A 70,605-nucleotide genomic window follows, 5' to 3' on the forward strand; every position below is an offset into this window, starting at 1 on the left:
GATAATGCTAGTTCAAATGATGTTGTGCCTAATTTTAAGAAAAAAAATGACAAAATGGGATACTAGCATTATGAATGAGCAAATATTTGCATATGAGGTGTGTGACTCACATTATAAATCTAGTTATACAAAATGGGTTGAAAGACCAAAATGAATCGGTAACAAGAGTTAGGGATGCAGTGAGATATGTTAGACAATCTCCAGCAAGATTGAGAAAATTCAAACAATGTGCTGAAATGAAAAAAATTGAATGTAAGGGCTTGTTATCGTTGGACGTTGCAACTAGATGGAACTCCACCTACTTGATGTTAGAGACCGCTCAAAAGTTTGAGAGGGCTTTTGAGAGATTTGATAAAGAATATCCTTGTTTTAAACTTGATCTTAGTACAAATAATTGGAATACTGATTTGAATCAAGTTATTACTATAGATGGGAGACCGAAGTCAGAGGATTGGAATAAGGTGAGATTTTTTGTCAAAGTGTTGAAACATTTTTATGAGCTAACTTTGCGAGTATTGGGTTCATCATATGTCACATAAAACACATTTTTTCATGAGCTTGGTAAGATACATTGTCTCTTACAAGGGTGGTTGGAGAGTGACGATTTTGAAATGATGATAAAAATGAAAGAAAAGTTTGATAAATATTGGGGGATCCATACAAAACAAATCACTTAATTTATATTGTTGTGGTAGATCCAAGATATAAGTTAGAATATATGGAATATGTACTAAAAGAGATGTATCAGGGTGAGAGAGGAGTTGGTGTAGTTTTGTTATTAAAAAATTCTCTACATGCTTTATACGAGGATTATAAGAAAAAGTTAGGACCTCGAGGTGATGTTGGAGAGCCATCTGAAGTGTCTACTCCAATTGTTGTGGCGGATGACGATGACGATTCTGAAAATTCATTTTTTTTCTCGCTTCAAAAAATATAAGTGTGGCGATGGTAGTGGACCTACAATTGTGCCTTCAGAATTGGATAAGTATTTCAGTGAAGTGTGTGAACCTCCAGCTAAAGAATTCAACATTTTGAAATGGTGGAAAGCAAATTGTCATAGGTTTCTTATTCTGTCTTTGATGGCTCGAGATGTATTGGCAATTCTAGTTTCTACTTTTGCGTTTAAATCTGCATTCAGCACTGGCGGTCGAGTACTTGATCCATTTAGGAGTTCTTTATCTCCTAAAGTGGTTGAAAGTTTGATTTGTACCCAAGATTAGCTTCGGTCATCTACCACCCTAATAAGTGTTGAAGAAGACTTGGAGCATGTTGAATAACTTGAAAAAGGTAAAACTCGATTTTACTCTTTTTTAAATTTACTTAAGAGTTAGTTCAATACATATTACTTTGATATTAACTAATTAATTTTGCATAATGATTTTAGAATTGTCAAATGTTATCATAAACAGCAGTAACTCAACGTCCAATATGGAAATTTAGATTTTTTATTTTGAAAATTTCATGCATTTATAAGTATATATGTCAAAGCATAGATTTGGAGTTTATGCTTCTTTTGCTGAAACATTTAACTGATATTGTTCTTAAATTGTTGTTTGCAATTGTTGCTTATTCTGATTAAAGTTTGGATACTGGATTTGGTTGGAAAAGATGGAGATAAGATTTGTTTTAGTGCTGACTGTTATGCCATTTTTTATTTTGTAGTTGTTGCTTATACAAAAACATTTAACTAATATGATTTTAGAATGGTTTTAGAATTTGCAGTTAAACATTTAACATTTAAGTGTTGTGCCATTTGGTTGGATACTGTAGTTGTTGCTTATTCTCCACTGATTTGTAGTGGAGATATGGTTTTAGAATTTGTAGTTGTTGATTTTAACTGATATTGTTGAATTTGCAGTTGTTGATTTTAGAATTTGTTTGTTTAAATATGCTAGTGTGTTTTCTTATATTTTCTTAGAATATACTAGTGTGTTTTCTTATGTTTCAATTCAAGTAGGTTCCAAAAAGCATAGTTGCTGAATTGTTTCAAGGGAATTAGCATTATAGTGCCTTCCAAATACTTCATTATCGTGAGTTGCTTATTGATTTTCTATGTTGTCTAATTGCCTTACAACATGATCAAGTCATGTGTGCGTTAAACCATCTTCAATTTTGGGGAGTATTCTTTTATTTTTCTCTCTTTTCTTTTCTTTTCTTTAACACTAAGGACAATGTTAAGATTCAATTTTGGGGAGTATTTCGATGACTTAGCTTAGTGAATCTTTGAGCATTGGCGATTAATTCCATGATTGAGCTTATAATTGTAATTGTTTGATCTCTCTTGATTATTCAATTATCTGTGATGATCTTGATTGCTATGGTATATGATTTAAAAGGAAGATTAAATGCTACCTTAGTGATTGCATGATTCTTGTTTCAATTGCATCTTAATTATTCATGAATAATGATTTACATTGAGCACTTTCTGTCATGACTTTGTTGATTATGTGCTTATCAGTGAATGATTATGTGAAAGATATGATTATTTATGATTTTTGTAAAACATTCTAGAACTATATGATTATCCTTGGAGGCGAAATCTTAGACAATATGCTTGCTTAAAGAAGATTTAGGTCTTCTTTTGGATTGTTTGAGCCTTTCAAGTCTACCTTTGATATGTTTATCCCTAGTTACTCCTTTTGAGCCTTTTTAAAATAATGACACATTTGCATAACATAGGGTTGCATTAACGATTTGCCACAATTTGGTTGTGTTTTATGTTCGGTTAGTTCGGTGTTTATTAAAGGTTTCAGTTAGTTCGATTTTTATTAAATTCAGTTCGGTTTGATTCGGTATGGTTGTAGGGTAGGTTTTTCGGTTTGGTTATCGATTCGGTTAGACCAAATTGGAAATCAATTTAAATTGGTTCAGTTATTTCGGTTAATGTTTTTGTTCGATTCGATTATAGGTTTAGTGACGATTTGGTTCGATTATCTTAAAATCGGCCAGTTCAATTCGATTAAACCGAATACACACCCCTAATTGCTATCCCTAAATAAAATTATTTTGATCTCCTTGGGGATTCTATTTTTTTTTTTTTTTATAAAGAGTTGATATCTTATTATTATAAAGCCATCTAATACTAAATTTGTTGTACCCATTAATTGTAAGAGTTAATGAAAAATAAGCCCTTAAATGAATCACATGTGGTCGAGAAGTAATTTATCCATAAAATAAGCGTAAGCCGCACATGAAGGACTAGAGCTGGCAATTTTGGACACGACACGGAGTTAAGCGGGTTAGGGTTTGGGTTAATCGAGTTCGGGTCATAAACGGGTCAACCCGTTTATAACACGATTATTTTCATGTTTTAGGCGGGTCAACCTGTCTAACCCGTTTAGATACGAAATGACACGTTTAATTAAAAGGGTTAGTGGATTGATTTAAACACGTTAATACGATTATACACGAAATAGCATGTTTAAAATTAAATAACACGTTTAACAAGTAACACAACATGACCCATTTAAATTAAACGAGTTAAACAGGTTAACAGGTGATACGACACGTTTAGTTAAACGAGTTAAATGGGTCATGTCGTGTTACACGTTTAATAAACGTGTCATGTTCGAGTTTAAAAAATTTGACACGATTATTAAATAGGTCATGTTTAAATTAGTGTGACACGTGTTATACATATATTTCAATACGACACAATTACAACCCGCCAACACAAACAAGGCGTCTCTAGTTCTTGCTGTTGAGGCCAACATCATATCATATCCTTCTCAAGGGAGAAGGCTAGAACTTATTAGGAGAGATTCCTTGTGAGGAGGAAAGAAATTTGAGACAAAATCGAAAGGACAGAGTGGGTGCGTGGATGGCGACAGCTTTGTAGGTACGGATTATGTAAGTAAATGAAAGGGGTACGAGCTAGCCCAAAACTATAACCAGACAATTGCGGCACACGCACTGCTGACTCGGATCCATGGGACAAGTTTATCTCCTTCGTTTTAAGAACATCAAAACTTTATATATAATAATTAAATAATTAATTGAATCCAGTATAAATATAAATGTCATTGTTTGGAGGCTTGCAGATTAGATATTTGGAAGATAAGAAGATGGGTAAGGGAGGGATGTCCAGTGTCGGCGGAGCTGAAGGCCAAAAGGGTGAAGAAGAAGAGAACATGGCATCAACAACACCCTCAAGATACAGCCCTTCAAGCTCCCTACGTAACTCTTGGTAGCCCAAACCACCAATCCATCTTTTCTATATATAGTAACATCAACTGACTGGCCTCTGTTGTTTGTTGGGTTCCTTCAGTGACATATCAATTTCCTTTGTTTTGTTTCGTTTCCTTTCCTTATTGCTTGATGATGAGCTGTTATCCGATTGTACAGCCTCTCTGATGCTATTTTCATCAGTTGGGTTTTACTGCTGCTTAGTTTGTTTGGTTATCTTTATGAGTCCTTTTCCTTTTGCTAATTTGGCTTTGGGCGATTGTTCCCCACGTTAGGCTATCTCCAACTGTGGCAATATCTGCTCGCCAACTCAAAATTTGAGGAGCCATCGAACACTGTACAGCAGTTAATGGTGTTCTCCGATACTTTAAAGGTAGTATACTAACTATCCTTTGGTATCTTAATTCATAACTCATCCATCCACTAGTAAGTACTCTTTCTCTTAATGCGGATTGGGGTTGGGGTGGGGATCATCCTAATGATCGCCTATCTACATCACATCAGCATATGTTTAGAGTTATGATTAATAAAGGTATTGGTTATTTGTGGCAATGATGTTATAATTTGGGGTGACAGATAAAAGGCAGACGTCCTCTTCAATGTGAGCTCTGTCTGTAGAACAATTTTTCTAATTGGGCTTCACAAAAGGGTCGTCTTCCAATTGGCTTCAAAAATATTCATCCAAGTGTGATTGATTGCAACTGCGTGGGGTCATCTCATTTCAGATCCGTCTAATATATTGAAATTAATATAATATTTATTTTTATTAATAATATACATATAATATATAATATATTATTTTCGTTTGTATGATATGTATAAATATATATATGTATATTTTCTAAAATTTTATATTAAAAATAAAAAATATATTCAACACTAATTAGGGTAGAACCCAATTAATTCTGAATCAAATAAACACTCATACATGGGATTGCTTTGAGGGCAAATATTAGACTCATTTGATGTGTGGATCTATTTATAGATTAGGGTAATGTTTGTTAATTAAGATATAAATTAAAAAATATAAAATATAAAAAATATTTTGAATAAAAATAATTTTTATTATGTTTATTAAAAAAAATTTAAAAAAATTACATGACTTCTTTTCTTAAATATTTAAGATAAATTTATAATTTATCTTAAACTTTATAGGTAAATTATTTTGATAAAATTTTATTTTACTCATTTTAATAAATACTACTTAAATAAATATTATTGTGTTTATTAATACGATACAAATAGTTGATTATTTTTAAAAATCATCAAATATTATACTAAAAGATAACATAACATAATACAAGGTGGAAGAACCACATAATACAAGGTGAAAGAACCCCATCTTTCCTCCCCTACACATACCCATCTTGGTGGCCATTTTTAAGAGCCCTTATAAATTCTCTTTTATCTTTTTAGGGAAATTTTTTTATTTTTGATGATTTTCCTAATATGAACAAATTGAGAGGGAGCGTACACTCATGAGGAATGGGACCCACCCCCAACCCAAATTTGCGTGAGGCCGATAACATAATAAAATAATTCCCATCCTTTTAGATAAGTTGCCTTCAATTGAGAGAAGAGAAAGGTTTATTGGGCCCCACTAATGGGGACATCCATCGCTATCCCTAAATTCTATTGTTTTTATTTTTTATTTTTTATAAAGAGTTGATATTTTATTATTATTATTATTATTATAAGAGTACTACCTAATACTAAATTTGTTGTACCCATTAATTGGTGATGAGTTAATGACAAATAGACTCTTAAATCACATGTGGAGTATAGTATTACATACAGTTTATATTTTTTTCAAAGTATAGTATTACTAGCTAGTCAGTCGTCCCTGCTTGTTGAGGCCAACATCGTTCGTATCCTTCTCTCAAGGCAAGGGAGAAGGCTAGAACTTAAGAGAGATTCCTCGTGAGGAAAGAACACAATCGATTTGGACAAAAAGTGGGCGTGGTGTGGATGGCGACAGCTTTGTAGTAGATACGGATTACATATAAATGAAAGGGTACGACTTACGAGCCCAAAACTACAACCGGACAATTGCGGCACACGCATTGCTTACTCGGATCGATGCTACAAATTTATCTTCTTGCTCTAATTTATATTTTATATATTAATATGATATATAAGATATAAGATGTGAATTTTTATTTTTTGTTTTAATTATTACAAGTGTAACAATGCATGTTTTCCAGCTGGCCTTGATTATATTTTAGATTTATGTTGTTACCATTGAGCTGCATTGGATTGGATATATATATATATATGTGTGTGTGTATATGGTAACCAAATGATTAATTGAATCCAATACAAGTATAAAATCCATTGTTTGGAGGCAGCGAGTCTTCTGCCACTTGATCTGCCCTGAAAAATTGTTCCAACAGAGCGCTTGCAGATTAGATATTTGAAAAATAAGAAGAAGAAGAAGAAGAAGAAGATGGGTAAGGGAGGGATGTCCCGTGGCGGTGGAGCTGAAGGCCAAAAGGATGATGAAGAAGAAGAGAACATGGCGGCTTGGCTTCTCGGCATCAACACCCTCAAGATTCAGCCCTTCAAGCTGCCCACCCTTGGTTAGCCCAAACGACCAATCCGTCTTTTCTATAGTAACATCAACTCATTGGCCTCTGTTGTTTGTTGGGTTCCTTCAGTTACAGATCAATTTCCTTGGATTTGATTTGTTTTGTGTTTTTTTGTTTTGTTTCGTTTCCTTCTTGCTTGATGATAAACTGTTATCCGATTTTACAGCCTCTCTGATGCTATTTTCTGTTGGGTTTTGCTGCTGCTTAATTAGTATGTTTGGTTATCTTTATGAGTCCTTTACCTTTTGCTAATCTGGATTTGGGCGATTGTTCCCCACTTTAGGTCCCGGTGATGTTAGAGTTAGGATGAAAGCTGTTGGTATTTGTGGCAGTGATGTTCACTACCTGAAGGTGAAGACTTTCTTCTTTAACCATTTCATTCATAATTAGATGCAATCAGGGGGAAAAAGAGAATAAAGGGTTAACTATCATCACTGGTTGATTCCATGTGTTTGATGCTTTGTGTCAATCACAGACCTTGAGATGTGCAGACTTCGTTGTTAAGGAGCCTATGGTTATTGGCCATGAGTGTGCCGGGGTTATAGAAGAAGTTGGGAGCGAGGTGAAATCACTGGTGCCGGGAGACCGAGTGGCCTTGGAGCCCGGCATCAGTTGTTGGCGCTGCTACCACTGCAAAGAGGGCCGCTACAATCTATGCCCCGATATGAAGTTCTTCGCGACTCCTCCTGTCCATGGTTCTCTTGCCAATCAGGTTTCTAAAATTGCAATTCCTTTTTATTCTTTCATCATTCTTTCTTTATCATGGTCAGTTGAGGATATTGTTTTTTGTTGGCTTCTTTTCATCTTCTTCAACTCAACTATAGCTTATGGTGCCTTGTTTCCACATCACAGGATAACCACACTGGCACAGTGTAGAATAACCCAGAAACTGCTTCTACCCAATCTTAATTAATCTTTTGCTTCTCTGTGGACACTATTGTTATGGCTGACATTAGTTTTTTTTATCTGGTTTCTAGAAGTGAAAAATAAAGACCAAGCTAAAGTTGTGAGTTTCTTCTTCTTTCTTTGTCCCTTCTCAACAAACAGGTAGTGCACCCAGCAGACCTATGCTTTAAGCTGCCTGAGAATGTGAGCTTGGAGGAAGGGGCAATGTGCGAGCCCCTTAGTGTTGGCGTTCACGCTTGTCGGCGCGCCAACATTGGTAACGAAACCAATGTTTTGATCATGGGAGCCGGTCCCATAGGTCTGGTAACGCTGCTTGCAGCTCGTGCCTTTGGAGCTCCCAGAATAGTCATCGTGGATGTAGATGACAACCGTCTGTCAGTTGCCAAGGAAGTCGGTGCAGATGAAACTATTAAAGTTTCAACAAGCATCCAGGCATGTAAAACATATTCTAGAATCCTCCCTATCTCATAGACGATTGGAATTCATTCAAACATATTTCCAAATGCATATTAGACATAGCTGGATCGTTATCGTATGCCAAATGAAAGTCTTTCTGTGTTTCCCCATTTGCCAGTTCTTAACAGAACAACTCGATGTGCAGGATGTGAGCAAGGATGTAGAACGGATTCTTAAAACTATGGGGGGTGTAAGAGTGGATGTGACCTTTGATTGTGCAGGCTTTAACAAAACCATTTCGACAGCTCTAAGCGCCACTCGTTCAGGTGGAAGAGTTTGCATTGTGGGAATGGGTCACCACGAAGTAACTGTTCCTCTCACCCCAGCTGCTGCAAGGTAAACAGAATCAGATTTTTCAATGTAATCACTTAAATCTTGGCAAAAATTTATCATCCTTGGAGTTCATTTCACCCCCCTGACAGATTATGATGAAGTATATCTGATAACCAAGTAACATTCTAATTCTTTCGCTTAATTTGGGATTATGTCAGGGAGGTTGATTTGATTGGCGTGTTCCGATACAAGAACACATGGCCGCTTTGCCTTGAATTCCTCAGCAGTGGAAAGATTGATGTGAAACCCTTAATAACCCACAGATTCGGGTTCTCGCAGCAGGAGGTTGAAGAGGCTTTTGAGACCAGTGCTCGCGGTGGCAGCGCCATTAAGGTCATGTTCAATCTGTAGACTCTGCAGAACATCTGGGCACTGAAGTTTGCCTCTTCTATGAAAAATTTGAAGTGAAAGGAATATGGTAGAGAATGAAGTTACCCTAAACTCTAAACCCTTAACATGGTGGAGAATGAAGTAATTGTATGAATAATGATCTCAGTAACCTTGAAAGCCTTTTATCTGTCTGGTTTCTTTTTCTTTGGCTGGCTAATATATAGGAGTTGTAAGCTTGCTATCTGTTCTTAGTTGGATGAAGATTTATGTAATGTAGAAGGAATGGCTGAGAGCTGATTGTCTCTAAAGGAAATCGAAGGATTTGTGTAGGTTCCTGTGCTGCGGGGAGGGTCGTACGTTCATGGAAACAACCATAGAAATTGGGATGATGAATGAATAATATGTTTTTCTATATTAGGTAGGCATCTTCAATGCATAAGGCTTTTTGCTTCTTAAGACTCAAGAAGGTTCGCAATCTATATCTTGATTGAAAAGGAAATAAATTATGTCTTGTGTTAATGGAAAAGTAAAGTTAAAATTTGAACAAGTTCCCATGTACCTGTTTTTGGTGACAATGTTGCTTAATTAGAAATCCCCCCCCCGCCCCCATAAAATTAATTTTTAATTTTGTTAGTCTATATTATACAATATTTCAACTCTCAACCTTACATTTAAAAAGAAGCCAAAAAGATTAAGCTAACTATTTTTATAATGCCACAAAAACTCTGTTAAAACCTGATTTTATTTGATTGTGCTGAAAGAAAGAGATTTTTCTACAAGCAGCTTTAGAATTTAAATTTAGATGCAATTTGGGTCACATAAGCCTGGCCCAACTCGTTCAATGAGGATTGATTTTGGATTCACCGGTGCCATTTGTATATAATGTTGTAAGATTGTGTTTTTTATATTTAAAATTATGTAAAGGTATTTATAATTTTAAAAATTAGAAACACTTTTAATTTTTAAAGTGTTTATAATTTTTGAAAAGTAATTGATAATTTCATAAAAAATATTATTAATTACTTTAAAAAAATACTTCTAATTTTATAAGTATCAAACATAATATCAAAATACAATACAGTGCACAAATAACATTACTCTTTTGGATTAGAACAAATGGAATCACCATTGAATTAATATATATTTTTTTCTAAGTCACCATTGAAGTAATCTTATCCAAATTAGATATTGTAACTGCGTGTCCAACTGTAAAACGCATTCTACTCTCAAGAGGTCTGCTGAAGTCTTCCTTGAGTGTGTAGAGATGGTGTATCTTGTTTTGTGCTTAAATCTCACTTGTTGGGTATTATATCTAATAAGTTTCTTATTTGGGTTGATGGATATATCCATCATTTAGTTTAAAACTTGTACTCATTTAGTAATTAAAAATTATTTATTTATTTATCTCAAAGTTCTCAATTAAATTTGAGGTGACTACATTGCTATGATTATTGTTAAATATTTTGTTATTTGGCTAAATTACATCTTTTAATTGCAAGCGCCCAACACTTTGGGTTTAATAAATGGTAACAGCCAGCCTTAACTTAGGTAAGTTGCTTGGGATTAGGCTTGGGTAAGCCAGTGTTAATGTCACCTTTGGTTACTGGCACACTATAACAAAATGATTAACATCTTTGATAAAATTATTATCTCCAAATCAAAAATTAACCTAACATTTCTTTTCTTGACCCATACACAAATTAACTAAAACATTTTTTGTCCAACCTTTTTTTGTCATGAAGCATATTTTCTTAACACACGGGGGTATAGTATTATACGGAAATTCGAAATGAAAGCACACCCATTGAGCACAACTATTGAATACCTTATCTTTGACAAGTCATCCAAAAACAGAAAATGCCACTTCTAAGGACTTTGTGAGAGTTGAAAATAAAACAATGTTTCACTGGAAGATAAGGTTAGAAAATTCTTTCATTAATGCTTCTCAATATATATATATATATATATATTTAGGTTACAATTACAACAACACAGATGAGTTGAAAACTATGGTCTCAAAGCAACTAAACTACTAGCTGGCTTTATGAATTAGCAAAAATTAATTCTCTATTAAGCTTATGTTACAGGGATCCAATTAAAAAATTTTACCGAGGAAAATTGCAAAGCACGAAGGAAACAGCTTTCATTCATCAAGACATGGTAGCTGGTCTAGTCAACCAGTTCCATACTCTCACTTGACCAGTTCCATCACCAGTAAAAAACAGACCGCCTGGACCTATCTGTGTCGATCGAACCTCTTGCCTTGCAAATAGCTTGCCCCTCTCTGAAAAACTACATCAATATAGGAGGAAAAATATCATTCAAATGGACAACAGGGTGAGTACTATGAGTTAAAAGGTTGAAACTCATGATGGTAAGTCATAGACACGAACAGAGTTGTCATTGCAAGAACACAGTAACACTGGCTTGTTTTCTGAATCATGCATTCCAGAGAGGGTCAACAAGCCCTGCAGCAGGTGCGGCCATACAATTAAACTCCATTGCGTTAATTTCTAAAAGCCTAGCTATAAGAGACAGCCCCCCCCCCACCCCCCCCCACCCCCCCCAAAAAAAAAAAAAAAACAATTATACTCCATTGCATTAATTTCTAAAAGCACAGCTATAAGAGACCCAAAAAAAAAAAAACGTAAGGTAACGAAGGTTCCATTTTGAGGACCTTGCAAGTTCCTATTATCCACGAACATAACCATTTCTAGTTATGGAATGCGTGCCAAAAGTCCCAATGTAATGTGGAAACAGTCCCCTACAAGGATATATACGAAGAGATTCCTAGATCCTATGAAGACCGTCAATTAGAATTCAAGGATGGCAAATAAAACAGTACCCAAAACCTACTGTGAAAAAGTTGTGCCATGGTTCCATCCTGCCATTAGCAATCATCCTCCACAAGTGAGGAACCAAGCACAAAAGGAACTCGGTATCACAAAGGCACAGCAGGAAAGATATTATGCAGAGATCAAAGCTCAATGGAACTAGTCAATAATGCATTCCATCTAAACCTACTTTTAGCATACTGAAATGAGCAATAACATTGAGGTTCTCTTTCAGCTGGACCATTTAGAAGGGTGATTTTTCTGTAGTCATGCCGAATCATGATCAGTTGTTTCACATACTACACAACAGATTCTCCACTATGTTAGCTGGAATGCTCATTTCCAAAATGCTGAAGGGAATGTGGTAATATATGTTCTAAAGAATAATAATGGAATCTAACGTGTTGAAGAAATATACTAAGTTGATACCATATACCATTCTCTTCAGATTAATCATGTAAAAGCACATTTCTAGAAACATGGTGGTGGCAGCGGCAAATCTCCCTTTTCCTTACCCATTGTATTTGATTATTTCCCCTCCAAAGTTAACTAAGAAAAAATGCAGTTACAGAAAACCTTGGGATTGAATTTACTATCAACAACAAAGTCAGCTAGCTATGAATAGAATTTACTGTCCTGGAATGGAAAAGACCCATATTTCCGAACCAGTCACAGAACCCACCATCACCCACTTTACCCCCAACCCAGCTACAGCCTTCAATACACCACCTCCCACCGCCAGCAATCACCAAACCAATTGGACTCCAAGCCAAGCCTAAAGGCTTCATTTGACTAGAGAGAGAGAAAGAGGATTGGGCATAGGCAAAAATGAGACTGTACCATATGGATGGTTGGGTTGTGGGGGAGGGGGGTGACTAACATATTTTGCAATTCTTGTCATTTTTCTTAGGATTAAAAATAGCTAAAGGTCTAGAATTCATGTAGACAACCCCATCTAATGGGACTAAGGTCTGTAATTGTTGCTGGTGTTGGTAATTATTTATACTGGATTAGTTATAAGCATATTTCTTTTTATGAATAACTACAAAAATAATATACTTTCTAAAATATAATATTGGTTGATTCATATTACTTTTTTTATTTATTTACTTTTTATTAGTTTTTATGGCTACTTAAATCTCTTTTTAAACTAAATTCCTTTCTTTAAAAAAGAAACTAATTTACTTAGCAAAAGGAAAAAAAAAAAGAAAGAAAATAAGTTAATTTCTTTGTATTAGAAGAAAATTTTAAATAATCATAACAATGTATTTAGTAATTTTATCCCCCTTTATCAATGCTAGTAGTGCTGACACCAATATAAAATAAAGGGCATTTTTTTGGCTACGAAAATCAAGGGCATTTTAGATAGTGCACTTTGTTTCTAGTTTATGTCAACATTTCCTTTTAACTTCCATTATTGGCCAGTAGAAGTAAGAGAAATAATGACACGTTTTTTAAAGTAAAGGCATTCATTGTAATTTTTTATACTTGAGAACAGTGTTATTAAAGGCAAGCCTAGGTGCAAGGCGCACCTTGAGCACCTAGAATGCTTCTAGGCGGGCGCAGACCATCAAGGCACACCCAGAGGCACCTTGAGCTTAGGCGCACCTAGGCTTTTTTAACTGTTTTTTAGGGGTTTTATTTTACTGTTTATTACTTTATTTAACTTCTTTACTGTTTAGGGTTTAAATTTATTGTTTCAGCTACAAATTTGACAATGAGTAAAAGGTCTACTACTTCAAATGCTCTAATTGAATTTGAACTAGATGACGATGGAGAGGGAGATGATGTGGAAGAAGTTATTAGAGATGATGTTTCTAATAATGAAAATATGAAAATGTTTGATCTTGATGATGAATTTTAGATTATTTAAAATGCATAATTAGTTAATCTTGATATTTAAGACCTATAAATTGTTTAAGATTTAATTTAATTTGAATTAAAAAAATTTAGATTGCATTTTTTGGCATTTTTTTATTGTTCTTTTCATTAATATATGTTGAAATTTTTAATTTCCTTGATAACATGCTTGTGAATATGTTGTTAGGAGTTGGGACCTATTTTATATCTTTCTCTTCAACTAGGATATATATTTTTCTTTTTTCTTTTTTTTAGTTAGCATGTGCCTAGTTCCATCAAATGCACGCCTCGCCTAGCTCCAACACCCTTTTGTACCTTAGTGTTTCTTGGGCAATAACACTGCTTGAAAAGCATTTTTATATTTTAGTTTTATCTTATGGGTGGTAGTGCAATTTATGTTAAATAAAAATGTAAGGTATACCATAAACCAAAGTGGTTTTAATTAAGGGTTACACTTGGCGCTCCTAAGGCTTGGCTTAATTACAGGTGGTGCCCCTCATACTCAGAATTATAGTGACCTCCCACTGTTACATGGATGTTAAGGGGCAAGATATATCAACTATTTGCCCCTGCATTTTAAATTAAAAATAGGAAAAAATGCCTGCCAAAACTACCCTCTCCCTCTCTCTAAACCCCTTATCTCTTTTTTTCCATTCATCTCTCATATCTCAACACACACACACACCCTTTTTCTCTGTCTCTCTATATGTATCTACTGAATGAGATATAAACCCTAAACCCATTTAAGGAGATGAAGACATGAAGGAACTGTTTAATTGAGGAAAATGTTTCTAGTTTTCTATCTCCAATTTTCTATAAAATCTTTAGTTTTCATTTTCCATAGAAAATTTAAAAAGCATGTTAAAATGTTACTAGTAGAGAAAACCAATTTTCAATCTAGAAAATTGGAACATATGTTCGAGGGAGGGAGGGGAAGAGAAAGAGAGAGAGAGATGTTTTTCTTTTATGTAACCTGTGTTAAAGGAGTAATGATTTGGGAAATTTTTTTTGAGAACCATGTTTTCCAAATCTCCAAATTAGTACAGAAGATGTGGAAAACTCATTTTAGGAGTTTTCAAAGAATTTTGGAGAACCACGTTTTCAAAATCCCATATCAAGTTTTCCATTTTTCCAGAAAATTGGGGTTGTTTTCCACAATTAAACAGCTGCTTTTGTGTTTTTTATGTTTGATTCTATGTTTCCTTCTTCCTTTTCTTCTCTCTCTCTCTTTTTTTTTTTCCTTTTTTTTTTTGTCTTTTTCTGGTGTTCTCAGGGGAAGCCTTTCCATGTACAAAAAATGGAATGCAGGTTCTTTCTTTGGGTAGGTAGAATGTTGGTTATTTTCTGCCAAAAAAAATAATGATTTTTCCCAAAAAGGTTATTTTTCACATATTTGAGAAATCAAAAAGTTCATGTACCGTAAATCACCAAAATTTATGTTACAAGGGGAATTCCTACCACTTTTATACACCTACATGGAGTACCCTATATATTGAAAAAAAACCCCGTGGAGAAAAGATTAGAATTTTGTTTCATATTTCAGAATAGGTTCTCATGATATTTAACTTAAATATTAATCCTCAAATTTGCTTTAGGGTTTAGATTATGTCTGCAAGAATTAGTTCTCAAAAAATACATTTCCCATTTTCTTTTGCATATCACAACTCTCTCTCTCTCTCTCTCTCTCTACCCATCTATATACATATGCCCCTCAAAATGTCTTTGATGAATTCATAATAGAAGGGGTTTAAAGAGAGAGGGGGAGAGACAGACGTGGAGGGGAGGGGGAGGAGAGAGAGAAAGAGAGGGAGGGAGTAGAGGCATGGAGAAAGAGAGGGGAGAGATGACAGGGCATTTTGGGTATTTCATATATTATTTTTTAGTTGAAGTCAGCATTTTCTGTTTTTTAACCACAGTTGTCTAACAGCAGGGGTAATCTGATACAACTTTTGTAAAGTAAAGAAGGTCACTGTAATTTTCAAGACGTGGGTGGACCACTTATAATTAATCCAAGGCTTGGGAGTCTTGAGAGTAATTTACCCTTAAATAAATTTAGAGAGTATTATCATATTTCCTCCATCTAGTTTCCATTTATTCACAAGGGAATTGACGAATTCAAGATCAGTAATCCTATCCCTTCCCTTCCACAGGTTCAGTTGCATCACAACCTTACTCATAGTAGAATATAGAGACGGTATTTTAAGCTCGCAAACATATAAGGTCTCTGATAGGGATATTAGATGATTTATTTTATTTATCTTGTTTCAGTTTATCTTTGTTTAGATTTTAGAGTTATAGTTGGTTTAGGTTTTATCTTGTTGTCTCTTAGTTATGTTTTCTCCCTGATTATAGTCATGATGGAGATTTCATAATCATGATATAGTTAGGATTTAGGCTACAAATAAGGCATATAATGTATTATGAAATTCACTGTTTGTTTCTTGAATACAAATGATACTGCTTTTTTCTCATGATTATTGCGTGTTTCTCTCTTAAGCTTCTTCTACTTCTTTCCTTTGCTCCTTTTCCTTTTCTTGTTCCCCTACTTTCTTCTCCAATCCATCATTCTGCAGCAGATTTAGTATCAGAGTAATCTTTATAATTATTCACATCAGTCTCATAGGAGCATCAAACTATGAACTTAACTGATAGAGGAGAATTCATCAACAAGAAGAACATATCTCATTAAACATCTACACAATGTTTAGAATTAAACCAACCACTTTATCACTGCTAATGCTTATCCCACAAACATGAGAACAAATGCACTAGTGATTAACAAAACTAATTGTGATATTCTTGAAAGAGAAAAAAAAAATGTTTTTGTGAACTTCAAGGATTGACAACTCATAATCAGTAATTCCAGACAGGAACTTTAAGTGAATAGCGATCAATTTCTTTTCATAGCTTCCCAACACTCTTTTACTTTGATTATTGAGATGGGCATGTTTTTGTGAACTTTAAACATGTTGATGCCCCACCCCCTCACCCCCACCCCCTACTAAAATTTGGTACATTGGCATGTTAAAAATGAAATTCTCTTTGGAATTAAGCTGAAGTATTACCATATTGAAAATCAATATGCACACGCATGCACAATAGAAAACAGTAAGGACACATTGTAAAAGCATACATGTTCTTCATTGTGGGTGTATGTTACTTCCAGCTTTCCATTTTCAGTAGCAACCCACACCTACACATGCATGAAAAACCAAATCAATAGGTGTCTGTCTCAATCTCAATAGGCATGTGCATGTTACAACTAATGAGGGCAAGGACACACAAACCTTCAACGTTTTGTCCAAGGAACGTGATAAAAGAAACTGATCCCAGCAAAGAACAGACAACCACTGAAGTATGCTCTAACAGTGTCTGAACACACTGCAGTGTTTCAAGACTCCATACCTAAAATGAGGACAAGGAATAGGGGCAAATGGTAAGAAATGACCAAACTCACTTTTAATATTAGGATCAAAGAAACACTAAGCCCTTTCGAAAGAATGAGAGATAATGCATCTCCCAGTACAGGTGGCTTACTCGTATAGAATGATCCACGGAACCTGAGTAAAGTCTGTTAGCTCTAACAACCATTGTGATAACAGCAAGAGTGTGACCCTTAAGGGTTGCCACTGGTTCAAAGCAGTTAGCTGCTGCAATGAATCTCCATGCCAATATAGTCCCATCCTGCAACAATAACATTCATTTTCCAAATACTAGAATAAACATCATATTCCTTATCAGGTACCATGTTGCAGAGCAAAACCTCCAATTCCAGCAGAAGTCAAAGGGAGATGCGCTGCCAACAAGGTGAAACATACTGAAATCCCCCCAAAAGCAAGCAAATTATTTTCCAGAATGAATTATGGCTCTTGATGTATTCTAATGCATCACAAAATACAATTCCCAGTCAAAAAAAATTGTATTTACCTGTGTACCAGCAAAAAGCAAATCATTTCCCACAACGAGGGCATAGACTACTCCAATAGGTCCAGTAAGACTCAGGTCAGTAGTGGTTTGCATGTTCCATGCCTGCAATATAACCATCAGGCCAACAGGACAAAGTTGTATTATGCTCACAAAACTTACAACTGCATGAAGGACAACATTGGATATACCAACAAACATTGGTGAACTACAATTTATATAAAAACGGAGTGGAATATGTCTCTCACCATACCTTGACAGCATTGGATATACCAACAAACAGCCAAGGCCCTTCACTGAGCATACAACCTACTTCACCACCCAACTTAATCACCCCTGCACACTGGAGATACAATATAACAAAATTTACACCACTCCCACTGCCTTCCATCAAATTGACAAGAAAACTGAGGAAAAGAAAGTATGATATTTGATAACTAGTGATAGTATTGAGTAGGGTAATATGTTATTATTGTCCTAATCATCAGACCTTCCTCTTTTTTCCATTATCTTACAGAGATGTTTCAATCTTTATGAAAGACAAGTATCTCTACTCTCTAGTCCTTCGTGTTCCAGAACCAGAAAAAGAAAAGGAAATAACGTGTACATATATAAGAACATCCAAACACCACTGGATTGTATCTTTCTCCAGAATTATCTGAACTTGCAAAGTTCTTTGCTAAGAGAATCTGATTCAGGAAACAGCAATAACAAGAAGAAGATAAGGTAAGACAACCTGCCCCGACTGACAGTCCCAAATCTTCAGAGTCTCGTCCTTACCCCCCCGTATAAAGCTTATCTGATCCAGCTGGCATGGCAATCCCAGTAACAACCTCCTCAAATAAAAAAGAGCACTCAAACACTATGAAAGCCAAAAATCACTCAAACTGAAATTAGAAAAGGAGAATTTTCCAGAAATAAGACAAGCATAATATCAAGAAACAGATAAACTCAAATCCCAAAAGAACTCAATAAAATAGAATAATTTGATAAAAATATAATTTTACCTTCTCGTGTCCCTCAAGCTCAGTCAACAGCGAAAAGGAATCGCCCACGCACCATGAACGCAAGAACTTACACTTATCGCCGTAACCACAATTCCCCGGCGTCCAGCAATTACAGAGTTGTTCAATCTTTTTGACATTATTCTTGCCGCCTCCACCTCCTCCATGAAACCGTCCGGAAGAATCACCGAAACCACGCCGCCGCTTTGACGACGCCGTGGCATTGTTCGGCGGCGGAAGCTCTCCGAACCCCTGGCACACACGCTTATTCCTTTCAAAATCCATAACCGATGGCCATGTAAAGATCAATCGACTTTTCGAACTTTTGATCGGGAAAATAGTGGTCCGTGACTGATTGTAGTCCGAAATGAGTCGTATGTGATCATCGCAGGATCTGTTCCGATCAAAAAGCCAGAGACGATTCAGAGAGAGTCGTAAGTGACGATTTCAACTGATAGAATCAGAAACCCCAGCTGTTGTTGCTGCAGATAACGAGGGGGGGGGGGGGGACTCGATCTCCGATTCTTCTCTTTCAGTACGGAAAAGCTATTTGTACTCGCTTGTGACTTTCATCTTTTTGATCATGCTATATGTACATCATTTTTGTACATCTTGAGTTACACAAGGGGTATTATGACCAAAATATCCTGCGCCTCTCCATGCGCCTCACGCGCCTCTATGCGCCTCATGAGGGATTTTTTGTCATAATACCCTATTTTGTAGCCCAAGATGTACAAAATAGGTGTACCAATAACATTTTCCTTTTTTTAAATACATACATACAAAATATAAACTCGCTGAGCCGGTATAGGCACGACCTTTATGAATTAATTTATTGTACATTATTAATACGACATATTCATACATAAATATTATAAAAATATTTAAAACGATATAAAATATAGAAATAGATAAAAGGAACAGATATTATATCTTTCCAATGAAAAATAGAGTGTGATTAAGTCTACGGTAAATTCAAAGTTTAAAAAAGATGCTGCCCCACCCAGTTTTGTTCTCCATTCCATTATTAATGTTTTGGTTCTCCACAGGGAGGAGGACAATACTATTCCAACAAAGCCTGGATCATGCCCAGGATAAAAGCCTGGATCACCATATGCTAGAGAGGATACAAAATGTCTAGCTATCTAAATTACTCACAATTTGAGCCTTTTCATTGTGGCAATGGCACAGCATTTGCAGTAAGAAGAGAGTAACCAGAGTGCAGATATTATTCAAGCATTCTTCTTCTGAAGCTGCATCACAGCGATACCTAACTTCTTCAGGTGCATGAAGTCAGACAAAACAGATACCCAATATACACAGGAGATCAGGTAAATTGACAAGGCTCTTGTTTCCAGTTCCGCTGCAACAGCAGCGTTCGGGTAATGGAAATTCTGGCCTTGTCAAGGAGCTTTATGTAGAGGAGAAAACGGTCGAAAATCATCCATCACCTGGCAGGAATGTGAAGGAATAGGACGATCATATGGAAGTTCTGAAGTACAGAGACAAAGGTTGGAGATGGCTTTCACATTCATGCATATACCAACAAAAGAAGCAGCGGCATATTAAAGATCCCAGAGGTAAGATATGTTGCCGAGATATGAATCGCTTGGAGGGTTTGAATTCAACTGGCTAGCTTGAAAGCATCTATGAAGAGACCATAAGTGAAACCCATCTTGAAGTTGTTCAAGAGAGCCAGCGGGAAAGTCACCTTTGGCCGGCTATAGTAAAACTTTGTCACATACTCGGTGAGGAGAACACAGATAACTGCAGCAATTACATCGTTGACTCCCAATGCTCCGAAGGATAAAGAGATCGTCTGTGCCACATAAAAGCCACCCAATAAGGATATCCCCCCAAAAAGTGCTCTCCTTGAAGGGCTTTTAAAGTAGTTTCTTGATATATCTGGCACTAGCCGAATGATGTCAACCAGCCTTCGAGGCCCTTCGCTCTCTTGCACAGATCGAATACTAAACAACCTAGTTGATGATCTTGAAACAAATTTCCCATTTTTTTTTAGTGAAACTGAGGCTGGAAGAATAAACCCAGATTTGAGGAAGCCTGTAGAAGTCAAACTCGGTGGAAGTGCCATTGGGAGCTTGCATTAGTGGGTCACATCAATCAGAATTTCTGGAAGGACAAGACAAAGTGTTTTTCAGGCACCCCCAGGAGAAAAATAGATAGAGAAGCAATTGGAAAATTGATTTGTATATAGTGCTATGTTCAAGAATCGAGAGCATGTAAATAAAACTAAGCAAAGAATTTTAGGCATAACAATTGATCCAGTGTTTTAAGAATTGGCTTCTACTTCATCCTTAAGGCATTTAGCTTTCCGTTTCTTTTTTTTTGTAACACAGGCAGCGGGAGAGTGGAAGGAGAGACTGTAAGTGCCAAAATTTTGCTCAACACATTAAAAATTTGATATTGATATGCTTAAATTCAGTGATCATGGAGGTAAACATAAAAACCTAGAATCTCATGGGACAGGAGGATGTAAATTGCATAATTCAGCCATATAAAATCCAATAATCTCTGTTTCGAAGTGACAAATTCAGAGTTGATAAACAAAAAAATCAATATTCAACATTGTTGAAGGTCACAACATGTAGTTTTTGCCTTTCATTTAAAAGGGTTGGTTCTTCTTTTCCCCAGTGTTCTAAAAATTGCTCTAGGCGGCCACTAGCTGCCCCGAGTATGCCCTAGTCGGGCCTCCAAGGCACCGGCCTGATTAATCGGCCACAGCGGCGCCTAGGCGGCCCACACCGCCTGGACCGCCCAAGTTTTTGCTTTATATATCAGCCGATTTTAGGACATTTTATTTCTTAATCTCGTCTCTCAGCCTCTCCCCCTCTCACCCCAAGGCTGTCGCTGCCTCAACGCCGTCGGCTCGCCAGTACTCACCGCCATCGCTGCCTCCAGCTCAATCATCGCCGTCAAGCTTCAACAACACCACCTCTATGCCATTCACGTCCTCCCCGCTGCCGCGTCCTGGCTGTCAAGCTCCATCTCCGCCACTAGCGAGCTCATAACCCTTCTCTCTCTCTCTCTCTCTCTCTCTCTCTCTCTCTGAATCTCTGGTTATTAGTTTCTCTTTCTCTCCGTTACATTGTTTCTGTTTTTTATTTTTTATTTTATTTTATTTTATTTTTCTGTTCTATTTATATATTAGATATATATTTAGTTTTAATTATTATTAATTATATAATATATGTGTTTTTACATGATGAAGAAGATTGAAAAAAAAAATCATATGAGGTTATTGGTTATTTTGCAGAAAATAATTTCTGTTTTCATTATATTATAAAATAAAAATTATTTTGCTGTTTTATTGTTTTAATTTGATTATTTTGTAGTTATTTTGCAGTTATGGCATGATATGTTCTTGTTCTTTTGAATATTAAGTGAGGTTATTGGTTATATATATATAGGTTTCTATTGCAAGTTTCTTCGATGAAAAAAAAATCAAATTTTTCTAGGCCCCGCCCAGGCGCCAGGCGCCAGGCCCCAGCCTGGCGCCTGACTAGCGCCTAGTGCCTTTTAGAACACTGCTTTTCTCAAATGAAAATTTCATCTTCTAGTGGTTTAATACTTTAAATAGGAGTTTATTACATCCCAATGACCAAACTGTCATATAGGAGATCAAAAAGTAAAATATAGACAAGCTAATCAAGACCTGCACACTCTAATTCAACAACTAAGATAATCAACCCAAAATTTTATCTGGGATCCTTTCTGGTGCAAAGGCAATGCTGGATTACATGTCAAGGACATCTATTCATGGAAGTAATGAGCTTATATACATCGCTTGCACTATGATTTTGTTCTTTTATTGAGAAGTGTCATCTTGACTTCCCTCAATGCTTTTGCATGTACATTCCTATCTCAGTTAGATGGGGTGCAATACAATGGAGGAGGTTCAGGCCTAGAGCACATGCAGTTGGTTGGATCCCTGATTGTGCAGCAAATTCCACTAATGCATTTCTTCCATCAAGCTTCATGAGCAATTTGTGTATTGGGATGTTATAACTCTGTTAATATACTCTCTCAAACCAGCGATAGACACTAAGGCCCTCATCCAAAACACACTACAAAAAAAAACTGCGCTTAGAGATGGAAATCGTCCATCTCTTAACCCCAAAAATTCATTCTCTAAATGGTCTGAGACGGAATTAGAAACAGAAAACAATCGTATCAGAAACTGGCGCCACTGACCAGTCAAAGACAGATTTTTTTTCCATCGCTAATTAGAGATAGATTTTTTCTGCCTCTAAAAATATTCATAGATGGAATTTTTTCATCTCTAAATATTTAAACTTTTTATTTACAAAAGGCAGAAAAGATTTACAAAAATGCTGGTGACAAGATTTGCAGTTCATCCTTTTCTAATCACAATGTCATGTGTATCAAAGATAATATAAGAGTTACAAAAATGCTTCACAGCGGAAACCCCAGTGACTTGGGCCAGATCCCCAACGCAGAAACTCAGAACCACAGAGGTATACAATTTGAGAAATTCATCATAATTTATAGGATCATAGTGCAATATGGTAACTAATTGTATAGCAGGATTATATAAACTAGATAAGTAGATATTATTTGAGGAATGGAGGAAACAGAAGATAACTTTTATTAATAGGCAAAAGGTGATATTTGAAGAAGTAACTTATATGCTGTATATCCTGATGTGCAGGGTGGTTAGAGTATGAACTATTAAGTCAATGCAGTTATATAGAGAAAAGAAGAAGAAGAAGAAGAAAGCAAGCAAAAGCAAAATAAATGGAGGACCAACTAGACTTGTAATATGGTCAAAGGCACATGATGACATCATCTAGAGATATTAAACCACATATTCAACTGAAATTAGTATTAATCCAGTTCTGTTTTTCTGCATAGGTGAACATAACAGACATCTCCAAGACAACTTTTAATGCACGATGTCAAGCACATGACAACATCATCCAGTGATATTAAACCACGTACTCAACTGAAATTAGTATTAATCCAGTTCCATTTGTTTTCTTCATAGGTGAACATAACGGGGCATCTTCAAGACAACTTTTAATGCATAATGTCAAGTAAAAATTTGCTGTTAACATAACTCACTAAACCCTATGTCATGGTCATTATTCTCTTCTCGAGTAAATTGACTCCAAACACATTAAGCAATTCAGGTGCACATATGCCTCACCTTAACATGACAATTAATGTAGGCATGAAATGTTGATAAATTCTAAACAGTCCCATCCAATTTTTTTCCTTCTACATGGCGTGGGAAAATGAATGAATTGATCAAACAGACAATTATGTTACAATTGGGAACAAAAATGAATTATCTAACACAATATAATTTTTAACCCTACCAAAGGAAACAAATCCAGCATTTGCAAATCTATTGCAAATGAATATAGCATTAAGAAAACAAAGGGAGCATGGAGGAAAATTGCAGTATTTGGTCAACTTGAAATGCAAAAGAAAACAGACATGTCGAGAGAAAACAAATGTAAAAAGTCAATTTCCCATTCCTTTTCCAAACTTTCTCGGTCAGTAAATATATATATATATATATATATCATTTCAAATAAATTAACACTAGTTGAAGTAGAAGCATGCAATCATAGAATTGGCAGACCAAAGTTTAGCATGAAGATAGATAGAATTGGAAAGAAAATATACCTGCCAAAAAGAAAAGGGCAGAACAGCGAGAGAAGGGAACAACAGCGGCAGTGCTAACAGCGGCGGATGGTGGACGCGGCGGCGGCGAAGGATGGAGGAGGGACGAAGGAGACGGCGGCAGCAGAACGGATGGCGGAGGCGACGGCGACGGCCACGAATGCGAGGGAGACGGCTGAATTCGAGGAACATGGAGAAGAAAGAAAGAGATTGGGGATTAGAAAAATGAAGTTCGGTTTAGAGACGGAAATTATTCCGTCTCTATGTCCGTCTCAGTGGCTAAATTTCTACTTTCGAACCGAAACCCGCGTCTCCAAACCAGTCTCCACGTAAAAATAATATTAAAATAATAAAAATATTTTTCCCTTTAGAGACGGAATATGTTCCGTCTCTAACTTTTTCCCACCTGTCCCCTCCCAAAATTCAGTCTCTAATTAAAAAAAATAATATTAATTTTCCCTCTCTGTCTATTTTTCATTTAACAACAGAATCAGAAATGGATTTCATACTTCTCGACAGAGACAGAATTTTTGGTCTCCAGAGAAAATTTTTTGTTTCTAATTATTTTCTACTTAAAAGAGACAAATTCCATATTCTTGTAAAGATAAAAAAAAAAAAAAAAGTTCTATCTCTGTGTTTTCTCCTACTAATGTTAATTTTTTTTTTTATATAATCCGTCTCTAAAATACAAGTTGTTGATTTTTTTCTCCATAAAAGACTTTGACGAAGTTTCAAAGTCCATGGCTTTGAAAGATTTGAAGGTAGAAGAAAGAGGTTCAAGAAAGGTAAAATCTCCCTCCCTTCCACTATCTCTTCCCATTTACTTTGGTGTTTGATTGAGACCCGACCCAAGTGCATGTATTTTTCCAACCTAGCTTGTGAGAAAGCAAGCCATGGAACACTGTTAAGTGCCAAAATGGCCAACATTTCATTAGCACCCAATAAACAAATGAAACCACCCCACCTTGGTTGTGATAAAGCTTCACTAAACAAGGTTCTAGTTGGACATGAAAGATCAGAACAACTAGAAAATAAACACATTGAATGACCCAGTAACCCCATCTTGTAAGGTCTTAGTATGAACTTTTTGACTCTTATTTATAGCTTTATCAGGTGACTCATAGACTCTTTACAAGTTACACAAAATTTTATCATATAATTTTTATCATTAAATTACAATTATTAACAATCTATAAGCACTAGTCGATAGTTCCAACTTTAGCCTTAATTTCTTACCATCACTTTGCATCAACACACTCTATCTAGTCTATTAATAGATTTACCCCACTGTTAATAGTGTAAACTGATCTTTTCAATTTATTTTTCATATTGTCAGTAGGCTTCTTTATTGCTCCCAGTTTCTGCAGGTTAGCCTACATACTTTCAATCAAATCCCTTGAACTTTCAACAATTTATTCTTGAAAACTGAAATCCTACAGCTAATACCCTCGTGAAAAAAGCCATTCCATTCCCTTAACCCAAAGTACTTTCTTATTCACATTTTTACTTTAAAGCATTTCTTCCCTTAACCCAGCTTTTCTCTTTTTCTATCTTTCTAAGGCCTTTACCTTATTAAGGGCGTCTACAATACTCCCAAGTCCCTTTTTAGCCTAAATTCAATCAATTATCCTTGGCTTGGCTAAATTTTACTTATTCCATGCTGAAGTTCTAACTTCTAACCAAATATATTAAAAATTGATTGAGAACTCAAACTTAGAAAACACTTTGAATGACAAAAAAAAACCCTCCAAATTTAGAGTTTTTTTGAATGAACAAAAATAAAAAATTTCACTTCCCAAAACAGATTTATGATCCACAAGAATATTTAATATTTATTAAATTAATTAAAATATGACATTTAACTACTACTACTACTACTATATTAAGAATGATTTGACCAATTAATATCTATTCTTATTCCAATTACTGAGGATTTGAAAGATAATAGATGAAAAGTGTCCGTCTCTTTCACCAAGGCAATTTATATCATACACTCCCTTAGTTCAAACGCAACATTGAGACCACAGATGGTTAATGTTACATATATAACTTGAATATTAATAATTAATACATGGGTATGGGTACCCTGACACTGGTAGGATGACATTGACAGCGATGATTATATTGTAAGCCATGTGAATAAATAAATAACGTTTAGATTAGACCACATATGTTGTGCAGAGTTAAAGAGTTAGTCAGTATTTACAAAACAGGATTTAAGTCGGGGGGTCGCGTCCGGTGGAACCTTAATTTCAAAAAGTTGAAAACAACAGCATAGCCAGAGGAAACACAGTAATAAACAAAGCACAACTCCAAGGAACACAGCACACAAAGTGGGGTTGCTGCTGCTGGCCTAGCAAGCGAGGCCGAAGAGGGAGACACCATGAGAGCCCACAAGTAATAGGTCTCTCGTGGGGCTCTCAAATCCCACTGCCCCAACGGAATTTCTCCCCCCAAGCCCCTCTCTGTCTCTCTCTCGCTCGTCTCTCCAGGTTAGTCCTCTTGTCTCTTTCCGTCCCTACCTCCAGTTTACGAGTTTGGCCTTATGAGATTTGAAGATGTTTACTTCCCTGTGTGTTTGCTTGCAAATCTTTCGATCTGGGTTTCCTGTTTTTGAGGTCGAATTTTGATGGGTTTGTGTGTTCAAATCTGCTGTTGTTCCTGAATTTTCGGGTCTCTCAATCGCGGGCGCCAGAGTCTTGCCTTACTTGGGGGGGATTTCGGTTTAGATCTTGCCTATATGAGCTGATTAGGGTTTTAAAGTGGGGGTGTCTCTAATGGATCCGGTTCACTGGGGATGAAATTTCCTGGTATTTTTCCAAAGTAAAACCCTCTAAATTTGGAGGGTTTTTTTTTTTGTTCAAAATGAATTTGGATTGTCTTCCCAGTTTGAATTCTCAAATGTAGTTGCTTTCTGATATCAAGTTAAAAGGTAGCATGTCAGAGAGTATACCCCGAGCACTTCTGTTTCTTGCAAATTTTTGCTTTTTCCTGATTATATCTCCTTTTAGTATTCTTGTAATTTTTGCTTTTTACTGGTTACATCTTTTTTTAGTATTTTTTGTAATTTTTTGCCTTTTTCTTTTTTTCCTGATTACATATCTTTCTAGCACAAGATTATCAAACCTTAGTATTTGTTTTTGTCAGGTCCATAGTGATATGATTTGGAGGCTAGATCTTGATCTTTTGTTCTTTTGAGGTAAATAACAATTCAGATATTCCTTGTGCCTCAGGCTAACCATCATTATCAAACTTCACCTGCTATCTATTGGAAGCTTCTTTTGGTGTTTTGGCCTCAATTCTGGCTTTGTTGTGTGTGTACCAAAAAATTCTAAAATTTTTGAACTAAAAATTTAGGATTTCTGCTTTGCACCAGAGGGAATTCATCAGAGCCACTTGTTATTCAAGGCAAGACAAGAGGACCATTAACTGAGATCTTGATCGGCACTTTCATAGCATTGGTGTTCTTGGACTTTCTTATGGCTGTTGCCAAGAGCAACAGCAATAAAGAGTCGTTGTTTGAATCGCGCAATTGTTTCAAAGTTGCAACCCTTTACAAAACGATTTTGGAGACAAACCAGACCTCAAATCTGAAAGATCGGTACGCGCTTGGGGAGCAGCTGGGATGGGGACAATTTGGCATTATCAGGGCATGCTCAGATAAGTTGACTGGTGAGGTGCTGGCATGCAAGTCAATTGCAAAAGATAGATTGGTTACCCTAGATGACGTGCGGAGCATCAAGCTTGAGATTGAAATAATGACTAGGCTATCCGGACACCCAAATGTTGTAGATCTCAAAGCTGTTTACGAGGAGGAAGATTATGTTCATCTGGTGATGGAGCTTTGTGCTGGGGGGGAGCTTTTCCATCAGCTGGAGAAGCATGGAAGATTTTCCGAGTCTGAGGCCCGGGTTCTATTCAGGCAGCTGATGCAAGTAGTTACGTATTGTCATGAAAAGGGTGTTGTTCATAGAGATTTAAAGCCAGAGAACATCCTTTTAACCATAAAAGCTTCTTCTTCACCAATTAAATTGGCCGATTTTGGTCTTGCAACTTACATCAGGCCAGGTAAAGTCCAACATTTCTTCTATTTACCTTGCCCATTTCCTTGCAAAGCATAAATGATTCTAATCTTGAAGCATTTCAAATTTGCTCAAACAGGTCAGAGCCTGCATGGGACCGTTGGTAGTCCATTTTATATAGCACCTGAGGTATTATCGGGGAGCTATAACCAGGAGGCTGATGTCTGGAGTTCAGGGGTTATTCTTTACATTCTTCTTAGTGGGATGCCACCATTTTGGGGGAAGACTAAATCACGAATATTTGATGCTGTTAGGACAGCTGATCTGCGTTTTCCATCTGATCCATGGGATCATATATCTGATTCTGCTAAGGAATTGATTAGGGGAATGCTCTGCACAGATCCTTCTAAAAGGCTCACAGCTCAGCAGGTTCTAGGTAAATCGGTTGCAAACCTTCATTTTGCCTGCATACTTGATTGTGCAATTCTTAGATCCAGATGTCCCTATTCACCTTCTGCTTGAGTTATTCTTTAGTAGCATGATGAAAGCATATGGAAGTAGTTTTACTGTTTTAGTACTCTTCTTTTAAAAATGTTAGAATTGTTTAGAAGCATCAAAAGAACCACCTAGTAAAAAAAAAAAAATGCAATCTTGTGGAAAAAATTTAAAGAAAAAATTAAATTTGTATCCAAACATGATGAGACCATATAGAAGTAGTCCTTATTCACCTTCTGCTTGAGTTATTCTTTAGTAGCATGATGAGAGCATATAGAAGTAGTTTTAATATTTTAGTATTCTCCTTTTAGAAATGGTAGAATTATTTAGAAGAATCAAAAGAACCATCTAGTAAAAAGGAAATGCAATCTTGTGGACAAAATTTAAAGAAAAAATGAAATTTGTCTAGGTAGGAAACATATCAGATGACACTGTCTTTGTATCTAAACAATCATCTCAGAATGATATTATTTTGCTTGAGTCAGTTCATAATTACTATCTTTACTCCTCTTTTTTTGTTTTTGTGTAAGCATATTAATGAAGTCATGGATGATTTGTGCATTCAGTGGATAAGGAAATGTGCACTATATATTGTATATGGTCTTAAAAATGTCACCAACTTATGGTTTAACAAGCACAAGTATAGTGGCTGTATATGTAGCATATAAAATGATATATTGAAAAGTGAGAAAAATTGCTGTCCCCTTTAAAACTATGGCGGCAAATAAGTCAAGTCAGCTTGTTAACTAGCTCAGCTAGTTGGGTTCATGAACCCAATGAGGTGAACACAAGCTTGGCTTATTTAATAAATGAGTCGAGCCCAATTTATTATGTGTTCTACTTGTTTGGTTCATAAGTCAACTCAATTGAATTACATATTATTATATTTAATAGAAAAATACATGAAAAGAATATTCAATCTTAAAATTTTTAAATATTATAAAATACTTTTTTGTGATTAGAAATTTTTTTTCCTAGTGAATATTATATAATAAATTTTTAATTTGCACATAGTATAATTGATTATGGTAAATTTGTTAATTCAAAATTATATATTTGATTCATGCATTTTCTTTACCAAGTGATCAATTTTTGATGTGTCGAAGTAAATTTTCTTTTTTTTTTTTTTTGGGTGTGGTGGGCGGGTGAGGGGTGGGGGTTCCTATTTAAGCTAAATTGAGTTACATAGTCAAGTTAATGAACCAAACTCACGACCTGTTTGGTTCAAGTTGGTTCATATTGTATCATTTGGATATCATTCAAGCCTATTGAGTTGAGTTGAATTGGACAATTCGTGAGCTTCATTCAAGTCAAGCTCTAATTAGAAAATTTGGTTTACATCGAACTTGAAAAGAGCTACGAACCAAGCAAATTTTAATCGAGTGACTGGAGCTGAGGTTCTGCTTGATTCATTTCCAGTCCTACCAATATGTCTATGAGATTGAAATATCATGTGTTCACATCTAGTGTCTAGGCCACAATCCTTTCATTGTAGCCCATCTATCTGTTTTCTTTAAATGTAACACACAAAATTGGTCTCTTTATTTGGCTCATGCTTGAGTGATCCCTTTTTCTGTATTTTGGTGGTCCACTTGATCTGTCCGCTTCTGGAAAATCGCATGATAATATCGCTGCTCTTGTAGATCATGCCTGGATCAGTCATCCTGCACCACACTCTGAAGATTTCTATCAATGTCAAAAGCAAATTTGTGGTAAATTGGATATGGCAAGAAGCTCCTTCTCTAGCTCGTTTATGAGTAGGAGTCAGGACATCAGTTTCAGCAATGGATCGCCCATTATTTGTGATGCCCAGTCACCTGTTTTGACTTGCAGATCATCATTTTCTTCTTTTCTTGTTGAACCATCAACACCTTGCCTTGCGTCCAGTGGGTTTTCCTTCCATAGTTGTGATGGATCAGACACCCTGGAATTCTGTACTCCTATTTCCTCGGTGCCTAGTTTTGCATTCTTCAGCCCGGTTTCCATGGGCGAGCAAGGGACTCATGCATCACTGGATTTTGCAGCCAACTTACCAAGAGTGGATTCAGTTCATCGAGGTAAATGTAGTTTTGTATCTTTCAACTTTGCCTGCTAAACAAAAGCAACTGACATTATTGGGCCCTCTTATACAGAGGCAAGCTTGGAGAAGCTACTTGCCTTGCCAGATTCTTCTCTATGCTTTGGGCACGGACCAAGATGCATGGAGCACAAGGTTGTGGACGCTAAAAGGGCAGAAGGAACGGGTGGATCTAGAATGTCCGCGAAACACAGCAAGAGGAATCACACAATTGGTCTAGGTGAATTCGATCAGCTCGATGTCATGGTGACTGAATCTGTCATCCGCTGGGCATCATGCACGCATCTTCCCACCGCCACATCCCTTAGGTCGTCTCTTGTCTGCTGAAACTGTGGACTGCCTGACTGAGTGTTGGATCAGTTGACAAGATCTATCGAAGCAGCAAGACTCATGTAGTAATTACCTCACTTTGAATTTTTCTGAGTTTGTTTGTCACGGTTTGTGGGTACTCTTTCGCTCTCGTCACTGAACCCAGGTGCTTTCCGCCAGTTCCAGTTCCAGTTCCAGTTCCAGTTCCTCAAAAGCTCTGTTTCTGGAGTGTGATGTTTACCTGGTTTCAAGGGTTGCTGTAACTGCTTACTCTTATTAGGGCAGCTGTTTGCATCAGCTATAGAGAAGCAAAAAAAGTTGTTTTTGTTGGTCTTTCTGTGTAAAAAAATTGGTGAAATAGACCCGCTTGTACCAGGTTTGGCTTCTTCTAATGTTAGGTCATTGTGTCTCTCTTTTGTTTCTGTTGCCGGTGTGTCTATTTGTTATGCCGAAGTCAAATAGAATCCTCTCATTAGCTATGTAGTCTGGTCAAGGAGGAAGCATTTTATACCTCGTAGGCACCAAATCACCCCATCCCAACTCAATTACATGACAGTAGTAACAGGTAGCAGCATGTGATTGAGTTGTCGCATAATAATATGGCATCTCCGAAACAAAAAAGAACTTTTATGTTTAAATAAAAAAAAATTAAACTATCTGACATATGGGAATGGAATGCATATACAAGTGCTTTTCATTCCAATGACTTGAATTTATTAAATTCACTAATAAATTTAAAAATTTATTGTAATGGTAATTTTTGAATGATAAGAGTGTCATACAGAGGCACACTTGCCTAGCCAAGCCCATATGGTGACAACAGGACCCATTTGGTTCGAATTTCCCAAATTGGAATAACGGCTAGTGGCGGTGCCAGAATCCACTATTTTGATCTTCTAGACACAAAAAATAAAATAACGTAAAATAAAGAAAACAAAGGTTTAAACATTTGTGTCTAAATTCTAGTCAACGTTGTTTACGTGGTTGAATGGAAACCTAGTACGGTTGCAACGGACCGAGGGCAGGACCCAAATCACGATCCTATGGATGATATGATGTAATCTAAGCAAACCTTATATATATAGAATTTTTTTGTCATAAAATAGCATTACAATGATAAATATGTCTTGCGGGGTGTATAATTACGAAGGGAACATTTTTCAGTTTTCAGTGTCAAAGTCTCAAAGATAGAAAGGAGGAAAAGAGTTGCTCAACTAGAAGCCGATCCAGGAAGAAGCAAGCTTGTCTAACGTTGTCCTGATTGGTGGCCGAGAAAGAAAGTCATCATCGAACATTCTTTCTACTTTCCTCCCATCGTCTGGGCAGCCAAACAGGGTCCAAAACGTCAACCTTTCGCCCAATTCAACTGAAAATTTTTTCCACGCGCTCCCACTTGTGCTACCAAAGTGGGCACCAAATTATTACCTGCAAGCAAGCCAGGGTCAAACGGACAAATTCATTTCCCTTATCTAACAACATTTTGCCAATAAAAGGAGAAAAAACGAAACAAAAGGAGAAAGGGGAAATCTTGTTACCAATAAACTGTCTGTCTATCTGTCTGTTTTCAACTCATCATCTCATCCAACAACATTTTGTGATCTCTGCTTTCAAGCTTGTAGACAAAATTGAATGTCTGTATGAAGGGGAAGGGATTGAAATTTGAAATGAATATTGGAATCGCAGCGCCGAAACTTGTCATAGAAAACCAATAAAAGAGGTTAAGATTTGGCACCTTACCCGTGTCACTTAGCGATTTGTATTTGTTAACAATGAGGGAAGCATCGTGGTCACTCAAACGCCAGCCTCTGTGTGGCAACCAGAGAAGCATATTGACCTTTCCTGCCTAATAACTCAAGGTGAGTCCCCAGCTCTGCAATCCTTCCTTCCGAACAAAGAGCGATTTGATGTGCATTCTGAACTGTGCTTAATCGGTGGGCAATGACTAATGTTGTTCTTCCCTTCATCAAGCGGTTTAGAGCATTCTGAACTAGACGCTCACTGACGGCATCCAATGCACTTGTAGCCTGCAGAAAACATAGATTGAAGCAAGAGGCAGCCGTGGTCAGTGAATCATTAGGCTCACAGCTTCTAGTGATAAGAATTACAATACCGAAACAGAAGAATTAGTTATATCTAATGAAACATCTTTTGAATTTGTAAAGCTGGAGCACAATTGGGTCCTTAGTCTCACGGCCTGAACAAGAGTTTTTTCTCCAAGAGTTAGGTAGGTAGGACCCATTACATTTCAAGTGCCATTAGTTCCATCTGGCCAATTCAGAGTTTCAGACTGCCATGGAATTATCATCTAAATGCAGGCATAGACAGAACAGGAGAATGCAAAGAGAAGGAACCAAAAGTATACCTCATCAAGTATTAGAATTGGTGCATTCTTGAGCAAAGCCCTTGCAATGGCAATTCTCTGCAAAATTGTGATTGGAATGCAATAACAGTCTCTTTCCACAGATAGTGGATGGAACTCAGTAATAGTTTCATACATCTCATTTGTTAGCATTATACCTGCCTTTGTCCTCCACTCAGTAGACCTCCGCGCTCACCGACAAGTGTGTCATAACCCTGTTCGCTAGGCAGAGCGTGAGCAAGCACAAAAGCTAGAATAAGGAAACACGTGGAACTTTTCAGATATGACAAACCTGTGGGAGGGAAATTATGAAATCATGAGCATTTGCAGCTTTTGCTGCCTTTATCACGTCATCCTTTGATACGGAGTCATCTGGGAGCCCATACGCGATGTTTTCTCCAACAGACACCGAGAAGAGAACAGGTTCCTGCAAAAATTCATTCATTTACCTCTGAATAAAGCACATTGTTTAAACAAGTAAATGTAGTTTCACCGGAAGTGTAGGGGATGTAGGTTGGTTCACGTAGTAGGTCCGGTTAAAAACTCCTATTTAGATCGAAACCAACACTTACCACCTCAATACACGGGGATGTAGGTTGGTTCACGTAGTAGTTCCGGTTAAAAACTCCTATTTAGATCGAAACCAACACTTACCACCTCAATACACCCAATTTGCCCATATTTCTATTATAAATTTGGGTCTGTGTTAGAAGAATGCTATAATCAACACGCTTCTAATAGCTCTGGTTGTTATCAGATATACATCTGAGTGTGCTATCCCAATGAGCATGTGGACATAAAGGTCGACTTAATAGCTTGGGTTTGTTTCAAAAGAACCCCACAGAGTGAAAATACTACCGAACTGGTGAATCGGTAACATGGTTTTAAGGTGGAATATAACAATGCCAAGGAACCAGACTAATAATGGCTATACCATAGCTCAGTGACAGTGAGTACATACAGTACATGTCCTCAGTATGTGTAGCACTTAGAATTAGTTCAAAAGGCTGAATGTCCAGAAATATGCCTGATTCACCATGGAGACAGCCCGTGCCCATTCACTCTTGTCAAATGTTCGCACATCCTCTCCTGCAACTGTAATGTGACCTCTGGTTGGCTGCAAGCCGTACATTGATACATGTCATCCTTTAGCAACCCAGAACGGAGATAGTGAGGATATCAACAATCATAACACAATATAAGAGAAGAAACCTCATAGAAGCGTGCCAATAGCTGTACTATCGTACTTTTCCCTGAACCACTAGACCCCACCAGAGCAGTAATAGTTCCACATTTTAATGTTAAATTAAGACCATTCAAGACCTCAACATCGGGTCTCAAAGGATAAGAAAAGTGCACATCTGTGGAAAAGAATATTTTCATCAGTTGGCAGTGGAACAAGTGCCGTGAATTGTCTTGTCCTATATGATTTTCTTCCACAAAAATTGGATTAGAGGAATCTTGACCTTTGCAAGTGAAAGAGGAAAAGCAAAACTGTGAAGGAAATTCCCAAGGGTAGGCATTTTTTTTTTTTTTTTTTCTTTCATACTAACAACTTAATGTTAAAACCAATTAAAAAATCAAAATGGTCTTTCTTAGAAAGTTATGTAATCACACATGCATAACACTCTGGCAGAGAACAAAGATGTGAACTGAATCTACCTTCAAGACAGACATCACCAGACCATGCTAGGCTTCCCACCTTGTTATTTGATTTCAAAGCTGACATGTAATGCATATTAAGGGATTGATTATTCTTATCAGGACCATATAGAGAAAACAATTCAAAATACTTGTCATGAAGTTTTTGATGCTTGATATCTCTTTCAAGACCATACGCCAAGGCTTGATCAATTTCAGCCCCAGCAAAAACAGAGTTTATCCTCTCTGTGGCAGCAAAAGCTCCTCGGAGATCTCCAAGTGTGTTAACCAGCCCTTGGACCTAGAAAATGTTTCATGTTATTGCATCAAATATGGTAAAGAATAGAAAGCAATAAGCATGTGAAGCAGAATAAAGTGGACACTTACGGCAAAAGTTAATGTGAATGTGTATCCAATAAAAGAAACTACTGTGCCTGCAGATAGTTCACCCTGCAGTATGCATAAACCATTATGCAAACTTCTTTGATAAGGATTTAAAAAATAATTGATGCAACAACAAGATAGAGGGAAAAAATGTGCAACAACAAGGTAGAGGGAAAAAACGTGCATTCTCCAACCATAAACAAGACATTTGCTAGAAGATGAACAAACATGAAAAGAGTTGCAATACTTTTTGTTTTTAGGGACATAAAATAAACTTTCTGAAAGGGTATAGAAAACATAATACCAGATCAAAGTGCTTACCGCCTTTACTTTGCTGCCCCCAAGACAATACAAGGCCATTAAAGAAATATAAACTGCAATTCTAGTCAGAGATTCATTCAAGGATTTGAAAGTCCCTAGCTTAATGCCACTAGTCCGATAAGCAACAACCTGCCAAAATCAAGAATTGCAGATTCCAAGTAAATAGACAAGACAATGATTACCTGCATGTAGAAAAATGCTCTAAGGACAATGAAAAAAAAAATTCACCTGGCTGGCAAATATTGACATTTGTCGTTTTTCTCCACTAAAGGATCTTACCTGCAGTTCAGATCAAACTAATTTTACAATCCAATGTACATCTGAACATTAATCAAGCTTTCCACCCAAAAATAGATCCTTCAGTGTAGTATGGAGAATGCTCATAGCATCTGATGAAGAGATCACTGCAGGAATTTAACAAGTGCACACACACACACACAAAAACTGTGCTAGAAACTTACAGTACGGATGGCAGAAAAAGTTTCATTTACACAATCTGCTATAGAAGCTTGGGCCATACCATGAGCTTTAAAAATAGGCACTGTTGATCGCTTGTATACAGCTGAAAATTCACAAAACGCAGCAGTAGCAAGACAATGTGAACCACATAACCACTAAGAGATTTCCATATCTAGAATCTGAAAACAGTAGATAACAATTTTGTTTTGTATAGCAAGTAGCAACAAGGTGCATCTAACATAAGCTTCATCAATTATGGAGTGTCCATAGAAATGTCATGAAATACAAAAAAATAGAAACAATTGGGAAAATAATAAAGCAAAACAATTTCCTATTAGGTTCTACATTATCACTCTGGATAAGACAGTTTTACACCAAGTGTATTTTGTTCCTTAGACATAATAAATATGTTGCAATAAGAAAAATGAGCAGGACCCTGCAGCATGGAGTGATTTCATGTGCAAGCTTTGTTAAGAAACTCCTGTTTCGAAAGCAGATAAAATATATGCTAAGCCATTTGCCAAGATGCAGCATGCCTATACAAACACCTAGATGAATAAAGATAAGGATAAATCTGGTAAGCATCTAACACTTAAAAGTGACATAAAAATTTGGCAGCCTACAGTAATAGATTACTGGTGTGGGACAATGGGACAAGGGCAATAAACATTCAATTTTCTGCTTTTTTTCTATATTTTGATAAGGTTGAATTGTTAGTTCTTTCCATGGTCAGGGACTGGTGAGTTCTTGGAGGTTGCCAGGGTTGTAAATGGAACGGAGGTTAGCAGCATGATTGAGACAACAGATCATATGTATTTTATCCCCTCAGTGGTGGGCATATTGGTTATTTACACAAAGAAAAAAGTACATGATGCATTGGCCTTGTAACATAACAATAAAGGTTTTTATCTGATTCTATCGCATGGCAGAACTGCATCTAATTGATGATATCTTCATAACTTTCCATTCTCCAACTAGCACCTGCCTGCTCTTAAGGATGGCAGGGAAGAAGCTACTTGACCTCAGTGCTGCTATTAATGTGATCCGTGTAGTCCTTGTAAGCTATAGCCACTATGTGGTTAAAAGGCAGGGCTAAGACCCACATCAGATTTTCAGGAGTAAGTGGTTTCAATTGAAAACATAATAAATGATAATTAAAATATAAAAATTGACCAACATCACACTGATTTACAATAAATTTAATGACATGACTCAAGCCAGACATTTGCCTCTACATAAAAAAGGTAGCATATTTCTACTCCCTGTGTAACTTTGCTTAGAATTCATAAGTCTACTGTATTTGTAAACCACTCCATGGATATCAATTACAAACTTATTAAAAGTGACTAGTATATATATACATATATATATTCCTATAAATTCTAGAATACGGATAGAATAGAAGTACAGACTTGTATTGCATATTTATGAATAAAAAAACTGTATCAAACTCAAATAAAAGACACTTGTAGAATATCAAAAAAATCTCTTACCAACTAAAACAGATACTGTAAGCATAAGTAGCCCAAGAAGTGGCGCGAGTTGGGGGGATAGATTAAACAGGATGCATATTGTTCCAACAACCTACAAAGAAAAGAAAATCAAAATGCTATGGAAACCATCGAACAAATTTTTTGCAAAAGAACAGAAGACTCCTACCAAGTACAATCTCAAACACCAAAATTATTCAAAACAACATCAGGAAACTAGAGCAACTTCTTCCGTAAAATTGCACAGGCTTAACTGAGTCCAATATAAAGCTCACTTTCGCTTAGTGTAGAGTAGCTTGCCTCTGAAAGTGCCCTGAATCCACGATCCCTTGATATGTTTTCACTCACGATGTCTTTAAGAGAACCCAAATCAGATGTTATGAGTGCAGTAAGTTCACCAACCTATCAAGAGGAAAACAGAAGTTATCAGGTCTAACATAAGAATATTTTTTCTTAAGTGGAATATATGAATTGGGGCAAGAGAGAGATTGAGCATGCAACATTAGATCACAGGTAAATGTCATATGGTTGAAGGAAAAGATCCTTATAAGCATGCCAAGGTAAATAGAAGGGGCAACTCATGGACCAAGTGACGATTTTTGAAGGAAAAATTTACTTAAGGTAAAACCCAAATAAAGGTTTTGAGTTTCACATGGACATTGAGTTGTAGCACCGTCCAAGGACTACTTCTATCACATTATCATCCTTGGCGGATGACTAAGCATTCACAGAAAAATTTAAACTGGAAGTACACAAAGCTTGTCATCTAAAATATCCAAGACTATGAATAGTTTACAACTTTAACTGACTTCCAAGGGACCAGGCTTCAGGTTTAGGAAATTTTCCATGCACATCAAACTTAATGCAAATTCCAGGCATAACAAGGTAATATAAAAAGCTGACAACGAAGGTCAGGAACCAGACGTTAAGGCTATAATACTCTAATACAAAATTAATCATTCATGGATACAATCAAGATGATTGGGACCCACAAGATATTTTGATTTTGTTGAGAATTTTAATCGATCATATGGTAGAATTCAAGAGGTATTAGATTACCCTTGCAGGTAGGCCTTGTTTTAGAGTTGGTGTTTTAAGAGTTTTATCAAGCCTGCAAACATTACTTATTTATTTCTGCAATATGAAATTATGAATTTGAAGACGAAAAAAAGTTAGATATTAGGAACTTGGAGAGTTTTGCTCTCTCCTCTCTCTTCTCCCCTAGTTTTCTTACTATTTTTATCATTATTCTCTTCTCCAGCTGGATCACCATTTCTTCTCTGTGCTTCTTTCTTCTCTCCTTATGCTCTCTATCTTTTCTGCCATTGCTATTGCCTCCTTTCTGCTACTTCTCTGCAAGTCTCTGAGATTTTATTCTCTGTTGTAACTCTTCTCTCTATCTCTTTCACTGTTCTTCTTTTACTCAGCTTCTGGTGTTCCTTTCTCTTCTTATTCTCTTTCCTTTTTGTTCCAAACCTTCCAGTTCTTTCCTCTTCTCTGTAACTTCTTCCCTTTTCTGAATACGCTTCCCCTCTCTGCTTTCCACATGTGTCTGCATCTGTTATGTTGCTGCACCCTATTCTCTTACTACTACTGCTGTTTCTTGTCTTTTATCCTAAGGCTGTGATTTTTCAAGTTACACCACTCATGTTGAGCACTAGACACTGGTGTTCCTTTCTCTTCTTATTTTTTAGTAAGAGCCATCGACTTTGATCAGCTTATCTACACAAATTGCACTTCATTATACAATTTCTGGTATTGAAAAGTAAATTTTCATAAGCTAATCCACATAAATACCTTTATATGTACTTTCTTTTTATTAAGTAATACACACTAGATTCCAACTTCTGACCCAGCACAATAATAGGAATCTGGATGCTTACCTTGTATTTGTCAAAAAACTCCACCTGCAAATATAGGCAAAATAACATATCAAATATTTAAAAAAAAACATGTTCAATGAGTATAACATAACAAAAATTAAGACCAAAAAGATTAATATCAGCTAGATAGATTAAAAATTCCATGAAAAGATTAGTTCAAATATCTCAAACCACTTGTTTAAAAAAATTAGAAGAATATTAAGGATGTTACTTTTATAGAATTATAATCAAATAGCTATAACCCCAGTTCTATTGTAGAGCACGAAATGTTGTGCAGTTATGTACTGGCAAGAATATACTATGAGGGTAACTAAGATAAAATACTACAGTGGACAATGGACATGCAGCCATACAGCAAACAAGTAGAAAATGGATCCACAATAAAGTTGGAGTGACACCTATTAAAGATAAAAGGCACAAAACACGACTAAGATGATTTAGACATGTAATAAGAGGATGAGTAGATAGAAAGAAAGAAGTTTAAAACAGAAGAGGCCAAAAAAACAAAGAAAACTTGGTGGAAACTCTTAGGTATGACATGGGACACAATAGACCTTACAGAAAATATAGTCATGGATAAAGATGATTAACAATCTAGAATCCATGTGGCCAACCCCACCTAGTGGGATTATGGCTCAGTATTGTTATTTAGTTAATAAAATTCCATGAAGCAAAATAATGAGGTAGTAGTTCATAACAAGAATGTAACAACTTGATGAGTGCTTTCAGAAACTTCCTGTCCTCAATGGAAATTACAATATTTAGCAGACACTTTTAGATAAAATAATAAATAATGTCCTTGACACTAACTAAAGCTCCAATTAGCAGCACTTAAACTAAAAACAGAAACAAAAGAAGCAGTAAATTTCTTCACGACCAGGAAACCCAACTATATATTCATGAAATATTAATCCTGCAGCTTCTCACAAAACCCAAAACCAGTCTCGTACTATCATATTAGGTTTATAGAAACACAACTATAGTACCAAGTCAATCACATATACCCATGGCAATTTGAAATGTGGTAGCTATCCAAATACTAGTGCAATGCAATTGTCTTAACTTTTTATCTTTATTCTTTTTTTCTTTTTTTTTTTGTTAGAATATGTGAGGACAAAAAGTATTTGGGCAGATTAATATTGTGCTGGTGTGATAAAACTCCTAATTAGCTTATCATGACTTTGCCCATAATAAGTGTTGGCTGAGACTAATAATCCTAAACATGAAAAAGAAAAATAGCAAGTGGATTATTAACAAAAAAAAAAAATGAAATAGTTGAAGGTACCTTTTGAATCAATACTCTTTGAAACATCTGAGCTCTTAGGTTCGACATAACCTTCTCCCATATAGTGTTCAAGTTTACAACAAAAATAATCGTGAAAACTGGCTCCAATACATATAGAACTCCAACCTTACCAAGAACATTCCACAGAGGCTCAGCTGTTGGCCCTATAAGCACTTCAAAAAATCTCCCTGGAAAACATCAACAATTAGCTGCTTATCATTTGTGTCATGGGTTTAATCAACTCTTAGCTAGTAAATTGTTTAATTTTAATGGATCTCTGATTCATGCTTTTCATTTAACTCTTTAAGAAACCAAATGGATGATGTGTTATAAACATATTGACTATCGTATCTATTACCAATCGTCTTAAAGATTCAAGAAAGAGAGATCTGAAATAAAACCTCAAAATGAAGCAGGGAAAAGCAAAATTAATTTAAGCTTAATAGCATGTCATGAAATCAATTTGATGTGCTGTGCTGGCTCCAGAAATTGAATCTGAAACCTTCTCTAAGTTGCAGAATGAAGAAAAAAATGTGTTAATCCCATGTCCCAACTGCTGAACTTCTGAACTTCCCAACAAAGTTCAGCATAGAGATTTGTCTCCAGTTTGAATGCGACGAATTCAGAGGAGAGACTTTTATCTGGAAATACAAGAAGCAGATTGCAACCTTAACATTCTATGGAAACTATTGTTCGACTATTATTTTGCTACTCATCGGGATCAAATAAACAGACAGAAAAACAAAAATTTCAGTATAAATGCAATTCGGTGTTCTCCGGATTCTGAGCAACCACAAGCATCATAAACAAATTGAATAGAACTTCCTCAGAATTTCTTCTTACCAGAGAAGAAGGGCATTGCGAGAGTGCAAGAAGTGCATCCTGCAAGAGTGACAACAGAAACAGCAAGTCTGAACTTATGCTGAAGCAGAAGACTGGAAAGGAGGCCCCAACTTATCGCTTTAGGCGGTGACTGTATGCTTTCGCCGTCGCTCCTCGAGACGTCCAGTTTCGGATAGTCATCGGCCACAATCGGATCGGACGGCGGGCCGGTTATGTAGGCGGAACTGCTCGAGTCCGAAGGTCGCCTGCGGCGAGGCCAATGTGGCCGGAAAACGGCGGAGGAGCAGCGGCCGAGGGCGGCGGACATGGAGGATTGGTATAATCGGTGCTTTGTGCGACGTTTCGGGACTGTGAGGGCAGGGAGGTTGAGAGAGAGCGCCAGAGGCCGAGTTGCAGAGGCCATATTGAATTGAATGTGAGAGAGAGAGAGAGAATGAAACGGAAGGAGCGCTGTTATTGCTCGCAAATATTCAACTAAATGGAAGCTGCTGTGACGTTTGTCCAAATGCGTTTGCTTGGATAACGTTTTGCTTTTGTTTTATATTTTCTTAAATAATAGCAACTGAAAAATATTGATGGTCCTATCTTGTATTAATATTTTATTATAAGATATTAATTTATCAAATTTGAGTATTTAAATAACACATTCAAATATAAAATCATCAATTTAGAATTGTGTTGTATCTTCTGTCACCGTTGACGTCTTCATTTCTTCGTCTTATGTTATTATTGATACTTTTATTCCTTTATTTTCTACTTTTCTCGATTGATGATGCATCTTTCGTCAATTTTCATCTTTCCCATCTTCGATAATGGTCTCTGCATTTGCTTCGTTAACAGCCACTGAAAGAATAAGCTTTGGTGAAAATAATAATAGGTTTGTGCATATAAGGGATAATTTGAGTATTGTGTAATTTAACTTGAAAAATATATACTTGTGTAATTAAAAATTCAAGTTTTGTACGTAATAAAAGCAGAACATATAAGAACAAAAATATGTATTTGACCGTTTATACATGCAGCCAAATTTTATTTAAAATAATAAAAAAAAAACCCCAAAACAGACCCAATATTTATTTTCAACCAACCAAACTGAAGAAACGTTGGAAAAAAAAAAGTTGCCAATTGATCTAATGAGTCATGCTATTTGTACAGAACATATATTATAGAAACATTCACAGAAGAATCAAAATGTTCATTTTGCCCCTGAAATTAATGACCCAAATGCCCAATAACATCTCTCTCTCCCTCTGTCTCTCTCTCACTCTCCCTCTCACACCGTCGGCCCCAGCGACAGCAGTGGCGAGGCGAGACGGCAAGGCAGCCGGGGCGAGGTGGCGGAGATTGCAGCGGCGACAGGGCGAGGCGGTGACTAGGCGAGGCGAGGCGGCGGCGAGAGCAGGCGGAGGCGAAGAACGGCGACGGGTGAAGTTGCAGCGGCGAGGGAAGGGGGGAGAGGGAGAATGGGATGAACAGGGATCAATATATTGCGAAAATATTATGATATTTTGATATCAAAAATCACGATATATCATCCCTATAAATATTCTGTAAAAATTCTTATGTACAAATAAGATCTTCCTTGATCCAATTGAGTAATTGGCGATTGAAAATGGGCCTCTGAACCCATTCCAACTTTAGCCCAAATTAACGCCCCCCATATGTTGAATCCGTAAACCCGAACCAAACCCAAATACGGCCCATCTAAATAACTATATAGTCTGTACGTATTACTTAATTAATTTATTAAAATAGCTTTTAGAGAAATATTTTTTGTTTGGGTGAATAAATAAGAAGAGTGTGATGTTACATCAACATAACTTTGAAAATACCACTTAGATACTTAATTTTGACATTTAAAGTAATATTTTGTATTGATATATTATATATTTATATTAGAGTGTATTTAATCTATATATATATTATAATAAAACAGCCGTCAAATTTTTTCCCGCCCATTTCCAGTTATTATTTTGATATTTTATTATGTTTTTTTAATTTTTTTTGCTTACTTAAAATAGAATTTTTATAGGTCATTAATTAATTCTTGGAGATGTAATTCTTAGAACATGTAGTTCTTGAAACATGTAAATGGTTTTTTCATAACTAAATAGTGTTTGGAAAATGTGTAATCATGCTGGTATATGAAGAGCCAAGATAAATATTATTAATTTATCCATATTATTAATGTTTAAATATTAGCATAAAATTTTAATTGAAATAAATTACAGAAAAACGAGACTTTTTAAATCGGGAGAAATCTTGAGATATTAGGTAATACTGTTGAATACTGACTGTCAAGTAAATTTTATATTTTATTTTTATTTATATATAGTTTAATTAATTTAAATTTATTTTTTATAATTTTAAATGTTATAATTTTATATATAAGTTAAATGTTATAATTTTATTTTTTAACTTTGTTTTTTTGGTTACTTTTTAAAAAATGCGCATGTCTTAAATATGATAATTGATTGTTAGGATAAATATGTAAAGTCATCTATGGATAATCAATTTTAAAATTTTGATTATTATTATTTATATAATTAATTAATTATTTAAATTGTCTTTATTTTATATATAGTTTAATTATTTTAAATTTATTTTTTTATAATTTTAAATGTTATAATTTTATTTTTTAACTTTATTTTTGTTTGTTATTTTCTTAAAAATGTGACATGTCTTAAATGTGATAATTGATTGCGAAGAGAAATATGTAAAGTCATATAATTAATTTTGAAAAATTAATTATTATCATTTATATAATTAATTAATTATTTAAATTATCTATATTTTATATAGTTTAATTAATTTAAATTAAATTAAATTATAATTTTAAATGTTATAATTTTATATATAACTTAAATGTTATAATTTTATTTTTTAACTTTATTTTTGTTTTGGTTGCTTTCTTAAAAATTTAATCTGTCTTAAATATGATAATTAATTATCAGAAGAAATATGTAAAGTCATGTATGGATAATTAATTTTAAAAAATTGATTATTATCATTTATATAATTAATTGATAATAGTCAAAATAGCCGTCAAATTTTTTCCCGCCCATTTCCAGTTACTATATTGATATTTTATTATCTTTTTTTAATTTTTTTGCTTACTTGAAATAGAATTTTTATAGATCATTAATTAAGTCTTGGAGATGTAGTTCTTGGAACATGTAAGTGATTTTTTCATAACTAAATAGTGTTTGGAGAATATGTAATCATGCTGGTATATGAAGAGTCAAGATAAATATTATTAAATTATCCATATTATTAATGTTTAAATATTAACATAAAATTTTAATTGAAATAAATTACAGAAAAATGTGACTTTTTTAAATCGGGAGAAATCTTGAGATATTAGGTAATACTGTTGAATACTGACTGTCAAGTAAATCTTATATTTTATTTTTATTTATATATAGTTTAATTAATTTAAATTTATTTTTTATAATTTTAAATGTTATAATTTTATATATAAATTAAATATTATAATTTTATTTTTTAACTTTATTTTTTTTTGTTACTTTTTAAAAAATGTGACATGTCTTAAATGTGATAATTGATTGCTAGGATAAATATGTAAAGTCATGTATGGATAATCAATTTTAAAATTTTGATTATTATTATTTATTTAATTAATTATTTATTTAAATTGTCTTTATTTTATATATAGTTTAATTATTTTAAATTTATTTTTTTATAATTTTAAATGTTATAATTTTATATATAACTTAAATGTTATAATTTTATTTTTTAACTTTACTTTTGTTTGTTATTTTTTTAAAAATGTGACATGTCTTAAATGTGATAATTGATTGCGAGGAGAAATATGTAAAATCATGTATGTATAATTAATTTTGAAAAATTAATTATTATTATTTATATAATTAATTAATTATTTAAATTATCTTTATTTTATATAGTTTAATTAATTTAAATTTAATTAGATTATAATTTTAAATGTTATAATTTTATTTTTTAATTTTATTTTTTTTGTTGCTTTCTTAAAAATTTGATCTGTATTAAATATGATAATTGATTATCAGAAGAAGTATGTAAAGTCATGTATGGATAATTAATTTTGAAAATTTGATTATTATCATTTATATAATTAATTGATTATTTAAATTATTCTTATTTTATATATAGTTTAATTAATTTAAATTTATTTTTTAAATTTTTAAATGTTATAATTTTATATATAATTTAAATATTATAATTTTATTTTTTTAACTTTTTTTTGTTACTTTCTTAAAAATTTAACCTTTATTAAATGTGATAATTGATTGCAAGGAGAAATATGTAAAGTCATGGATAATCAATTTTGAAAATTTGGTTATTATCATTTATATAATTAATTGATTATTTAAATTATCTTTATTTTATATATAGTTTAATTAATTTAAATTATTTTTCTTATAATTTTAAATATTATAATTTTATATATAACTTAAATGTTATAATTTTTTTTTTTTTACTTTCTTAAAAATTTGACATGTCTTAAATGTGATAATTAATTGTTAGGAGAAATATGTAAAGTCATGTATGGATAATTAATTTTGAAAATTTGATTATTATTATTTTATATAATTAATTGATTATTTAAATTATCTTTATTTTACATACAATTTAATTAATTTAAAATTATTTTTTATAATTTTAAATGTCATAATTTTATTTTTCAATTTAATTAATTATTATCATTTATTTAATTCTCCTTTTTCCCATCAATCTACATTGAAGATGTGTTATATGTTGGACTTGGAGAAATTAAATGCAAATTAAGTTTGTGTTTTGAAAATTATGTTAAGTGAGTAAGATTCAAATTGTGTGACAAAGCATGGGAAAAAAGAGAAACTTAATGGTGGCATGTGATTTGATAAATTGAGAGAAATAGGAGAATTTGAATGAAGAGAAATTAATAAAATAAAGTAAATATCTCTCTCTTCTTCCTCTCCATTCCCGTTCAACCCTTCAATTTCTTCTCTTCTCCTTTCTCAATTATTCTTTTCAAATTTTCTCTTTTTCTTTACTTTTACTTATTAAATTTTAACCGTATTTTTTTACCCAGTTTGGTCTTCTGGTGTAACATAGCCTCACTATTCTGTCAAGTGAGTGATGTGAATGCAACTAAGAAAAATTAGGCCTTGAGAGTTCATGTGGTTTGCACATATGAGACAAATACACGTAAAAATGCCCTCCAAAAAAAGTCTACCCTTGAATGCATATTTCAAAATAAAGAGGTTGGTTATCGTTTATTTTTTTTTCCTGTTATTGTGTAATTTTTTTATTTTTTACGTATTGCTTATTGTATTACATGTTAATTTAGGTTTATTTTTACATGGTTTCGAGATAGAGTTATGTTGTTTTAATTGTTTGTCTACCCTTTAATCCATATAAGGAAATCTTTCAAAATTTATAATTTTTTTGTTGTATTTTCATGATTGTAACACGGTTGTTTTATTTATTTTTTGCTTATTTATTGTGATTTTTATTTATTGTAACTATTAAATTATATAATTTTTACTTTAACAATTTTTATTTTTTTTTTTTACGATATCCATTCATCCATACATCATGGGTGATTCACTAGTATAAATATTATATTACTTTAAAAGCAATGTAGTGAGAGCATGGTGACACGTCAACATCAAAAGCCACGTCGTTATCCACGTTGCCTTCGTAATGTAGTGATGACGTCGACATCAATCCTTCCGCTATATTTAAAAGCAACCCATCATTAATCGCCACTTCTCATAAATTTCTTTCTTCAGTTGCTTTCTTAAATGACAAATGGATTGTCTTTTATAATATTTATCAGAAAATAGAATTATTTTAAAAATTAAAAATAGTGCATCTTATTAATATATAAAAAAATTCTATTCACAACCCACATTATTGCTCTTCACAGTCACTCTCACCAAAATTCTCTACTATCTTTCAAAAATTATATTTTACCCTTTACAATCACTCGCAACCACACCATCTTCATTTCCTTTTTACTCCTCCACAACCATAACCACTGCCAGCTATCCATCTACTCCATCTATTTTTATCTCTCATTACACTTCTCTTTCTCTCTCTCACATTCATCTGTCCTCTCTTTGTGTCCCTCAAATACATATACATATATATATATATACACACCACCTATATATACACACACACGTGATCATGGCCATAGAACACTTTCCTGATTGTTAGGAACATCAATTTTTTTATTTTAATTAAAAAAATTATTATAATAAAATAAAAATACAAATAAATAAATTCTTTTTAAATATCTGTATCGTTGAAATTTATACTTAAAAATTAACTAATTTTTAAATACATATATTTAAAAAGAATTTATTTATTTGTATTATTTTTTAAAAAATTTTAATTTTATTTTATTATAATAATTTTATTTAATTAAAATAATAAAAAAAAACATGTTCCCGACCCGCGAGCACAAGGTTTCCGTCATTAGTCGAGAACGCAAGGGTTCCCCGACTGTCAACAATCAGGGAATCTAAGATTTTCTGACTCCTTGTAGTCGGGAACTAGGGTTTCATGGCCGTAATTATGCATTTTTGTGTGTGTGTATATATATATATTTATGTGTGTGTATTCGGGGGCACAAAAAAAGATGGAGAGATGCGTATAAGAGTATGAAAGAGTGAGAGAGAGAGAGAAAGAGATGGATGCAATGAGAGGGAAAGAAAGATGGAGCAGATGAGTGGCTATGATTGTGGTGAGAAAAAGAAAAGGAAGATAGCTGTGATAGGAGAATTTTGGCAGAGTAGCTGTGAAGAATAATAATGTGAATTGTGAATAGAATTTTTTTGATATATATAATACTTTATCAACTAATAAAATTATTTTAAAATTAAAAATAATATAAAGAAATTGAATTTTGTTTCAAAGGATGCTTTGGTGGTGATTGATATGATATTTAAAATTTGTTTACATCTTTTGTAGATATTTATAATTATTGTTCATGTATTAAAAAATTTACCACTAAAATATTAAAAAATACAAACTGAAAATATCGCTGGAGCCGTTATCTTCAGCTCCCGTTACCTGTAATACCGAACACACAAAACCTTCTCCCTTCTCTCTCTCTCTCTCTCTCTCTCTCTTCTTCTTCTTCTTCTTCTTCTGTGTGAAATCCATGAAAACCCCTTTGTTTCCAATCTCCAATTCCGTCACACGCACTAATCTCTTCCATTTCCAGTTCAGCCCCAACCTTCCCAGCCTCCTTGCAATCAGGCCCTCCAAACCCTCCAGAGCTTCAACATCGATCAACCCTCCACCGCCGGACTTCGACTACAGGTCTTCCACCATTCCGGCCGAATCTCGGGCCGCAATCGCTCGAACCCACCCGGAGCTTCTCGATCTGGCCGACGATGGGAGCTTGGTTCTTGTCCAAAAGAGTCAGTTCGGCCCGGTGCCGCCATGGCGGGCCCAATTCGTCGAGCCGGAGGCGATTTGGCTGCTCGGCACCTCCCATATCTCCCCTCAATCGTCTGTGGACGTCGAGCGCGTGGTCGGTGCCGTGAAGCCCGACAACGTTGTTGTGGAGCTTTGCAGAAGCAGGCAAGTCTGATTTCATCACATAGCAATTGTGTTTCCAATGAACCAATTCATTCAAAATTATTAATTTGAAATCGCTAAATTTATGATTCATCCAGGCACCAGAAACAAATTGCCCTCTAAAGCTACTGGTTGTTGTTGATGATAATCAATACTAATTGTTACTGTCTTAGTTGATTAGATTTGAAGATGAGTTTTAGTGCAAAAGTAAGATTGCTCAATTGTCACCTGGAGGGCACAAGTTCTAGTTATTAAGCAGCCTTTTTACTAAACAAGGGTAAGGCAATTTGCAATTGACCTTCCCTGAGCTCGTAATGCGGAAGTCTCGTGGACTGGGTCCATCCTTTTATCTAGGTCAAATTTATCTAGCTAGTTTAGTTATCTCAATCTTAAGTAGCATTCATTTATGATTTTTGGTAGATTTACCTTAAATTTGAATATAGTTTATTTCATTATTACTAACCTCTGAAAATTAGCTACTAGTCTTTACAGTTGAGGGACACAGTCACACAAAAATAAGAGAGTATCGTATATTTTGTTTCTACAGTTATTTGTGTTTTTAACTCAGATTTCTATGTGCAATCAAATGAGGTTCTCTTTTTCTATGTTTCAATATTCTGATTTTTTAGGAATGGAAGAAATGCCTGTGAAGGAGCCATCAAACAGATAGATTAATCAATTCTATCAAAAGAGGAAAAGTATTTTTGTTCTATGTATCTGCTGGGAAAATTTCTGGAAGGGGGTTTATCTGCATTGAGCATTTTACTATTTTAAGCATGCAATCCATGGCTTAACTTCAATTGCTACAGATTTCATCTTCAGAGCTGGGATTATGTACACTTCTGCCAATGATAATGGGGTTGGCAAGCAATTTAGGTCAAGTATGTTCTCTTTGAGTGGGAAGGGATTTTTTGGGGCTGTTGGTCGTAGCCTGGATTTGGGTGAGATTAAAGTCTTTTTACATCTAATTATGTGCCTTCATAGCAAGAGGATAATTGATGTTCTGTTAACTTATAGGGGGGCAAACCGCTCTGGCATTGCGTCTGCTTTTGGCTGTTTTCTCATCGAAGATTTCTTCAGATGTGAACCGACCTTTTGGTGATGAGGTATCTGAATTGAGATAAAAACCCGACAATGTTCAGGTGTGTTGATGAGATTTTACCTCATCGTTTTCTTTTTTATGCAGTTTCGTGCTGCTAGAAAAGCATCTGAAGAAGTTGGTGCTCAATTAGTTTTGGGGGATCGACCAATTGAAATAACTGTGAGTACATCTTTGCCACATGAAAGCATGTGGCTATTTCATCTATCCAAATAGCCTCCTATCTTAATTTTGGTGAGACTGTTTTTATTTGGGGAACCAAATGCTTTGTACGCTTCAACTTAATTCTCTGTCCATGGAACAATTTTGTGAATTTCTTTCAATAAATAGCAAAAGAAAAGTTCATTAATTTCCTTAAAATGTTTTTGCAGCTTGAGAGGGCTTGGAACTCTCTTAAATGGAAAGAGAAACTGAGCCTAGTGCGCGCTGTTGTTCGTGGAATAACATCATCAGCTGATATGACCTCAGACAGTTTGAAGGTTTTTCTTTCCAAACATTCCTATTAATCTAGTGTTATAGATTTATGACTCAAGCTTTTTCCATCACAAACATCTCTGCTGAAATTTGCAAAGAAATAAAGAGACTGATTTGCCATTGTCGATGATAAGGAAGCAGGCCTTTAATATTTGAAAAATCATATTTTATGACATTAAGTTTCTCTCCTCTCTGTGTTACGGCAGGAATCAAGCACGGACGATAGCACCTTCCAGCTCTATCAGCAGCTAAGTTTTTCGTATCCGTCACTACTGCAGCCCCTTGTACACGAAAGGGATACTGTAAGTCTGTGTTACACAATATCCATTCAAGACTAAGTTCTTCTTGCTTTCAACCATCCCACATGACCAAATTTTTTTTTTTGGTTTGGGGTGGGGGAGGAGTAAATATCTCTTCACAGTAAAGATGTCAAAAGGATCGGCCCGATTCGACTGACGGACTTTTTAAACAGGCCAGGCCCAGTCTGACCCTTTTTACCGTGGGTAGGGCCTGGCCAGCCCGTGGGCCTTAGCCCACAGGACCTAGTGGTCCTGGCTCGGTGGGTCTAGCCCACAAGCCCTAGTAAACCGAGCCCATCGAGCTCAGGCCCTTTTTCTTTTTTTAAATAATTTTTTTAAAAAAATAATACATATATAAATATCAAAACAATACATATATAAAAATTATTTTTTTTTTCTTTTAAACAATTTTCTATTTTAAATTTTAAATATTATTTTATTATTTTATATTTCAAAATTCTATATGTCTTATAAATTTTCTTATGAATTGATATAAAAAATAATGCATATATAAAAAGGAGAATATTATTTATAATTTAAATATATAAAAAATTTAACTTAAAATTTTTAAATATATTGATAGTTATTATTTAAATATATTACGAAAAGTAAATTTTTTATTATTTAATATCAATAATTAATAAAAAATAATATAGTTAAAAAAAATGAACATACAACATTGGAAATAATACAAGGTCCCAACGGGTCAGGGCTAGTGGGCCTAACCGGCCTAGGCCTATAAGGTCCCAACGGGCCGAGCTGGGGCCTTAGATGGGCGGGCTGTGGGCTCAAATTCTTTGACCCAGCCCGGCCCCCCTATGGGGCCTGACCTGGCCAGTTTGAACAGTGACGTGCGCCCGGCCCTTTTGACATCTCTACTTCATAGTAATTTGATAAATATCTCTTCACAGTAATTTGACTCTTTCAGATTTCTAAAAATTATTTATGGATTCCAGCTGCTTCTAACCTCCATTTTTCGTTGCCAAATTCTTCTGCTCAGCTAATTCTAGTTTTGTTTCTTACTATATTGATCAAAACAGTAAATAAGAACTGGTTTTTTGTCCCTTTTGACAGAACTGACTAGTTAGCTAGAATTCATGTATCCATCACTTCTGCAGCAAATAAATGCTAGATATGTCGTTGTACACTTCGTTGTTATTGTTGTTGAGAAGCCCATGACTGAAATAATACTTTCTCCGTTTACTATCTTTTCGTCTCCAGTATCTTGCTTGGTCTTTGAAGAGGAGCAAAGCCGTGAACAATGGTAAAAGAGTGGTGGGAGTTATTGGAAAGGGGCACCTGAACGGAGTGATATATGCACTGATATCGGATCAGGGGAACTTGCGGTTCAGGGATCTGGTCGGGAAGAGGACAGCCGGGCAGGGCTCCTATTCTTGGGTTCAGACCCTTGTCAAGAACTTGGTTAGAGACACTGGCATTGCCATTCTGTTGTGGGCATTGTTTGAACAACTGAAGGCAGGATTTTAGAAGGAGCTTTCATATTATGGTCAGTTGATCCCCTTTTATGCCTCAAATTTTAGTTGAAAAACTGAAACTCACTGTTGGAGGTTGATTGGAATCGATCGGACAGCTACCCTATGTGCCAACAACTAGAAGTTCCAGATCTGTTGGCAAGTTCCACAGCTCAATGGAGCTTTCTTCTTTCTTTCTTTCTATAAATTGATCCAATTGGCCCATATTTATGCAAAGAATGAGCTTTCAACCTTTGTTCTTTTTTTCTTTTTACAAGTATTTGACTATTTGAGGCCCCATAGTTATCTGTGGTGAGTATTGCATAATTTTTGGAATGAATGCTGGATTGAGTTTATCGGAGTAGGACTGTCAATACATCCAATCTATTTACAAAATTCAATTCATTTTGTATAAATTTGATCTAGATCCAACAAATTTATTTCATTAGATTGGATTTAGATCCGTCCAATGAGATGATATTAAACTGTTTTCTTTTCTTTTTTTGGTAGAGCTATATTCATTATATAAATATTTTATTAAATTTATTTAAAACATAAATATTATTTAAATATTTAAATTAGACACTTATAGTGACACTTTATATTAATGTTTTATATAGTATCATATTAATATAAATGTATAAAATTATAATATATAATAAAAATAAAAATATCAAACTTAATTATTCAAATAACGAGAACTAATATGTTGTACACGTTGGATAATTTTATGCTACTTGACGCGGGCCTCACCAAGAAGGGGGGGTTGCACCAGGGGGGGGGGGGGTGCAAAGGGGGTGGGGCAATGTGCCCGGGGGGAGGGGGGGGGGGGGGGTGTTGTTGGGGTAGGGCCTATTTCAAATATATTTGAAATAGCATTCCTTAGTAATATATTTATTATACTTCATTGCTCTTTTATAACTATAAAAAAGTGTAATCCTAAAGGCAATGGTTATGATATTAATAAATATATCTTATTATTAGACAACATTTACTTATTATACTTTATTTCTAATTACAAAAACAATATCTGATGAAATATTATAAAACATAATATATTTATCATCAACTAATAAAATTATCTTATAATTAAAATTAAGGTGCAATATTTGCACATTATTTTATTCTTATACATTTTAATTTGACTGTAATGCTAACTATTGGGCAATTATTAAGGTGTAATAGTCACACTTTATTTTTAAATAAGGTACATTTATATTATGTTATTTTTTATTTTTAAATAATCATATTAGTTGATCAAATATTCAAAATATGATGTATTTATCATTATTTAATTAAATTATTTTAAATAAAATTTAAATAATTTAATTTATAATTCTACTAACTATCATTATTAACGTTGAAACGATAACAAAAAGAGAAAAGAAGATAAAAGCAACGTTCTAAAATTATTATTATTTATTAGGTATTGTTTTTAGATAAACACAGCTACTGCATATTATTTTTAATTTTTAAATAATTTTATTAATTAATAATAAATTTTACGTGTTTTAAATTACTTAATTAAAGGTTTTGTTAATAAATGTTCAAGACTATTTAATTAAATACATATTAACAAGTGTAAAACTTTCTAAATAATCAATAAAATTATTTAAAAAGTAAAAATAAAATATAACAAATGCACATGATGTAAAAATGAAAATATGTTTATAATTACTTAATCTCTGTCCTAAAACATAATTAGCCTTATGAAATATTTTAAAATAAAAAATAAATTGAAAATAAAATATTAACGTTATGAGATATTTATTCCATGTTCCCGCCCGTCAAGAGGACGTCCATCTTCTCTCCGTCTTCTTCTCTTACCTCGCCCTCCCGGGCCGGCGCCGCTGCCTGAAGGCTGAAGCTACCATCGCTGAAGAAGAGAAGCCCACAAAACTTTTTGGGTCTTGATTTTAGCTCCGTGGGTCTTCACCAAACACTTCCTTGGCAAGATCCGCCGCCTCCGGCCAAGCCCTTTTCCTTCCCTTCCCGTCGTCGGCCACATCCACCGGACGTGGAGACCGTGGTGGAGACGTTCGAATAAGCCTCGCGTCGATTCCCTGCCGTTGTCAAGGTGGGTTGGAGAAGAGGCTCGTGGCGTTGGAGGCGGAGAGAGATGGGTTTATACGGGAATTGAAAGAAGAGCACAGAAGAGGAATGGCCGCCGGCAGCGACGGCTCAGAGCGGGAGGGAGGGAAGGAGAAGACCATGGTGGAGATGTTGGTCTCACTACAACAATCGGAGCCCACATATTACACGAATGAATGATCATAGGCATGATGATAATAAGAATTCCAAACTTAATTCATCCATTCTTTCATTCAATTTGAATTCCCTAAAAAAAAACAAATATGAAACCCAACATTGCAGCAGAGTGAAGACCCAGAAATCTAAGATGTATTGTATATCTTAGTTTAAATATATTTATATAAATGGGTTTTCTAAAATATAAATATAAACAAAAATACGTAATGTATATGCACATATACTAAAAATAGATATTTAATTTATAATTCTGTTTAAATGTTGAAAACACCGGCGGCAATGGCAAAGGCTAGGTAGGTAGGGTAGGTGGCAAGCTCACTTAGCACTTAAGCATGCTACAATCTTTTCACGGCCCATTACATATCTGGGACAACATTTTAGACTGTCAACAAAATTAAGATATGATATGGCTATTGGCAAAAATAAGAAATTTGGTTTCTGTCTTTTTCTATAATTAACCTTAAACCCTTATTAAAATGCTATATGAAATTGAACTTTCGAATCTTCTGAATTTCTAAAACAGATTACCACTTACAATCCAACCGATTCTAATAATGTATGAGTTTGGTATTAAACATAGAAAATACTTCAAAACCATGGGGATTGGTGGAGATCAATACCAGAACCTCCCAAGTTTGCACTTTGTGAGGTTTAAACATATTTTTCAAGAAGCAAATTGTTATCCTCCGGTTATTAAATAAGTGATTTCCTTTTCATTTATGTACATTTTCATTCCACCGAACATTTCCTTTCTTATATCAATTATAAAGAGTTTAAATGATTTTATTTTCTTTCCAGGATCAGCCTAAAAAACTGCAAAATAAATAAATGAGAACTCTTTATTTATATTCATAATAATGTACCTTGTAGAGGTAGAAACAAGTTACACCCTTGCCCAAATTTGACATTTAAAAAGTCACACAATCTTGACAGTCGATGATCGCTTGACTGGAGTTGGAACTGATAATGAACTATCGACGTACTAATTGAGCTTCTGGAATGTCCCCTGTTAATCTACAGTTGATTATGGCTTCGACTAACGAGAATTTGTGGTCATTTTCAGTTGCTTTATACTTCATTTCCTTACTTTTCGTATCATACACCCTTCACACATATAATTTTTTTTCCTGTTTTGACATAACTATTGAACCAAAATGGTGTGAAGGTTAAACCCACCAAATACATTGAATTTCCCATAAATGGACATGAATACATCAGTTTATCCGCATATTATCCAAAAATACGTCATTATGCATGCTACAGTACTTCCCATCAACATACACAAAATGAAAATATACATCATGCTTCCCAAAAGGATATCTCAACTTTGGTCATTTCAGGCCAAAATATCAAGAGAGTAATGGTTCCAAGAACTGGAATGATATTTCTTCAAGCTTCCACTTTATCTCTTTTCCCTTTGAAGGAACAACTTCATCCACTAGATGTTAAATGTGAAAAGGGTGAGCGGATGAAGCCCAGAAAGGGTTAAAACATAATTTTCATAACATGCTTCTCATGATAAATAGCATGAAATAATTGAACTTTGTCGTCTACAAGAGGAGCCAAATCAAATCTCTCTACGTCTCACCATATCCCAAACCTATGTCCAAGAGTGAGCCGCTTCCCCTATTCCCACTCTAGGTTGAAATCCATCAACCATGGTAAACACATTCTCAAAGACCCCCAACTACATATGACCACGGTTTTGTGTAATGTGAAAAAAGTCAAAACTTTTATGTACATTTGAACAACTCTCATCCTTTCATGTAACTCAAAAGAGAAAAACATATTTTGTTTCCATGCCAAGTTTTAATGAAAATGTGGTTCCTGCAATGGAAAAACTAGCCTTGATCACACAAGCACTTGCCTTGTGATTAAACAATAAACACTTTTGGCAAGCGGGTTTGTTGTTTTTATAAAAAACGCACTTGGCAAGTGCGCCCTTTAATAGAACAATAAACGCACATGATAAGCATGTTTATTGTTTTATTGAAAAACACGCCCTTTTTTTTTTTTTTTTGTAAATGCATTGAAAAACACACTTGTGAAATGTGTTTATGCATTTGGTCTTCCCAACACTAGATTCATAATTAATATCAACCCAATACTATTTCAGTAATTTTTTAAATAATTACAAAGAAAAACTAATTGGAAGAACCCCATATATATATGTTATATCTATTAAAAGAAAGGACTAAAATATTTCTGTACTCACCAATTAATTTATTTGACGAGGGCTTTGATTAGATGGTAAAAAATGTTCATCTGACAAACTGTGAGCTTCACCACCTGCAGGTTGCTGAAACAAGATAAAAAGATTTAGGTATTGGAGTATTTTGGAATAACTAAAATGTAATAGCCAATTGATAATATGTAAAAAAATATTTAAAAATGTACATGCCTGCTGAAGGGACTGATAGTTCACTTCTAGGTTATCCATATTGTTAAAATTCAAGGCTTCTTCAATGCCTTGCTGGTATGCATAAAAGAAAGGGGGGAGTATAGAAGAAAGAAGCGGCATTTTGTCATATATGAAGAGTACTAAAACTTTAAGTATGTTAACAATCTGCTGAACTAGAAATGGAATGTAGAACAATTTTTTCGATACCTGAAATGGATTTACTTCGGTGCCAATTTCATCCAAAAAACTGAAGTCAATTACATCTTCACCACAGTGTTGATCAAAAGTTATCCCACCAAGATCAGAAACATTAGAAAGAGGTGGCATTGAAGCATTCTCTTGTTGAATGGAACTCAATGATGGTGAGACATTATTTGTAATCTGAACCCCAATGGAAGACGATACTCCACGGCCCAAATGACCATCACCAGAATTGCCACTCAAAGTTGGCACAGGACTGATACTTTCATATTGGATTTCATTCATCACGCCACTGCTAAAATCTAAATAAGTTGATGCTTCAGCAGTTGTGAGCTCAGTATAATCACTGTCGCTAGAGTTAATATCACCAGATGCGGTAGAAATGTGCTCTTTTTGATGACCCATTTGGGTAAATTTTGTACCACTAAAGAGGCTGGCTGAAGTATTTCCGGCCAACAACAAATTGTTTTGATAATTATTTAATTCAATTCTTGAAGTATAGGGCATGTTAAATGCACTTCCAGGAATTGGTTTATTGAGATAATTGTATGATGAGTTGCTGGGTGAAACTTTCTGGAACAAATAAGGTGGATCGTCACCAAGTCTGGGAGCTTCAGTTGGAACATAGCTCTCACTATATGTGTGTTGAAGTGATGGAATCATGTTGCCTTGTTCCAGATTTTGTGATTGCAGTTGGCGTCTCCATAAAGGGACAGGCTGCATACGTGCAAATGTTGATCGATAAGTCTTTTCGATCTTGCTCCTTTCACTAATAGGCCGAGCTTGAGTGTTGGATTCAAAAACTTGCCTTTGGTAGCTTCGATACTTCTGCAAATTCATATTAATTGCATCATCAACAAGATAAAAACATCAAGAAAGAATAAATAATTTGTGCAGAAAGATTTCTGTAAACATGTAAGCTTTGTTCATGATTAAAAAACATTGATGTGTTTTATTTACATACAGTTATGCTTACTTACATAATTCTTACTCCATATTTTTGTGCTAATACACACCTTACAGGGTAAGAGATAGTACATATTATTGAACCAAGATCTTCCATGATCAGTCACAGAGTTACAAGTTAGTTTGTATTGCTCACTGATTGTAAGAGAAATACAAGGTCCAATAGAACTGTAAAGTAGTAGGATCAAGGGTTTCCTAGGCATTCTGAATTTTTTTCTTTGTATATGCACATCAATACTAATCAATAAATGTAGATTTCCAATTTGGCATTCTCTTTTTGTTGAAGCCTGTAAAAAATAGAGTTCATTATTTTACATTTACTCAGATGAATTTAATTTAATTTTCAAATTTATTTTATTTGAAGTCCACATGATTAAATATGAAACTAAATGATCATAGGAAAAAAATATGAAAATACATGTGACACAAAAACATAACCACAATTTTCAGTTAAATAATTGTATCAAACTTTTATACCGACGTAAACATTTTGGAATGGTAACACTAGAGAACTGAGAGAGAGTAAAACGAGTGACCTTTTTTTCTTGCTAAGGGAAATGAGTGTCTTTTACAGCTACCCATTACTTATTGTAATTGCTTATTCATGTTATTACATGCGTATGTAAAAGATTATGGTAAGTGGCACCAAACCCCCGATGGTTTAAAAATGTCTTTGAAGATTGGCCTTGTGGTTTTCTTTTCTTGCAAAAACCCCCGTTGGTTTAAATCCAAATCTTGTATATCTATCTAGAAAGCAACAAATTTTTCTAGTGCTGATACCTTTCCATACATGGAAACCCTAAATAGCAAAACTAAATGAGTGAACTAGTCCCAGCAATTGAGATGTTCAGTTTCATTCCTCCTAATGGTAGTTCCACTTGAGGCGGGTTATCTGTGGTGGTGTACAATACAAAAGGGGGGGGTCCTTCTTTTCAAAATGCCAGTAGAAGTGGCAAAAAATGTCAGGTATGCTATCCCCGATGTTAAAGGAAGACATAGGAAAAAACCAGTGCCAGAAAAGTTCCCAGTGTTTACAAATGGCAGAACCAATTCTCAGCGTTTTAAACATAATTACCGGCTGTTATAACCGTTGGTAATAGCTTTTGAACACCAGTTTTGGTACACTATTGTCAGCGTTTATAAATGCCATGAATGTGATAGAACACCAGTAACTTTGTTCAATCATAATGCATAAAAGCACAAAATAAGATGATAAACATTGGGGAAAAACAAATGAAAGACGCAATACCCTGCCTCCTTTTGGTTATTCCCAATTTTGATAACCAGTTACAAAAAATTCACAAACAAGTATCTACTATCCACTTTAATGGTCAACCATCCCCTACCATCTATTCACAAAGAAACATCCAACAATGATCAACCTAACAAACAAGCATTTCAACCACCACTTATCATCCATCCAGCAGTTCACAAGCAAACTCATCTAAGAAATATCAAAATTTTCATATAATGTAAAAAGGTCAGCATCCATCATACCATGTGCAACAAGTACAAAATTCAAAAACATATATACATGCAACAAGTATGACATCCAAAAATTAAAAAAAAAAAAAAAAAGAGTAGCAGCATTCAACAAATTTAATACATACTAAATTTGTTTGAATAAATTGAACATATTAAAATAGGAATCCTTTTGGCAAGTTTTGTTCCGTGTTTCTTATTCCAAAGTTAAAAGGCATTTGAAGACAGACAATGTGCATTAATATACATCTAAGATATGGCAAATCAATAATTTTCATATAAGATGAAATATGCACAACCAAATAATAACAAACCTGCAAGTGACTAGCTACTTGTTCCCTTGTCAATCCAGGCACATTCATCAGCTTGACAAGTTTATTTGGAACAGCATCTGGATTGTGTCAAAAAGGGAGAGGAAATTAATCAATCAGGCAAGACAAAATGAAAATAAAAGAGCAACCCTAAAAAGGATATCAATTAATTCAACAGAAATATGTCAATATACAATAAGAATGAGAAAAATTCCTGCCACTGAAATCCCTTACTTTCAGGGCCGCCCATGGCTTTAACAGCTTCCACAAACTGGCTGTGGACTTCATTTGTCCAAATAAACCTTGGCTTTCTTGGGCCAGCAAAAAAATTATTGCCATCTCCCTCTTCAGCATTTGTATCCATTACAATGGCCTTTTTCCCAGAATCCTTCATGCTTAGCATATATTCAATTGGAGATGATGCATGCTCCATTTCTTGAATAGAAAATTTGTGAACTTGGGTTGCCTCTTGAAACCGGATTGCTTGATTGCCAGCCTTGGCAATTTGGTGTGCTTCTTGAGCACTTCCACTTTCCTCGGTAACAGTTTTTCCTTTTCTACTTGCAACCGCAAATTGCCATAGATTTTTCAAGTCACTTGGGGTTATCGGCTTCACTATGAAAAGTGCAGCCCCACTCTCCAACGCCTTCAGTATGATAGCATCCTTGTCATCAGCTGACATAACTGCATCACAGGCCAATTTAAAAATAATGATGATAACAACAGTATGACGTTAGATCTTCAAATGTTATAGGGTGTTTATATAGTATCATGCAACACACATATGCAAAAAGGATCCCAACTGACTAAAAATCATTGAGGGCAAGCAGTAAACATGGACCTGTCTGTGTGCAACTGAAAAAGAGAGGAAATTGCCAAGCCAATAATGAATTAGGAGATACAAAGAAAGAAAAGGAATTCAAATGAGAATTATTTTGCATACCAGGAAAAATTGACTTCAAAAATAGAAAGCAATAAATGACCAAAAATATGAAAATCAAAGTGATTCTTACAAACTACAGGTAACTTGAATTCTTCTTGAATTTGCTTTTGTAACTCAAATCCGTTCATGTCTGACATATGCACATCTGTGAGGACAAGATCAATGGAGCCTGCCTTCATTCTTAGGGTGCACAAAGCATCAAATGCATGTTTCTCTGTTAGAACTGAAATCAACACATGAAAAGAAATTCGTTAAGTGATAATGATCAAACCAAAACACTAAACAGTTTCCAGCACACGTTATGTGTTTTATAACTTTCTGCAACAAAATACTTGGATTTCACAAACGCTCATTGGAATCTGAATGAATTGAATGAATGAAAGCGTGAGTCATGGATAATCGAAATAAAATTATATAAATCATTCCATGTCACATATATGTCAGGTGATAACTTTTCTCTTGTATGCATGTAGATATCCTCTCTATTGCCCTATATATCTTAATGAAATTGTATTAGAAAAAATCTAATGAATGAATACATAACACACTAATTAGTGAAACTTGTTACTTAAATAAGATGATGGATATCTATGTTCACATTAATTATTGAATGAGGATATAGAACCATGTTGAACAGAATGCAGATCTCCCCCCCCCCCCCCCGCGGCGGCAAGATTTTCTATTTTATGGGACATAAAAGGGAGAAAATGAGATCAAGTTTCTTTTTTGGGTAAATTTCCCGCAGGACCCTTGAGGTTTGGCTAAAAAACAGTGACTATCGCTGTGTTTTTAGAAGTAACATGAACCTCCCTTCAGGTTAATTACCATGTAACAAATAACCCCCTGCTGTTAAGTAATGTCAGTTAATTTTGCAAAATTCCCAAACTGCCCCACCTTCTCTCTCTCTCTCAAGTATAGAAAAATAAAATTGAAACCCACTGTTCACATTCTTCATGAAGGCTGCTTTTCTACTCCTCTTAGAAACAAAAATTGAAACCTAAGCAAATATAATATGTATGTATGTATAGATATATAAAACCTCCTGCAACCTGATTCCCTCTTGGTTTTTGTAAATTTTCTCATTTAATTTCTGTATGCTTCTCTCTCTATTTTGGGATGTACTCCTCTTGCAACCCAGCTACTGGTGGGTTCCAAAATTGAACCCCCACGTCTCCAAGATCAAGACCAAATCCTTCTTGATTTCAATGAAGAGAAAAACGACCAAATCGAAGAAAAAAAGGAACCCAAAATCTTAACAGAAGAAAAATGTAATCCGAGCAGGGGATTTTTTTAAGGACTGAGGTTCATATCTGAACCCCAGGGGATTCAGGTTTGGATGGGGTTCAAACATGAAATCCTCACACTCCCCCCCCCCCCCCCCTCTCTCTCTCTCTCTCTCTCTCTCTCACACACACACACACACACATAGCCAATCAGCCCCATTGCCGTTGGAGACATGAGAGAGAGAGTGAAGAGAGAAAGAGATAGGAGGGGAGGGAGAGGACAAAGAAAGAGAAAGCAAAGATGAAAGAGAAAGGGAGAGAAAATATCTTAAACATAAGGGTAAAATGGTCATTTGACTAGGTCTAATAACAACAGGAGAGGTCTATGCCATTTTCAAAAAACACAAGGGTGGTAGGTGTCTTTTAGCCAAACCTCACGGGTGTCGCGTGAAATTTACCCTTCTTTTTTGTAGGAAATTAGAATAAAACTCTCTTATTCCTTGAATGTACACGGATACATCCTCTTATAGAGGAAAAGGAATACAACAAGGAAACTAATCTAATTACAAGAAAGGAAGGAAAAGTAAACAAGAAAGATACATATAAACATTCTTAGGAAAGTTTCCTAAGATTAAATTAGGTAATATCCTATTTCAGTTTTAGAAACTTCTAAAGATCTTTTTCCCTTGACATATCTTCCTGATCCAACATATCTTCGTAATCCAACACTCCCCCTCAAGTTGATAAATAAATATTTGTTATTCCCAGCTTGCTTATTAGAACTTTAAATCGTTTTGCAGCCAACCCTTTAGTTAACATATCAGCTATTAGATTTTCAGATGACACATAAGGAATCTGAATTAGACTAGCATCCAACTTCTCCTTTATGAAGTGCCGGACAATTTCTACATACTTTGTCCTGTCATGCTGAATAAAATTGTGAGAAATATTAATAGCTGATTGTTTATCACAAAATAGGTCAATAGTACCTTGGATCTTGATCTTCAAATCTTCCAAAATAATCCGTAGCCACAGCAATTCACATAAACCTAGGGCTAGGGCCCTAAACTCGGCTTTTGCACTAGATCTTGTCACAACATTTTGCTTTTTACTCCTCTAAGACACAAGATTTTCCTCCAAAAATATACAATACCCGATGGTGGATCTCCTATCAATTAGAGAACCACCATAATTTGCATCTGTGAATCCTTGCACATTTAATTCAACCCCAATTTTAAACAAGATGCCCTTACTCTGTGTGGCCTTTAGGTAGCTTAAGATCTTCCTTATTGCCTGCATATGCTCCTTGGTTGGGCTATGCATGAATTGACTTACTAGGCTGGCAGCAAAATCTATGTCAGGCCTAGTACAAGAGAGGTAGATTAACTTGCCAACAAGTCTTCGGAACCTTCTTTTATCTACTGCCTTCTCCTATGGATTTTCCTTCAATAGGATGTTAGGTTCCACAAGTATGCTAGTTCCTCTGCCCCTTGTCATCCTTGTTTCAACCAACAAGTCTAACACATACTTGCGTTGGGATAGGAAAATTTCAGCCTTAGAGTAAGCAACTTCTATTCCCAAAAAATATTTGAGAACCCCAAGGTCTTTAATCAGGAATTCCTTAGCCAATTTCCCGTTAAGGGTCTATTGTTCTTCATCATATTTTCCTGTGACCATTATATCATCAACATACACTAGTAGGGTTGTGACCTTTTTTCCCGAATGTTTAAAGAAGAGGGTATGGTCCCTTCTGCTTTGGGAGTATCCCATAGACTTCATAGCCTTAGAAAACCTCCCAAACCATGCCCATAGGGGTTGCTTGAGCCCATACAAAGCCTTTTTAAGCCTGCACATTGTACCTGTCTCTCCTTCCTAAAATCTAGGAGATAACTCCATTAACACTTCCTCCTATGTCCCTATGTAAGAAGGCATTCTTCACATCTAGTTATTGCATCTTCCACCCGAAATGAGCTGCTAGAGATATAAGAATCCTTACAGTGGTCATCTTTTTCCAAGGAGGTAAAGGTCTCAAGATAATCTATTCCATAGGATTGAGTGTAGCCTTTGGCCACCAGCCTACATTTGTATCTCTCCAAAGTTCCATCAGCCTTGTACTTTAAATTAAATATCCATCTCCAGCCAACTAGGGTTATTCCCTTAGGTCTAGGCACCAATTCCCACATTTGGTTTTTATTTAGAGCATTCATCTCCTTTAGCATGGCTTGCTTTCAATTCTGGTCTTTTAGAGCCTCATCTACTGACTTAGGAATAACAATGGTATCCAATGAGGTTAGGAAGCTTTTGTGGCTTTGGGAGAGACGATGGTAGGATAGGTAATTAAACAAAGGGTGTAAGGTACAATTTCTGACCCCTTTCCCTACAACAATTGGCATGTCCAAGTCATTAGAAACATGGTTAGGCAAGGTTGAATCCAATGGTTGTGTGGATTCCATACCTAAACTGAGGTCTGATGCTAATGTAGGCTGAGAATCCACAATAGGATGCCTCCTTTTAAACACATATATATGGCGAGCCCTTAAACCTAACCAGGGATGGCAACTGAGGGACTACTTGCTCATTGCATGCTGCAGGTTGAGGAGAGATAGAAGAGGAAGTAATAGGAATAGGAGTGGAATTAGGTTACAGAGATTGGTGTGTGTTAATTAGAAGGTCAATCATTAGGTTATTGGAGTTGGTTGGTGATGGTGCCAAGTTAGGAAAGTCATCCCCAATACTATGGTCCCCATATTCCCCATTCTCCCCCTAGGGACCAATCGGAGAAGGACCAAAAAAGGACTAAGATTCAATGAAAGTGACATCTTTGGAGACAGAATTTTCTAGAGGTAGAATTGTAACACTTGTAGCCCTTTTGAGTGGGAGAGTAATCAAGGAAAACACACCTAAGAGCCCTAAGATCAAGTTTGTCTCGTTGAATTTTAGGAATGTGAACAAAGCACACGCAACCAAACACTCGAAGTGGAAGAGGGATGTAGACTAAAGTCTGGAAGGAGGAGGACAAATAGTAGAAAGGGATTTTATTATTTAAAACCTTAGATGGAACTCTATTAATCACATAGGTTGTTGTTAGAACAACTTCTCCCCAATAATTTTTAGGAACATGGTGATGATGGAGAAGAGCCCTAGGAACATTAAGAAGATGTCTCATACTCCTTTCAGCTACTCTATTTTGTTGTGGAGTATCTATGCAGGAAGACTCATGAACAATCCCTTCTTGTTGGAAAAACTAATGCAAGTGATTATTAAAATAAACCCTTGCATTATCAATTCGGAATTTTTGTATAGGAATGTCAAATTGAGTAGAAATCATTTTGTAAAAATAGGGCAAGACAGTTCCAACTACAGCTTTATCTTTTAATAGAAAAATCAAACACATTTGAGTACAATCATCTATAAAGGAAATGAACCACCTAGCCCTAGAACAATTGGGGATCTTGGATGGTCCCCAAACATTCTAATGGACTTAAGAAAAAAGGTTTAGATGACATTTTATTGCTAGCTGGATAGGACACATGGTAGTGTTTTAAAATAACACACACATCACACTGAAACATACTAGGCTCTAGGGTTTTAAACAAAGCAGGAAACATATGCTTTAACAAAGTAAAAAGAGGGTGACCTAACCTAAAATGATAGAGCCAAATGTTGGTAGAGTCAGAATTGGACTGGGATGAGCAAGCGATCGCGTGTTGCCTCCCCTTAGGATTACTCTTCTTGTGTAAGAAGTACAGACCATTATGCTCCTCAACCACACCAATCATCTTCCCCATGCTCATGTCTTGAAATTCACACATATGAGGATAGAAAATAGCACAGCAATTTAAGTTCTTGGTGAGCTGATGAACAGAGATAAGGTTGGTAGCTAAGTTAGGTACATGAAGTACCTGTTTGGAAGATATAATAGGGCTAAGACTAACCTTACCCTTTCCAGTGATGGGAACTGAGGTTCCATTAACAATGGTTATTTGTTGAGGGATTTCATGGGGCTAATATGTCTCAAAAAAATTTAATTTATGAGTCATATGGTCAGTGGCTCCCGAATCAAGAATCCACATATTACTTCTACCAGTTTTAGAGGCAGAAAAAGACTTAGAATGTAAGCATTTACATTGCTAAGCAATTGAGCAAGGCCCGTCTTAGATTGTCCTTAGGAAATTCTTGAGTTTAGTAATCTCCTCTGCATTCAATTGAGTGAGATCAGATCCAATAGGATCTGTCTTTTCTGTGGGTCCAGTTTCCCCTTGCTCCTTGCTAGAGATATAGGCCCTGGTTCTTGGGAGATAGGTTCTTAAAACCTCTCATTCTTCTCAAAACAACTTCTTTCCCATAGAGTTTGAAGCATGCATCCCTTGTGTGCCTTGGCTTCTTGCAAGAGGTACACCACATGCCTTCACGGCTAGAATTCTTCATTGACACCTCTGATTTTCTTACTCTAAATCGTGTCCCTTCTCTGTTACTTGACACCATAGCTGAACTTTCTACTCCATGTTCATTAAGCATACTTCTAACAATGGAAAAAACTTCATTAAGAGTAGGCAATTTCTCCCTACCAAGCACTTGGATTCTCACTTGATCATACTCTTAATTTAGGCCTGCTAGGAATTCTACAATCTTATCCCGTTCAACAATCCGATTGAGGTGGCAGCATCCTCTCTGCACACCATTTTGATATCTTGATAGTGGTCAAGTTATAACTATAATCATTTCATCTTATTGTAGTACTCTATGATAATCAAGGATCCTTGTCTAGTGCCACTAATCTTAGTTTTAATCTAAAAAATAATCGAGGCATCTTGAACCTTAGAATAGGTTTGTCTCACAGTCTCCCAAATATCCCTTGTTGAAGTTAAAAACATGAAGTTTTTACTAACCTCTGGCTGCATGACACTCCATAGCCAAGACATTATCAAGGAATCTTCGGCATCCCATGCTGCGAAGATGGGATCTAAAGCCTTTGGAGGAGTTCTAGTCAAGTAGCCCATCTTCCCTCGGGCTTTGAGGAATGTCCTCACAAGTTGAGCCCACTGCAAGTAATTCCTACCCTCTAACCGGTAGGAATGGTACAACCCATGCAGCTCTCTTGCACCAGTAAGCTAATCGATTGGGGTTGATTCAAAAGTGGTCATAGTAGGGGCTGCTTCAGATATTTCAGATATAATTATCAGGAACAAAAAACGGTTGAACGGGGAGAAACCATTGAAGGCTTGGATGGAACAAACAAGGATGTGCAATGAAGGCACACTAGGGTTTTAGGATGAACAAGTGGATATCACTGACTTTGATACTATGTAGGAAATCATAATGTTTTAGGATGACAAGAGGATATCGCTGGTTCTCATACCATGTAGGAAATCAGAATAAAACTCTCTCTTATTCCTTGAATGTACATGAATACATCCTCTTATAGAGGAAAAAGAATACAACAGGGAAACTAATCTAATTACAAGAAAGGAAACTAATCTAATTACAAGAAAGGAAGGAAAAGCAAACAAGAAAGATACATATAAACATTCTTAGGAAAGTTTCCTAAGACTAAATGAGGTAATATCCTATTTCAGTTTTGGAAACTTCTAAAGATTTTTTTTCCCTTGAAATATCTTCGTGATCTAACATATTTTCATGATCCAACATTTTTTTTATCCCCACCTACAAATCCATGTATATACCCTACTCTACACCTTGCAATGAATTTTCACTTCTTAATAATTACAGCAAAAATAGCTTTAAAGAAAACAATGATTCTCTTGGGGAGAACCCCCCAAAAGAATAAAGAATAAAAAAAGAAACAAAACAAGGAAGAAATTGAGAAGAAAAAACATCTAAAGAGGGTCAAATCATCAAAAAGAGATTCTTGGAACAAAATGTAACAAATTAGAGTTGTCATGAGGTATATATCTTAGTACCTTCATATTTGCAAGATTTAAGTGTTGCAGCAGCAACGGTAAGGGATGTAGAATCATCATCCACAACCAGAACTCTGATTGATCTAAATGGGGATATTGTTTGTGAAGGTTGACTTGATGTGACTATCTCACGATCCATCTCAAATATGAAAAGGCTACAAAGAAAGTGGCAGATAAGAAAGAGATGGATGGAACTTGAGCCAATGACTGCAACAAATTGAGTCAAGGTAGTATATAAGAAACTCACAGCGCCAATGGAATTGGTGGGGAGAGGAAGGTGAAAAAGATGAAAAGAGGAATTACTCAGTCTTCAAATTTTTTTATTTTTTTCAAAACTGCTTCGATGAAAACTGGTGACATTTAAAGCACCATATTAATATATAAAACAAAATAGTGGGCTAATAAATGGAATTCCTTCTTAGTGGAATTGCATTATCTGTAGTGCCTTTCAATTTAATGCCTCAAATTCCCTTGCTTCCTAATTGGTGATATAGGGTCAACTTGGAATTGTAAATGCCACTCGTAATTCCTTTTTTTAATTCAGTTTTCCTGTATTAAATGCTTGAACTGATGATATTTGGCAAGTTGATCAAGTTCAACATGGTGAATGTGTAACCTCTAGAAGATAGATGTTATTGTAGCTATTGAGGTAAATTAGTTTGTGCGTGAAAATATGAAAAAACAACTCCTCAATATCCAAGAAGAAATCCAAGTTTGACATGCTTGGTGTCATGAACCTAGGGTTTAGCCTAGGGTTGGATTGGAAATTGGAAGAATGAAGGGAGAATTTAGAAGACAAATAGGGAAGAACAAAAAGTGAGGGAGGGAAAGAAAGAGAGAATTTAGAGGAAGGAAATCAGACTATTCAAAACATAATCTTTTCCTCTTACAATTGGCCTTTTTAGCCTTTTTATAGGCATAGCTAGTTGCTTAACTAATTTCTAACAGCACCCATGTGCTCTAACAAATTGCCAAATATCTCTAACAAATTATTATACGCTATTACAATAATACCTCTTCATTGCTCTTAGGGTCATGACAATTCCTCCCTCATTAGAGAGTTCTTATCCACAAGAACTTGCAGCAATTACCCATTACTTCATCAAATTCCCGCCTTCTCTATTTGATTTACCTTTCTTTCTTTCTTTCTCCTTCTAGGCCTCTTCTTCTTCCTCATTCTTAAGTGTTCAAGATCAATCCTAGTTGTAATTTGGCCTAGAACTTCAATAGGAGCAACCTGATAGAATTTAAGTTCAATACACTCACCTTCTACAATAGTTGTCCAACCAAGATTGGTCTCCACTTTAAGAACACAATCAGCCATTGGTTCATTCCACCCTGCAGTAGACAACCACTTGAATTTTTCAGTGGAAGTAAAAAACAGCACAGCAGTGAAAGTTTTGTTCCCTTCAGCAAAACCTTTGATTTCTTCCACTATATCCCTTAGCTTTCCTCCAACTAGTGTTGTCTTCACCTTCTTGTTGCCTATTTTATCCCAAGTTAAGGACAATTCATCCTGCTTCGGAACCAAAATCCCATCGAAAGAATGTCTTTTCTCAACCTCCAGCTTCGTCCTTACTGCCGGTCCAAGTTCTTCAGTCTTAGGGCCAGTTTCCGTAGAGCCAATATAAGATTGTTCAGGTCCTTCAATCGGATTTGCCTGATCCCATGTTGTTCCATCAGCATCTTTATCTCTCTGTTTCTTCTTCAGTGCTTCCAATGTTAATTCTTGGAGCCTGGCACTATTAGCAGCATGCTTCAGAGTCTTGGGCTAAAGCAAGGTTACCATTGGCCTCAACTCTTCGTTCAAGCCAATTAAGAAGTTTGAAACGAAATAGGACTCTGTCAAATAGGATTATGATTGAGCATTAAGACCATCAGCTCTTCAAACCTCAATTGGTACTCCATCACTGAACCTACCTGCCTGATTTTGTTGAACTCCTCCACCACATTAGACAAGCCCCGATCTCCAAACTTCTCCTTAGGCTACCCCATTTTTAAGGGACTCCTCTAGGTTAGAACCTTCGCGATAATCATCAAAGAATTCCACGAAAAAGCTATAATGATACTTCTTAATTAGTATCATCGCAAATGTAATGCCTCACCTCTTCAGGGCGTTGTATTTATGCTAAGATTTTTTATTTTTTTTTCATATACTCAAATCACACTAAAATCCTCAACATTCCCATATAAGAATAGCATTCCCAAAATATAACTAAGAAATGGTAAACTTAATCATAAACGGAAGCAGAATTAGAACCTAATGATCTTGTAAATTAACACATAAAAGATTAATACATAAAATATTC

General features: G+C 35.3%; 6 protein-coding genes and 1 pseudogene across 15 annotated transcripts in view; 3 read left to right on the plus strand and 4 right to left on the minus strand.

The window, feature by feature from the left end:
- Positions 1-4,040: 4,040 nt before the first annotated feature.
- LOC127813670 (sorbitol dehydrogenase) lies at positions 4,041-9,210 on the plus strand. 4 transcript variants are annotated; one of them, XM_052354779.1, is made up of 8 exons: positions 4,041-4,186; positions 4,461-4,558; positions 6,579-6,764; positions 7,057-7,124; positions 7,249-7,485; positions 7,821-8,111; positions 8,281-8,471; positions 8,627-9,210. In XM_052354779.1, the coding sequence occupies exons 3-8, from the start codon at positions 6,632-6,634 to the stop codon at positions 8,817-8,819; spliced, it is 1,113 nt and encodes a 370-aa protein (XP_052210739.1). In that variant the 5' UTR covers positions 4,041-4,186; positions 4,461-4,558; positions 6,579-6,631; the 3' UTR covers positions 8,820-9,210. The 4 variants fall into 4 exon arrangements, with proteins under 4 accessions (XP_052210739.1, XP_052210746.1, XP_052210753.1 ...); XM_052354786.1 differs by lacking the exon at positions 6,579-6,764; XM_052354793.1 differs by lacking the exons at positions 4,461-4,558; positions 6,579-6,764 and having other exon boundaries at positions 4,116-4,186.
- A 1,502-nt stretch (positions 9,211-10,712) lies between these two features.
- On the minus strand, positions 10,713-19,727 carry LOC127805435 (zinc finger CCCH domain-containing protein 63-like; annotated as a pseudogene).
- A 309-nt stretch (positions 19,728-20,036) lies between these two features.
- Positions 20,037-24,286, minus strand: LOC127805451 (uncharacterized). The gene is made up of 2 exons (XM_052342250.1): positions 24,094-24,286; positions 20,037-20,550 (listed from the first exon to the last, which is right to left on the minus strand). Exon 2 carries the CDS (start codon positions 20,510-20,512, stop codon positions 20,045-20,047), a length of 468 nt encoding a protein of 155 aa, XP_052198210.1. The 5' UTR covers positions 20,513-20,550; positions 24,094-24,286; the 3' UTR covers positions 20,037-20,044.
- A 2,074-nt stretch (positions 24,287-26,360) lies between these two features.
- LOC127799397 (calcium-dependent protein kinase 26) lies at positions 26,361-31,415 on the plus strand. The gene is made up of 6 exons (XM_052333402.1): positions 26,361-26,582; positions 27,238-27,289; positions 27,467-28,158; positions 28,252-28,548; positions 30,251-30,664; positions 30,740-31,415. Exons 3-6 carry the CDS (start codon positions 27,570-27,572, stop codon positions 31,009-31,011), a joined length of 1,572 nt encoding a protein of 523 aa, XP_052189362.1. The 5' UTR covers positions 26,361-26,582; positions 27,238-27,289; positions 27,467-27,569; the 3' UTR covers positions 31,012-31,415.
- Positions 31,416-32,046: 631 nt separating this feature from the next.
- On the minus strand, positions 32,047-42,155 carry LOC127799386 (ABC transporter B family member 28). 2 transcript variants are annotated; one of them, XM_052333389.1, is made up of 17 exons: positions 41,659-42,155; positions 40,816-41,003; positions 39,531-39,554; positions 37,948-38,049; positions 37,651-37,741; positions 36,160-36,260; positions 35,927-35,977; positions 35,699-35,827; positions 35,381-35,443; positions 35,015-35,294; positions 34,565-34,713; positions 34,380-34,469; positions 33,645-33,779; positions 33,511-33,567; positions 33,356-33,412; positions 32,726-33,017; positions 32,047-32,626 (listed from the first exon to the last, which is right to left on the minus strand). In XM_052333389.1, the coding sequence occupies exons 1-16, from the start codon at positions 42,059-42,061 to the stop codon at positions 32,781-32,783; spliced, it is 2,157 nt and encodes a 718-aa protein (XP_052189349.1). In that variant the 5' UTR covers positions 42,062-42,155; the 3' UTR covers positions 32,047-32,626; positions 32,726-32,780. The 2 variants fall into 2 exon arrangements, with proteins under 2 accessions (XP_052189349.1, XP_052189342.1); XM_052333382.1 differs by having other exon boundaries at positions 32,731-33,017; positions 41,659-42,153.
- Positions 42,156-48,731: 6,576 nt separating this feature from the next.
- LOC127810907 (uncharacterized) lies at positions 48,732-52,967 on the plus strand. Of its 2 annotated transcripts, none has more exons than XM_052350506.1 (7): positions 48,732-49,239; positions 50,059-50,177; positions 50,254-50,342; positions 50,423-50,497; positions 50,707-50,814; positions 51,016-51,111; positions 52,330-52,967. In XM_052350506.1, exons 1-7 carry the CDS (start codon positions 48,815-48,817, stop codon positions 52,594-52,596), a joined length of 1,179 nt encoding a protein of 392 aa, XP_052206466.1. In that variant the 5' UTR covers positions 48,732-48,814; the 3' UTR covers positions 52,597-52,967. The 2 variants fall into 2 exon arrangements, with proteins under 2 accessions (XP_052206466.1, XP_052206475.1); XM_052350515.1 differs by having other exon boundaries at positions 49,094-49,239; positions 50,046-50,177; positions 52,330-52,966.
- A 3,041-nt stretch (positions 52,968-56,008) lies between these two features.
- Positions 56,009-70,605, minus strand: part of LOC127810880 (two-component response regulator ORR26-like) — a 19,998-nt gene continuing 5,401 nt past the window's right edge. For 3 of the 5 annotated variants that reach the window (XM_052350464.1, XM_052350473.1, XM_052350481.1), the window contains 6 exons: positions 61,223-61,375; positions 60,444-60,893; positions 60,213-60,289; positions 57,250-58,278; positions 57,064-57,147; positions 56,009-56,286 (listed from right to left, as the gene is read on the minus strand). In XM_052350464.1, coding sequence (XP_052206424.1) covers positions 57,067-57,147; positions 57,250-58,278; positions 60,213-60,289; positions 60,444-60,893; positions 61,223-61,331 — 1,746 coding nt within the window. In that variant the 5' untranslated portion in view covers positions 61,332-61,375 and the 3' untranslated portion in view covers positions 56,009-56,286; positions 57,064-57,066. The remainder of the gene's footprint in view (positions 56,287-57,063; positions 57,148-57,249; positions 58,279-60,212; positions 60,290-60,443; positions 60,894-61,222; positions 61,376-70,605) is intronic. The other 2 variants (XM_052350485.1, XM_052350492.1) reach the window with 2 other exon arrangements.

Source organism: Diospyros lotus, chromosome 1, assembly GCF_014633365.1.
Source record: "Diospyros lotus cultivar Yz01 chromosome 1, ASM1463336v1, whole genome shotgun sequence".
NCBI classification, from domain to species: Eukaryota; Viridiplantae; Streptophyta; class Magnoliopsida; order Ericales; family Ebenaceae; genus Diospyros; species Diospyros lotus.

Excerpts from the sequence above, each read along its gene's own strand:
- LOC127799397 (XM_052333402.1), top strand. The coding sequence starts at position 27,570 with ATGGCTGTTGCCAAGAGCAACAGCAATAAAGAGTCGTTGTTTGAATCG. Across the intron at positions 28,159-28,251 it reads TGCAACTTACATCAGGCCAG|GTCAGAGCCTGCATGGGACC; the intron begins GTAAAGTCCAAC and ends TTGCTCAAACAG. Across the intron at positions 28,549-30,250 it reads CACAGCTCAGCAGGTTCTAG|ATCATGCCTGGATCAGTCAT; the intron begins GTAAATCGGTTG and ends CTGCTCTTGTAG.
- LOC127799386 (XM_052333389.1), bottom strand. The coding sequence starts at position 42,061 with ATGGCCTCTGCAACTCGGCCTCTGGCGCTCTCTCTCAACCTCCCTGCC. Across the intron at positions 35,978-36,159 it reads CTTTTTCTGCCATCCGTACT|GTAAGATCCTTTAGTGGAGA; the intron begins GTAAGTTTCTAG and ends TCTGAACTGCAG. Across the intron at positions 35,295-35,380 it reads CATTCACATTAACTTTTGCC|GTCCAAGGGCTGGTTAACAC; the intron begins GTAAGTGTCCAC and ends AACATTTTCTAG.
- LOC127810907 (XM_052350506.1), top strand. The coding sequence starts at position 48,815 with ATGAAAACCCCTTTGTTTCCAATCTCCAATTCCGTCACACGCACTAAT. Across the intron at positions 50,178-50,253 it reads TGGTCGTAGCCTGGATTTGG|GGGGGCAAACCGCTCTGGCA; the intron begins GTGAGATTAAAG and ends GTTAACTTATAG. Across the intron at positions 50,498-50,706 it reads ATCGACCAATTGAAATAACT|CTTGAGAGGGCTTGGAACTC; the intron begins GTGAGTACATCT and ends ATGTTTTTGCAG.
- LOC127805451 (XM_052342250.1), bottom strand. The coding sequence starts at position 20,512 with ATGGCACTTCCACCGAGTTTGACTTCTACAGGCTTCCTCAAATCTGGG.
- LOC127813670 (XM_052354779.1), top strand. The coding sequence starts at position 6,632 with ATGGGTAAGGGAGGGATGTCCCGTGGCGGTGGAGCTGAAGGCCAAAAG. Across the intron at positions 7,486-7,820 it reads ATGGTTCTCTTGCCAATCAG|GTAGTGCACCCAGCAGACCT; the intron begins GTTTCTAAAATT and ends CTCAACAAACAG. Across the intron at positions 8,112-8,280 it reads AAGTTTCAACAAGCATCCAG|GATGTGAGCAAGGATGTAGA; the intron begins GCATGTAAAACA and ends CTCGATGTGCAG.